Below are 72,089 nucleotides of genomic sequence, written 5' to 3'. Positions count from 1 at the left end.
ATCAAGCCTGCAACCCAGGCATGTGCCCTGACTGAGAATCAAACCAGTCACCTCTTGGTTCCTGGGTCGACACTCAACCACTGAGCCACACTGGCTGGGCTCCATCTCATTCTTTTTTTTTTTAAATATATTTTATTGATTTTTTACAGAGAGGAAGGGAGAGAGAGATAGTTAGAAACATGGATGAGAGAGGAACATCGACCAGCTGTCTCCTGCACATCTCCCACTGGGGATGTGTCCGCAACCCAGGTACATGCCCTTGACCGGAATCGAACCTGGGACCCTTCAGTCCGCAGGCCGATGCTCTATCCACTGAGCCAAACTGGTTTCGGCTCCATCTCATTCTTATACGAAAATTTAAGGGGATAGAATAGGAGGCTCTGAGGTGATAAATGGAGCCCATTGTGTTTGCATTTAATGTCCATGAATCCACTGCATGAGCATAAGCCCCCGAGTGGACAGAGAGGGATATGAGGTGTGGATTGCCTCTTTCAGTCCCCATGTACGGTCCACATCATATACATTGGGGAAATGGTGGGAAAAAATGTTTGAATAGTTTTAAGAGTTTTGGGTTGACTAAAGCCACAACTTCCATTAGGTAAGAGATGATGATGGCTGCACCAGCATCCCAGGGGATTAAACATCCATCCAGAACCCACAAAAAACTCCAACTCAGGGAAGATTGGAGGAGCCGATGGTATCTGCAGAGGACCAAGGTGAAGATGAAAGGGAAGGACCAGAGAGTCAGACTCCTGAGAAGCTTCCAGAGCATCACAAGTAGTGAGACACTTGAGCAACTCATCTTTTAATACCTCTATGAAACAAAACATGTCTGTGTCCCCAAATCTTCGCTAAAGACTGCTACCCACACAAAGGCCCTGGTGGGGGTTTTTTTCTACCTGAGAGCAGAGGGAGTTATAAAAATTTAAACAAAGGCTATCATCCCCATCTAGGTCAAGGCCATGGGGAGCACAGTGTGGTGAGATGTGCAAGTAAGTGCTAAGAGCCAGAGGTACCATATTTTTCTGTGTATAAGACGCTATTTATTTCTAAAATTATTAGACTGAAAATCAAGGGGCGTCTTATACACAGAAGTTAGCCAAGGAGGGAGCCACGCGGATGTGTAGCTGCCCATAACTTGTCAAACAGGCTTCCTCCAATCACGAGCCTTATTGTTACTGACGTTAGCTGATGCCCTAACTGAAGGTGGAGGTGGAGAGTGCACAGTTGCAACAGGGACCGGAGTGTTTTGAGCCCATAAAGATGTCAAAAAATAAAAAGATAAATACTGGTAAGTGACTGTCTGACTCTGCAAAATTCAAACTGAATGTAATCAGCTCTGCAAGAGAGCATGGAAATAGAGCTGCAGAGAGACAATTTGGACCTCCTCCCACTGAGTGTATGACCAGACAGTGGAGAAAACAGGAGGAACAACTCCTTAAGATGCCAGAAAAGAAGAAGGCCTTAAGAGGAAAACCAGCACAATGTTTAAAATATTGATTTCTTAATTTTGGGTTGGAAAAGTGGGGCGCATTTATACATGGGGACATCTTATACACGGAAAAATACGGTAACTGAGGACAGACAAGGCTCCAAAACTTGAGGAAGGCATTAATCTTACCATAATTTGTAGAAGAATAAGGCAATTTCATTTAGTTCTTAAGGATCAGGGTAACCCAGGAAACACCTGGGTTACATATGTGATGTGAATTGAATTTCATTGCATTTGTTGATGCTTCTGATTGTTTTGCAGACATCAAAGGGCTATTACAGTGTTCAGCCCTGTGGTATTTATCACCGACTAGCACCATATAAGCACTTGCGTAGCACGAGGTTCCACCCTAGCTGCTCCCAGGTGGTGCTTCACAAACTCTCTAGTGAAGGGCCAGCCGCTGCTGCTCCCAGTTTGTGCAGACTGATGTGAGGCGTTCCTGAATGTGGCTTGTATGCAGTTTTCACGAGACTCAACACAGAACTCAGCAACACCCAGGCTGGTCTGTTCCCCGGTCAATAAAAAGAGCCCTGGCATGTGCTTAGATAGGAATGCCATGGCAATGGCACAGTGCTTGAAAGTTTCCAAACTCTTACTCTCAATTCCCACACTTATCTCATTCCAGGGCCTAAGAGTTTGCTAATGGATACTGGTCTGCACTCCACAATTTGAATAGCATGGCTCTAAGGCAGAGGTTCTCAACCTGTGGGTCGAGACCCCTTTGGCGGTCAAATGACCCTTTCACAGGGGTCGCCTAAGACCATCCTGCATATCAGATATTTACATTATGATTCATAACAGTAGCAAAATTACAGTTATGAAGTAGCAACGAAAATAATTTTATGGTTGGGTCACAACATGAGGAACTGTATTTAAAGGGCTAGAAGGTTGAGAACCACTGCTCTAGGGCATACACGTAAATACAAAATTCCTGCTCTCAGGAAGCTTACAAACTTTCCATTAAACTAAAACACATGGAAATGTATTCAGCATAAGACAAGTCAATCGCAATACCTACAAAACAGGAATGCTTAATTTCAAAATGGGTTAATATATAATTCAAATTATGAGTTTTTTTAAAGAAGCAATTTGACAGGCCTCCTCACCAGCCCACTGGGACCCAGCATCCTAAGATCCAGCTCCGAGACCCTGCAACAGCAACAACAAAAAAGAAGCAGTTTGGGGAAACCAATAATTAGGAAAGAGAAAAAAGTAGGCTGTGGGATGGAGGAGAAGAGAAATTTGTGAAGGGAAAACTCCTACAATGGGGTCCTGAGGGCTGCTTAAGATCAGGATAGTTGTAAAGAAATCAGGAAGAAGAATATGAACAAAGGCATGGCGGTCCAAACCTTCCAGGTAAGTTTTAGGGCCAGTCAGCAGATGTGCTGGGCAGGAAAGGAGAGCTGGTGCAGACATGTACGGGAAAGCAAGCTGAGAGAACAGGTTAGGGCCAGAGTGCTGGAGACATCAAATGCTAGATACAGAGCTTAGGCTTCATCTTGGACATTTATAGACAACAGAGAACCAGAAAGTAATAGGAGCAGCATTTCATATGACTTAGTTAGTCCATAAATTATTCAATAAACATTGCATGTCCAAGGGACTGTGCTAGATGCTGAGTAAGACGCAAGAAGCACTGGCGGCAGGGAGAGTTCAGCTGTAGCCCAAGGTAAAGGTAGGACTCGAGCTTGAACTAGGACAGTCACAAATAAGGGAGGAATGGGATAAATCCAAGCTGTGACTCCAAGAAAAAAGGTGCTTTTTTAATTACTATGTGCAATCACAAATAAGGAATACATTCTTCCACACTCCCCCCAATCTGCCAAACTTTCCAACATCCTTCAAGACTCAGCTCAATGTCACCGCCTCTGCTAGCCCTTCCCCAAGAGAGTTTATTTACTTTCCCTTCTGTACCTCCAGCACACTTCTTACCACCCAACTTTGAACTTCTCACTGGGAAAATGAGTGAATGAAAGGCAGAGGAGTCACAGGTGACTCTGAAGGTTTTAAGGAAAGCTAACTTGGCAAATGGTCATGTGCTGGGCAAGAGTCCTGTCAGAACCTCTCTATCGGAATTACACCACTGAAACAGCCTCCTCGCCCTATGTGCTTAGTGATGCTAGCTGCCAGAATAATAAAGCACACATTAAATGTTAGGTTCAAATAAAATAATAAAAATACATACCTATATACACACACCTCTATCTATGCAAAAATAATTTTTTATTGTTCTCAATCTATTGTGACACTAGCCCATTTCATCACTGGAGAAAAACTAGTAGAAAAAATGATTGCCAAGTTCAGTAGCTAGTTTCTCTAGCATACTCACCTTTCAACTCCTCTGTGGTCGGAAGCAGTCAGGAAGGAATGGAGACTGTCTTGGTCAGGACACTGTAGATACAAAGAGAAAGAAGAGCATTAGAAGCATAAATCATAACAAATCACAACCAATGAGGTGGATTTTCTTGTAGATCATACCTTTCTATTATTTTTTAATTTTTTTAAATATATTTTTATTGACTTCAGAGAGAGGAAGGGAGAAGGGGAGAGGGATAGAAACATCAATGATACAGAGAATCATTGATCGGCTGCCTTCTGCATGTCCCCCTCTGGGGACCAAGCCTGCAACCCAGGCATGTGCCCTGACTGGGAATCAAATCATGATCTCCTGGTTCATGGGTTGACACTCAACCACTGAGCCACACTGGCCAGGCTATTTGGGGGGAAATAAATTTGTAAAGGATCCAAGCATGACCTATACAAATAAATTGATTTTCATTTTGAATATATATAATAACCTTAATTCTTAAAAATATTTATATGTATATATGTATATCTATAAACACATATAGGTGTATAGATACAGATAAACCCTTATTAGTCAATCTTAAGATAACAGGAAATTTTTAAAATTGAACATTGTACTCTAACAAATTAAATTTAAAAATTAAGCTTTTATGTTAACATATAGCTTATGTTAACATGAAAGCAAATTTTTGTTTCCTACAAGTAGTGGTTCTTGAGCCCTGGTAGGGGTGGAGGAGAGAAGGACTATAAGCCTGGGGAAGGTAAGGGAGTGTCTCCCCGAGGCTGGAGGGGACTCCAAATCCAAGGGAGCAGAGCTGGGAGCCACCTTAGAAGTCAAAACTGGAATGCACGTAGGTTAAGTTAACCAAAGGGGGCAAAGTGAGGATGAACGCTGGGGAACACAGACAGGGCCCCCAAATGAACAGGGATAAGTCTGGGGAAACCTCTGGAGCTTGTTAATAAGCACATGACAGGGCATGGTGTAGTATGGCCTGGTGTGGCATGGCATAGGGTGGCATGGTGTAGTGCAGTTTTGGATGGCATGCATGGTATGGTGTGGTACAGTCTGGTGTGTCATGGTGCAGTACGATATATTATAGTCTGGGGTGGTAGGGCATAGTGTGGTTTCCATGGTATGGCATGGTATGGTCTAGTGTGGTAGGGCATGGTGTGGCATGGTTCATGTCATGGCATGGGGTGCCAAGTTGAACCAACGGGCAGGAGAACCAGATATAGGATGGACAGTGATATCATCAGAGAGAGGGAGTTTGGGAACTAGATTACAAGAACACAGGAGAGCTAACTGAGCAGCTAGAGAGAGATGCAGGAAGAGCACCCAATGGAAAAGTAAGAGCTGGGCATGGGATTTGAGTCTTCCTCTGAAGGGGACAAGTGCTGGCATAATAACAGGAGGCACTTGTTTACAGGGATAGAGACCAGTGCGAGTGGTTTGCATGATTATCTCACTAATCCTCACAGCAACCCTGGATGAGAGCACGTGGGAAAGTGAGGTCAGAGAAGTGGCCTGCCCAAGGTCGCACAGCTAGGAAATGGTGGAAGCTTCTGTGAACCCAGATTCACCTCATTCCAAGTAAGACTTCCTGTCAGAGTGTTCTGAGCAGGGATCAGAAAGTGCACAGCCTTCCAAAGGACTTGTTAGAGCCTGCTTTTGAGGCCAAGGTGGGGGTGGGAGTGTAAACAGTCTGTACCAAAGCCATTGCTCTGATTTGCTTTAAGCCAATGTTTACCTTACCTTATATCTCTTAGAAGCACGGGTTGAAACGTTTCAGAAGCACTAGTATAGAGAGGAGAGGAGAGAACAGAGGAGAGAAAGAAGGAGAACAGAGGAGCAAGGGCGAATCCTTTGGAAACGTCTTCTTTCAAGGGGATAAGATGACGAAGCGATTACCAACCAAGGGGAGCTGCAGCAGAGGTGGAAACCAAGCGGCCACAGTGACCCATGCAAGACAGACTTGGGATGACCGATTCCAGGGGGTGGCCGTAGTAGCAGACCTGGAGACTGACAATTACTTCTGCTCAGAACTTCTGCGTGTGTTAGTAATGCTGGGGTAGACGGGGAAAGGCTTCCAGCCCCAAACTGAGCTGTAGGGGAAAACAGAGGAACTATGTCACCAGAGGCAGAGGGAAGCCCACCGATGATAGTATCACACAGAAAGAAGGAAGAGGCCAAGAGAGTCAGCAAAAATTTACAAAGCGGAGTGGACCTCTCAGCAGATAAGAGTACACACACACACACACACACACACGCAGTTTCATGAGTTTAATTAATGGAGCACCTTGTTAGCAGCTCTGAGAGGGCGATCTTGCATAGAGAAATGCTCCAGTTAAGTCTCAAGGAGAAAGTGGCAGAGTGTGAGAACCATCTGCTTAGCACCTGTGTGGCAAGGATAGAGCCAAGCACTTTGCATACATTATCTTATTAATCCTCACAACAACCCTGTATGATAGCCCTCATGAAAGTAAAGCTCAGAGAGGTTAAGTAGTTTGCCCAAGGTCACACAGCTAAAACCATAATAATAGAGGCATATGTAAATCCGAGTTTGCCTGGGTTTCCTCAGCATTTTTTCCAGAGAGACTTGTATCTACATGAGGCTTCACAGAGGTTTTCAGAAGATGCTGTATGTGCATCCAGGGGGAATAAGGGAATGATTCTAATGATTGCAACCCACCTTCATCAATTAGCAAAATGTGGTGGTAGGTAATAGAAACTCCCAAACAGTAGCCTAAACAAGATAGGGATTAAGGAACACTAGGTGGCCTATGCCAGGGAGAACAGTTCACATTGTGCTCCTCAAGGAGCCATTGTGGATGCCAGCATCCCTAGGGGCTTGTTTTACTATCTTGTACGAAGAAATGAGAGGACAGGCCAGAGCTGGTGTGGCAGTGCCCCACAGCATAAGGAACCCAGGTTCTGTCTGGGTTTCCACTCTACCATCTTCATGCTCATGGTTACAAAATGGCTGCTGGGGCTCCAGCTATCACATCCATGTCCCAGACAGGGAGAAGGAGGAAGGGCAAAGAGCAAAAGGAACAGACTTGTATGAGCTAGATCCTTTTAAACTACTTTTCTGAAGTCTGGAAGCCCACCTGGTCCCCTCCATTTATGCCTCATTGGCCATAAGTATATAAAAACATCCTTCTTACCTGAGATGGGAGGATCAGATGTGTAGCATTTTTAACTGAGCATATTACTTACTAACCCCAAAGAAACTGGGGTTTTGTTAGGAGTGCGAAGGAGAGAATGGACATTGGAAAGTAATCTAGCAAGAGTTGCTATCTCACTTCCATGACCTAATCACACATGGATAATTACACCTGGGTGCTCTCCTGCCAGTTCACTCACAGGGCCAGCCTGAAACTTCAGCCTCGGAGTAGAAAATCCCATACTTAAACCTGACACATATTTATATAGAATATGGATTGGATGTCAGAGAATGGAGACAATGGGTTTTACGTCATGCATTTCCTCACTGAGGGATCAGCTAATGGAAAGTGTGAGAACCACCATTGTTCGATATCTTCACAAGGACAGGACCATGAACCAATCATGAGGAGTCTGGGCCTTTGTGTTCATGGGTGTATCCAGCTTCATTTGACAATACAGTGGGGCCTTGACTTACGAGTGTCCCGACTAACGAGTTTTTTGAGATACCAGCTGTCTCTCGGACGATTTTTTGCATTGAGTTGATAGAGTAATTTGAGTTAACAAGCTCCTTAACGAGCTCCTTAACGAGCTCGGTCTCGGAATGAATTAAACTCGTAAGTCAAGGGCTCGCTGTATCCAGAAATGTTCTGTTGTGAGTTGAATATGTTCCCCTGCCCCCCATTCATGTGTTGAAGTTTTAACCTCCAGGACCTCATGACTATATTTGGAAACAGGTTCTTCAAAGAGGTAACTAAGTTAAAGTGAGATCATGTGGGTGGGTCTTAATCCAACAGGACTGGTGTCCTTATAAGAAGAGGAGATTGGGGCACGGACACACAGAGAGCGACCATGTGAGGGCACAGGGAGAAGACAGTTGTCTACAAGCTCAGGGAGAGGCTTCAGAAGAAACCAACCTGGATCTCAAACTTCCAGCCTCCAGAATTGTGAGAAAATTAATTTTTTTGTATTAAGCTACCCAGCCTGTGGTAGTCATTATGGCAGCCCTAGCGAACTAAACAGGTGCTTTCACAAAAGAAATCACTAAGTATGATTGAACTATACATGAAAGAATGAGAAAAACTTGCCATTGACTGCAGAGTGAACTGAAGCATCATTCTCCCCATATGAAGCCACAAGTCCTACACAGTGGAGTTACTTTACCAGTCATTCTCCTCACCAGGCCATCAGACCTGGTTGGGGTCAATGCCTCTACCCTAGTCTGGCTGGGACACACGATCCTTTCCTCTGTCTGTGCTTCTTTGAATCGGGATTTTTAAAAGCCACCACAGAGAACCTTCCATAGCATTGTCTGCCATTCTTCAAAGAACCATGTGATTTCACTCATATGTGCCATATAACGCAACAAATGAACAAACAAAACAAACCCAAATAAACAAAGACTCATATACACAGACAACAGTATGGTGGTTACCAGAAAGAAAGAGGGTTGGGGCCCAGACAGCCCCACCCCACTCACCATACAGCCTAGGCCTCTTGCTCATCACCAAGGGGGAAACTAGTTAAATAAATCATTAAGGGTAAAAGAGGTCAAATATATGGTGATGGAAGAAGATTTGACTTTGGGTTGTGGACACACAATACTATCATGTATCATAGAATTGTACATTTGAAACCTATATAATTTTATTAACCACTGTCACCTCAATAAATTTAAATTGAAAAAAACAGGTCAGCAAAAAAGTTTAAACTATGGATCAAAATGTCAGTGATTTACGTTTTAAACTATTAATAAAATATTTAATGTAAAAAAAAAAGGGAAAACTTTGTTTTTAAGTGCCGTTTCCATCAGCTATATATCTAGGCCCTGGTGAAAGCAAGCCCCATACAGTGATGAGATTCTCAATGCCTTTCCTTCCTTCAGGGTGCCCACCGCTCCTCCTCCCATGTTCCGACAGAAGCTGCTTGTTAGCTGGGAAGTGGCTTATCTCTCTATTCATGCTCTTCACTTTGTCCTGTGATTTGTGGGTTTGACATGGACTTCCAGTGGGAAAAAAGAAACTTCCTATTTAGATACTGTTGCCAACAACAAATCAACTTCCTACTATTCCTCAGGTTTCTGTGACTCAATGATATTTTTTATTTGACAATATCACACTCCACCTCCAAGTCCATTCTCCAACTTTGGTATTTAACTATTTTATATCTACAACTAGTGGCCCGGTGCATGAAATTTGTGCACATTAAAAGGGGGTTAATTAGAGGAAATATTTCAATATTGCTATTTGCCCCTTCTCTATAATAGAAGTGTCAGAGATGAAAGAAAATTAGTAAAATGTATATGAAAATCTTCCTCCTGTCAGAGTCTGGGGCATGCTGCGGGACCCAGAGTCAAGTCCCTACCCACCTGCAGCACCTCAAAATCGCGCGAGACCAGATCCAGCCAGCCCCACCCTCATTGGGCGAGATCCAGACCCGGCCTCCCTACCCTTGTCAAGCCCCCCAGGAAGGGGGGCGCAGCCTCAGGTCCCCCAACCCAGCACTGGGTGGGGGGGCACAGCCTCAGGTCCCCCATCGTATCCTCAGGTCTCCTGGCTCGGTGCTGGGGCGGGGGGCATGGCCTGAGGTCCCCCAGCCCAGGTCGGGGTCGGAAGCATGGCCTGAGGTCCCCTGTCAAGCCCCCTGGGTAGGTTACGAGGCCTGAGATCCCCCATCAAGCCCCACTGGGCAGGGTCGCGGCCTCAGGTCCCCTGGCCTGGTGCCAGGTGGGGGGGGGGGGCACAGCCTCAGGTCCCCAGTGCTGGGGTAGGGGGCATGGCCTGAGGTCCCCCAGCCCAGCACTGGAGTGAGGGGTGCACCTTAAGGTACTCCGTCAAGCCCCACCAGGTGGGGGCATGACCTGAAGTCCCATGGCCTGGCGCCAGGGCAGGGGGCACAGCCTGAGGTCCCCCAGTCCAGGCTGGGGTGGGGGCATGCCTTGAGGTCCCCCGTCAAGCCCCACCAGGTGGGAGGCATGGCCTGAGGTCCCCCGGCCCAGCGCTGGACGGGGGCGCAGCCTAAGGTCCCCCAGCCTGGTGCCAGAGTGGGGGGTGTGGCCTGAGGTCCGCTGGCCTGGCACAAGGGCGGGGGATGTGGCCTGAGATCCGGGTGGGGGCGCAGCCTCAGGTCCCCCATCCAGCCCCGCCGGGTGGGGGGCGCAGCCTCAGGGCCCCTGTTAAGCCCCACCGGGCAGGGGGCACTTCCTGAGGTCCCCCGTCAAGTCCTGCAGGGCAGGGGGTGCAGCCTGAGGTCCCCTGGCCTGGCTCTGGGACGAGGAGTATGGCCTGAGGTTCCCTGTCAAGCCCCACCGGGCCAGGGGCGCAGCCTCAGGTCCCTGCTGATTGCTCGTTAAGTCTCGTTACGGGAACTTGGCCTCCGCTGTGGGCACTGCCATCTTTGTGATGGCATGATGGTCAATTTGCATGTTTCATCTTTATTAGATAGGATGTGTAGGCTGCAGGAGCTTTGCCAACTCTTTAATCAAAGCAATCACCCAAGGAGAGAAGGAAAATTCAGTGAAGAGGGCCAGGGGCGCATGGCAGAGCCCAGTGACACCCAGAGCCCCACAGCCTGCTTAAGACATCAATTGCAACAGCAGCCTGAACCACCCCCGCCCCCACCACACCCCATACAGCAAGGTCTCTTCCTTATCACCAAGGGGGGATATTAGTTAAATAAATAGATTGCCCTGGCTGATGTGGCTCAGCTGGTTGGAGCGTCGTACAATATGCCAAAGGTTGCAGGTTCCATCCCCAGTTGGGGCGAATATGGAAGGTAATCAGTTGGTGTTCTCTCTCACATCAGTGTTTCTCTTTCTCTCTCTCTCTCTCTCACACACACACACACACACACACACACACTTCTCTCTTTACAATCAATAAGCATATCCTCTGGTGAGGATTTTAAACATTTAATTAACTAATTAAAATTAGCAAAAAAAATACATAAAAGATAACTAAAGTATACAATAATGGAAAGCAGGATGAAATAAACAATTACAGATAAAAACTACACTAAAGAATCACGTTAAAAGGGTGAAAGAGGATTATTTAATTCTTTTAGATACAATGTTTGTTAAAATGGTCCAATGTTTGTTAAAGTGGCAAGTACAAGAGGGAGTGGTGGGAGCACTGGGCCTCGGGCCAGAAGAGCTCATGGCAGGGTCCTGAAGAGCTGCCTCTGGGGTGGGTCACAGGCTAAGGCCCAGGACTGAGTCCTCTTAGGGCAGAAGGTGTCCATCCATAGTGCAGCTGCCCTGTAGGCTGAGAACGCTGTGAGCCGCTTAGCTTTCCCAGGTGGTCTCCCTGGGGCCCAGCTAGCGCGCAAATCCAGCACTCCGTTGGCAGGGAGGATGATTCCTCCTCAGACAGACAGGCCACTTGCCAGAGTGGGGCGGAGCACGCAGAGGAGATCACCAAGGAGAACATGAAATCTGCTAACGAGGCCATTTCTAAACACGCAGACTGGCTAGGAGAGAGGGAGGAAAGGACTGTAATTCAGTGAACAAATTGGACTTGGGAAAAAGATGTATAAAAATGTCACTGGGCAGAGTTCCAGTCCCAGCTCTGTCTCTGACCATCACCGGACTCTGGACAAATGAGTTATTTGCAGTATGTCACAGTGTCCTCATTAGTAAATGAGGAGAATAAATCATGGATGTTCTAGAGCAGTGATGGCGAACCTTTTGAGCTCGGCGTGTCAGCATTTTGAAAAACCCTAACTTAACTCTGGTGCCGTGTCACATATAGAAATTTTTTGATATTTGCAACCGTAGTAAAACAAAGATTTATATTTTTGATATTTATTTTATATATTTAAATGCCATTTAACAAATAAAAATCAACCAAATAAAAATGAGTTCGCGTGTCACCTCTGACACGCGTGTCATAGGTTCGCCATCACTGCTCTAGAGTCACCCTCCCCCACTCCCCTTATCCTCTGAGGTTAGGCCAAACCCACTCATTTTCCTCAAACTGGTTTGGGCAGGTGGGGTTGCCCAGCCCCTGCACAGAGCAGGTCCTGCTTCCTGCCCTGGGGCCAGAGCTCCGCTGAGCTGGGAACCAGGGTCCATCCTGTCCTGCAGGACAGGTTCCCCTCCGTCCCTAGCTGCCAGCATCAGGAGAGAGGCCAGAAGCTGGAAGCAGCTGAGGTCGAGGCCAGAGGGTGCAGCAGAAACACCCAGGCCTGGCTGAGAAGGCAACGCAGAGTGAAACCACATGGAATCCAGGAAGGAGCCTGAGGGGGTTCCTGTGAGCATGAGCCTGAGGATAGAGACAGGGGCAAAGCTGAACTCCAGACAGGCAGGGACCAGGTGAGGACAGATGCTCAGGTGACTCTTTGAAGGCAGGAACAGGCAGTCAGGGGCTCCTGCCGCCGCAATGCCGCCCACATGACAGGGGCTCCATACGCTGACTTCGACATATCTGGGTGTGGTTGTCACTAAGATGCGCTGCCCAGATTCCCCTGTGAAGAAGGACGTGCCACCCAGCTGTGCAGAGTGTATCAGCAAACAGCCCCCACTTAGGGGCTCCTTCAGGGTCTCTCCTGGGACTGAACCAGGTAGGGGCATAAAGAGGCTGTCTCAGCCCACACTGGACCCCTCTGAGGCTTGTGGGTGTCTATGTCATCATTTGGCTTCTCCCTCTGCCCAATGCTGCTTCTCAAACTCCATCTCTCAGCCTGCTTCGGGAGAGCCCAGTCTGCAACTCTGAATAGCTCTGCTGTGAGCCATGGTCTCCAGCCTGCAGGCTCATCTCCTGGGGCCTCCTCAAAGGAGGGGTGGCCGTCAGCTTGGGGCTGGAGAGAGTATGCACACATCTGTTCCCAAGTCTATAGGCAGTGAAATCGGCCATCGTGGGAGTATTTACATCAGGGAAACTGACAAACACTGCAAATCATGGCTTTTTCCTTTTTTCTGGAGAGCTGGCAGTTAAACCTTTACCAGCACACCACTCCTTTTGAATAAAAATAGAACTAGACCAGTGATGGCGAACCTATGACACACGTGTCAGAGGTGACACGCCAACTCATTTTTTTTTGGTTGATTTTTCTTTGTTAAATGGCATTTAAATATATAAAATAAATATCAAAAATATAAATCTTTGTTTTATTATGGTTGCAAATATCAAAAAATTTCTATATGTGACATGGCACCAGAGTTAAGTTAGGGTTTTTCAAAATGCTGACACGCTGAGCTCAAAAGGTTCACCATCACTGGACTAGACTGTTCATAGAGTCCCACCTTGCTCAATAGCATATCATGCAGAGAGCAGAAGTCAGGGAAGAGGAAGGAATATTAGAGGAAATGCAAAATAAAGTTGCAGGTAAATTATTCCAAGAGCAGATGTTATTCTGAGGGAGATTCTTGGGTGCCCTGTTCTTTTGGGGGAGAGAGCTGTGCTGGCAGCAGGAGCAGCACATAGGACCCCAATCCTGGCATTCCTCATCACCTAGAAGAGGTCAGCTCAGGGTCCTGGCATCATGAGAGCAGCGGGGCAAGACTGCTCATTAACTCAGGGGATTGAAGACTTCAGCACACACCCAAAAATGTAGTTTGTGGGATATTTCCTTAGTGGCATGCAAGGCACCCACCATCATACGAAACTCCTCCTGTCCTGCTGTAAGGTGAGCACACCAGCTCCTTCCCCATTTTCCAACCCCCAACAGTTTTGAGTCATCATCTGGGCACCTCCACTACCTCCTCTGTGCCTTAGAAAGTATGGGCTCCAACTTGGCATCTTGTTTCTGAAATGTTGCTGACTATAATCCAAGAGGAGAGCTGTGGAAAGTGCTGAATACAACCGTTAGAGAGAAGGTCAGGTCCTTTAAAAAACTTTTTAGTGAGAAGTATACATTCATTGAGCAAATATATAATCAGTGTCTACCACAAGGCATTTTGTGAACTGCCATATTCTGTGAAGGGTGATGAGAGCTACCGTGTGAAGGGACCTAACTGGCTGGCTCCAGGGGCAGAGAAAACAAGTAACTCTGGTCACTAACAATGGGGCAAAATATATTTACATATTTAACAAAGCATGGAGAAAAACTTCCCATTAGACCAGTACATTTGCCTCTGAAAGAATGGTTCACAGGGAAGTAATTCACCCATTTTCTAATGGTGTTTAGATATGGCTCAAAGTGGAAACATTATAGATACTTGTGTTGTTGTTTTTTAATATATTTTTATTGTTCATAGTATTACAGATATCTCCCCCCGCCCTTTACCTCCCTATAGATACTTGTTAAATGAGTACTAGTAAATGAGCCAATCTTGGCTCTCAGATAACCAGACATGTTTAATTCTGTCTTAGAATGCATAAAATAAATACAAACTTAAAAGATAGCTGGAAAATGACCATATGTCTGAGTATGCATGTTGACTGAGAGAATGCATATGTTAAGACAGGAAGCTTGCCAAACAATTAAAGCAAATCTGAAAAGAAGGTATCCTGTCAGCTCATCTGGGTCGCTTAAAGGTGACAGGAGTAGGAGTGGACTTATTCTGTTTCAAATTATTTTACCTGAATAACATGAAAGATAAGGGATCTAAACCTTCTTGAAAATAAGAAGATGCATGTTTTAAAATTAAGGCTTCCCACAATGACATTCATTCAAATATTTAATAAACATCAGGGTCCTTGTTTTTGGAACCCCAAACATCCAATAAACGACTCTTTTATTATTGAGCAGCAATCTCTAGAAAACCAAAAAAAGTGATGGTGGGATAAAGGTGAATAAAGACGAAGGTGTGGTCATTATGGACAAGGCTCCAGAAGTTGGCCACATTTTCTTTCAGGGACTCTGTCCTCTTCAGAAGAATGTCCTCTTCCCTTTTAGGGGGATGGACAAGAAGCAAAGACATTTTTGTTGCTTTGAGAATTCTCCCAGGGAGCTCAGTGGAGAGGTGAGTCTAATTAACCTACCAGTCCTGTAAGTTCTAATGTTAAGGTAGCTCTGGACTGCCCTACTTGGGTCTTGCCAAGTGGAGAAAGCCATTCTAGCAGCAGGATTGCAGCAATCCTGATATTTAACCCTAATCCAAAAGAACCTTGAACTTATTCCACAAGAGGAGAGGAAGCTAAGGACAACCATATATCAAGACAAAGTTTCTACATTCCCATTGAGAAGGGAGGCAGGTCAATTTATAAACAAAGTATTAGAGCCAGTGACATGGAGAAAGAGCACTGTGATCTTCAGCCAGCTCCTTACTGGGTCAAGCCAAGTTCTCCAGACAGGACCTCTCGCTTTCCTCCTATTCCCTCCAGCCTCGTAGCATGCTGTTGGTATAGATGGCCCAAACTACAAATGTCTCATATTGGAAACCTTGTCCTGAGGAAGAAAAATTGTTCCAGTAAATCAAATATTTTGTCTGCACAGAGAAAACCACCACCTTGGGAGTAGGTAACTCAAAGTCAAAACTCAACCCTAATGGACTCCAAGATCCATTGGCAGGTGCCAAAGGTCAGCTTGGGGGCTGCGTGGAGAGGAGACATCGCAGACATGAGCTCCCTTCTGTAAGTACATAGGAGTGTCCTCCATGCCACCACTTTGACTCCAAGCTTCCAAGGATGGGTTTTATTCTAGAAATTAAGAAAGAAAGAAAAAAAACAACTAACAGAAGAAAAATACTTAGGTAAAATAATAAATACGAGGTAGAGAAGATTTTTTTAAAGGTAAAAGAAGAAAACTTCTGAAAGAAATAACTTTTTAAAAATTTTTATTATTTATTTATTATTTATTTAATTTTATTTTTTTGGCTAATCCTCACCTGAGGATATTTTTCTATTGATTTTTAGAGCGAGTGGAAGGGAGGGGGAGAGAGAGAGGGAGAGAAACATCGATGTGAGAGAGATACACTGATTGGTTGCCTCCTGAAAGTGCCCTGACCAGGGCTGGTCTGGGGATGGAGGCTGCAACCACGGTAAGTGCCCTTGAATGGAATGGAACCTGGGACCCTTCCGTCTGAGGGCCAATGCTCTATCCTCTGAACAAACTGGCTAGGGCAGAACTAACATTTTTTAAGTAGAAATTTTTAGAAAAAGATATCATTTAGAATAATAAGGCAAAATAGATATTGCAGAGGGAAGATTAAAAGTCAATGAAATTTAGTGTTAATGTTAAAAACATTACAAAAACTTACAAGAGTAGGCACTGAAAGCAAAAAACCATTGAGATGGTAAATTTAAAGGATAATGAACAAGAATAAAAACACAAAAGCTATAAAAGTAAAGAAGATTTTTTGGGAAATATTTTCAAAGCAAAAGTCTTGAATATATGAGAAGGGGTAGAAGGGGAAAAGGAAAAATATAAAAGAAACTCTTTACCCATAAACCAAGATAATAAAACAAGTTGCTACTTTAGCAAGGTAACAAGCTAATTGGAGTAAGTAGAAAGCCAAATGTTTCCTTGGACATTTCTATTGTGATTTCCACTTTAACCTAAAAACTATTGGAGGAATTGTTTTATAGTTTACAAATATATGTTTATCTCTTTTTTACTGTGTATTTCTAATTTAATTTCATTACAGTCAGAGGATATGATAGTGTTATTAATAGAGTCAATTTTTTAAGTTATTGAATTTATTGGGATGATATTGGTTAATAAACCATAAAAGTTTCAAGTGTACAATTCTATAATACATCATCTGTACATTGCATTGTATATTCAACACCCAAAGTGAATATCCAAAGTGAACACCACCCAATGTTTCTCTCTCTCTCTCTCTCTCTCTCTCTCTCTCTCTCTCTCTTTATCTCAAATCAATAAATATATTCTTGGGTAAGGATTAAAGATAATAAATAAATAAATATGATATTATACATAGAAAACCAAAAACCTTAAAGATTCCACTAAAAAAACTACCAGATGTAATAAATGAATTCAGTAAAGTAGCAGGATACAAAAGAAATGTCCAGAAATTAGTTGCCTATCTATCTATCTATCTATCTATCTATCTATCTATCATCTATCTATCTATCTATCTATCTATCATCTTTCTTTTTATCTCCTTCCATCACCACTTATCCACTTTACTCTCTTCTACTTCCCACCACCATCCCTTCCCTCTGGCAATCACTATACTGTTGAACATCTGTGTCTATGAATTCTTTTCATTTCTTTAAATATGTTTTTGTTTATTTTTTTAGGAGAGAGGAAGGGAGAGAGATAGAGAGATAGAAACATTGATGAGAGAGAAACATCAATTGGCTGCTTCCTGCACACTCTCTACTGGGAATGGAGCCTGCAACTCGGTCATGTGCCATGACCAGGAATAAACCAGTGACCTCTTGGTTCATGAGTCAATGCTCACCACTGAGCTACATCAGCTGGGCTATGAGTTATTTTATTATTTGCCTAATCCCTTCATCTTTTTCACCCACTCCCCCAAACCCACTCACCTCTAACAGCTGTCAATTTGTTTTTTCTATCTATGAGTCTGCTTCTATTTTGTTTGTTTGTACTTGTCTTTCTCTGACTAGCTTATTTCAGTTACCATAATACTCACCAGGGCTACCATGCTGTCACAAAAGGTAAGATTTCTTTCTTTTTCAAATATATTTTTATTGATTTCAGGGACGAAAGAAGAGGGAGAGAGAGAGAGAGAGAAAAAAAAAAAAACATCAATGATGAGAGAGAATCATTGATTGACTGCTTTCTTCATGCCCCACACTGGGGTTTGAGTCCACAATCCAGGCATATACCCTGACAAGGAATCGAACCTGTGACCTCCTGGTTCATATGTTGACACTCAACCACTGAGCCATGCTGGCCAGGAGAGATTTCCTTCTTTTTCATGGCTGAGTAATATCCCATTGTGTAAATTTACCACAATTTTTTATCTACTCATCTACTGATGGGCACTTGGCTATTGTAAATAATGCTGTAATAAACATAGGAATGCATATATTCTTTCGAGTCAGTGTTTCAGGATTCTTCTGATATATTCCCAGAAGTGAAATCCCTGGGTCATGTGTCAGTTTCATTTTTAATTTTTTAAAGGACACTATTTCTCTCTCTCTCTCTCTCTCTCTCTCTCTCTCTCTCTCTCTCTCTCTCTCTCCAATAAATATATCCTTGGGTAAGAATTAAAGATAATAAATAAATAAATACAAAGAAAGATCATAGATGATAGATAGATATGCAACTAATTTCTGGATATTTCTTTTGTATTCTGCTACTTTACTGAATTCATTTATTACATCTGGTAGTTTTTTTTAGTGGAATCTTTAAGGTTTAAGTTTTTCTATGTATAATATCATATCATCTGCAAATAATGACAGTTTTACTTCTTCCTTTCCAATTTGGATGCCTTTTATTTCTTCTTCTTGTATGATTGCTGTGACTAGGACTTCCAGTTGAATAAGGGTGGTAGAAATAGATATTCCTGCATTGTTCCTGATCTGAAGGAAAATGCTTTTAGTTTTTGCCCATGGAGTATGATGTTGGCTGTGGGTTTGTCATATATGACCTTTATTTTGTTGAGGTATATACCCTCTAGTTTCACTTTGCTGACAGTTCTTATCAAAATGGATGGTGGATTTTCTCGAATGCTTTTTGTGTATCTGTTGATACGATCATGTGATTTTCATTCTTCATTTTGATTATCATGTTTATTGATTTGCAGATATTGTACCAACCTTGCATTCCCAGAATAAATCCAACTTATAATGCTATATGATCTTTTTAATATATTGCTGGATCTGGTTTGCTATTATTTTGTTGAGGATTTTAGCATCTATGTTCATCAAGGATACTGGCCTGTAATTTTCTTTCTTTGTAGTGTCTTTATCTGGTTTTGGAATTAGGATAATGCTGGCTCTATAAAATGAGCTTGGGAGTCTTCCTTCCTCTTAAATTTTTTGGAACAGTTTGGAAAGGATAGGTATTAGTTCTTCTTTGAATGCTTGGTAAAATTCACCTGTGAAGCCATCCAGTCTGGGACTTTTGTATGTTTGTAGTTTGTTTGTTTTTTATTGCTTCAATTTTATTAGTTGTAATCTGTCTATTCAGGTTTTCTGATTCTTCCTGATTCAGTTTTGGAAAGTTGTATGTTTCTATGAATTTATCCATTTCATCCAGATTGCCCAAATTGTTGGCATATAGTTGTTCATATTTTTTCCCAATCTCTTGTACTTCTGTGGAGTCAATTGTTACTTTTCTTTCATTTCTGATTTTGTTTATTTGAGCCCTATCTGGTTTTCCCTTGATAAATCTGGTTAAAGTTTTGTCAATCTTGTTTATCTTTTCAAAGAACCAGTTCTTGTTTTTATTGTCATTAGTGTTGGGGTTTTTTTGTTGTTTTTTTAGACTCCATTTCATTTATTTCTGCTCTGACTTTATTATTTCTTTTCTTCAACTCACTTTGGGCTTTGTTTGTTGTTCTTTTTTTAGTTCCTTTAAGTATAAATTTAGATTGTTTGAGATATTTTTTGTTTCTTGAGGTAGGCTTGTAATGCTATGAGTTTCCCTCTTGGGACTGCTTTCACTGTGTCCCATAGAATTTGTGTCATTATGTTATCATTTTCATTTGTTTCAAGGTATCTTTTGAATTCTTCCCTGACTTCATTGTTAACCCAATCATTCTTTAGTAACATGTTATTTAGCTTCCATATCTTTGTGTGTTTTTCAGTATTTTTATTGTGATAGATTTCTAGTTTCATACCGTTATGGTCAGAGAAGATGCTTGATATGAATTTAATCTTAAATTTATTGAGACTTGTTTTGTGTCATCACATGTTGTCTACTTTACAAAATGTCCCATGTGCACTTGAAAAGAATGTATATTCTGCTGCTTTGAGGTGAAATGCTCTGAAGGTATCAATTAAGCCCATGTCATCTAGTGTGTCATTTAAGACTGCTGTTTTACCTGGCCTGCATGGCTCAGCAGTTGAGCATCGACCTATGAACCAGGAGGTCACAGTTTCAATTCCCAGTCAGGGCACATGCCTGGGTTTCAGGCTTGGCCCCAATGTAGGACATACAGAAGACAGCCAATCAATGACTCTCTCTCATCATTGATGTTTCTATCTCTCTCTCCCTCTTCCTTCCTCTTTGAAACCAATAAAAATATATATATTTTTTAAAAAGTCTACTGTTACCTTGTTGATTTTCTGTGTGAAAGATCTATTCATTGATGTCAATTAGAGTGAATAATTAAATATTTAAAGTGTACTTAAAATAATGTATAATCTCTCTTAGGTGCAGGAATCCTAATTAAACCAATTTTATCTAATTAAACCAATTTTTAGTTGTGCTATTGAAATCCTTTATATCTTACTAGGGGCCCAGTGCACCAATTTGTGCACCTTGAAAGGAACTGTGGACTATGAGGCTGCAGTGGGCACAGGGGCAGGTCTTGGCCCATCCTCCGTGCCCTCACCAGCCCCTCCCGCTGTGGCCACCAGTCTCCTGTCTGCTGGCAGCCCCGCTCTCACAGCCGCCACTTCCACGTGCTGATGGCACCGGCCCCGCTTGCACTCACTGAGGGCGTTGAGCAGTCGGGACCAGCACCAGGCACTGGCAGTGGGTGCCAATGGGGCTGGTGCCGGTAGTGGGTGTGAGCGGGGCCAGCGCCAGCAGTGGGTGTGAGTGGTGGCTCTGGTGCCAGCAGCAGGTGCAAGCGGGGCTAACGCTGGTATTGGGTGCGAGTGGGGCCATCACCAGCAGTGGGTGCAAGAGGCAGCTGCTGGACCCAATCACCCCCAAGAACAGGGGGAGGTGGAGAAGCCCTCAGGGGTGATCAGGGCTGGCAGCCACCCACGCTTGCACCCACTGACAGCACCAAGTGATCAGGGCCAGCGCCTGGCACCAGCAGTGGGTGCAAGCTCCAGGCAGTACTGTGGCACATGGAAGCAAAGAATTTTCAGTAACCACCAGGGGCTTGCCCAGATGACAGCAACCAGCACCCCGCCTTGGTCTGGCACCCCCACTCACCTGCTCCACCATCCCGCCACAGCCAATGCCCGCCATGTTTCACATGCGCCCCCTGGTGGTCAGCATGTTATAGTGACCGGTTGTCCGGTTGTTCTGCCATTCAGTCTATTTGCGTATTAGGGTTTTATACATATAGATATTTATCAGTTTTATCTTTCAATTTCATTATAAATTTGTAATGTTATTAGTTTTTGCTTTATATTTTAAGTGTATACAGTGGGGCCTTGACTTATGAATTTAATTCGTTCCAAGACCTAGCTCGTTAAGGAGCTCGTTAACTCAAATTACTCTGTCAACTCAATGCAAATAATCGGCTGAGAGACAGCTGGTATCTCAAAAAACTCGTTAGTTGGGACACTAGTAAGTCAAGGCCCCACTGTATTTTAATAATATACAAATTTATTATTGTTGCTTCTTCTTACAAGATTGTTCTTTTCTTTTTATGAGTGTTCCCTTTTATCCCAATTAATGAATCTTAGCCCTAAAATTTGTCTGTAAATTTAATTTTTTCAATTAAACTTTCCTATTTAATTTTGAGTATTCTATGTCATTTTTTTAAGTGTGTCTCTTGTAAATAGCACAAAGCTGACTTTAATTTTAAAAATAAAATCCGTAAGTCTATGTCTTTCACAGGCTTCAACCATTTACATTTATTATGATGCCTGATCTTTATTTCTACTGTCATATTCCTGTGGTTTGGGCTTGCCATGTTTTTTTCTTTTGTTTCTTCTTTTCTCCTTTCTTAACTTTTCTTAAATTTTAATAATGCTTTCTTTAATTCTCCATCTTTCCTTGGCTGCTTTGCAAGAATACACTGTTCTGTTCTTTTAGTTTTACTCTTCAATTTTTAACAATCATAATTAACCATAATTAACAAAGTTAAATTTATTCAGTGTCTCCTCTTTCCTCATCTACCACTTACCACTCACTGCCTAGCAGTTTGGTGGTCACCTCTATGTACCCCTCTCTCAGCTCTTCCAATCTTGAACCAAATGTTATATTGGTGACTCAGGATTTCCATATTACAGTGAATGGGGTATCTCAGATTTAGTCATCATCCAGGCAGCAGGCAGCTTGGCCCAGGTCCTGGTTACAAATTTGGGTCTGCTTCCTCCCACCTCCCTGGTATTTGTATAAGCCAGAGACCCCACATAAAATAAACAGTCAGCCCTTAAATTCTTTCAGCTTCTATCACTGCAGGGGAGCCCCATTCCAGCACCTAGTTTTATGCAATGAACCAGGCCCAGATCCCCTCCCCCAACAAGAGAAGTTTTTTAGTGCCCAGGACTTTGCTGAATATAAACTCCCATCCAGAAGGCTCATGACTTCAGCTTGTCCCTCTGAGTTGTGTTTCTGTTACATGTCTGGACCATGTAAATTTTGTCTTGTTTTCAAATGTATCTATGTCTGTTAATGTCTTCTTTTCATATGTTCTCTGTCACTGACATGTAATGGTTTTGGAAAAATTTTATTGTGGGAGTGGTAAATTTACATCATGTGAACCTTGGCAAAACAAACAACCAAAAGTCATTGAGGGAGAAATAGAAAATGTGGATAGATATTAACTGAAAGTGGACAAGCAATGCAAGTGAGCCCAATGGCCCTCCCTGTGGGTCTCCTGCTGTTATTTCTATATCTTACATTCGTGGAGAAGTAAGACACACGGATAACATGGCACCTTTACTCATAAATCCAGGTGATGCTCCTCCACTCACAGGAATCTCAGCTTTTACCTGTAAGGCAGCAATAGTCAGTATGCAAACAGTCTTAGGGCCCTAGGACAGAATAAGTGGTAGAAATTCTTGCTCCTATAAATTTCTGAAGTACACATTGACAATCAGTGTCCAGGATAAATGGCAGTGTAGCATAGTGTAGTGAGTGAAAGCATGGATTTTGGGGCTAGATAGCCTGGTTTTGAACTCTGTCTATGTCACTATGACCTGCAAGACCTTGGACAGGTTAGGGAACTTCTCTTAGCCTCAGCTCTCTCATCTGCAAAATGAGGATAATAATAGTATCTTCCTCAAAGTTCTATTTATATTAAATGAGTAAATAGTCTCAAAATGCCTATTAGAAAATGCTACATAAGTATTTCTTAAATTAAAATACATGCATAAGATGCAGGATTTTCCTTAATTACCTGGTCACCTCACTCACTGTCAACCATGATCAATGACTGGTAGAAATCTGCATCTACAGTCTAGACTTTCTCCAGAACCCCAGCTGTTTCTCTCCAACTGCCTATTGGCTGTCTCTATGTGCTTGCCCACCAATGCCTCAATCATAGGCAGTCCAAAACTAAATAATCTTGCCCTGCAAATCTGCCCCTCCTCCCATACCCTCTTCTCAGTCATCAGTATCATCATCTACACCAAGAGAAACCTTTGGAGTCCTCCTATCCTCTCCTCTTCACTTCACTTCCCTGATCCTCCAGCTTCCTTGTTCTTCAACACACTAACCATCCCGTTCCAACAAGACCAAGCTTTGACTAGTGTTCCCCTGTTGTACTCCTTCTCTGGTTTCCATCCTCTCCACCACTTACTACCTTTGTGTGGCCTTCTTCAAGTTTCTTAGGAAAGACAGGAGAATGGGTGCTGAGTTAGCAATAACAATGCACACTAAAGAGTAGTACAGACACATTTCCATTACTGGAAACAAACAACTCTCAACCAAGCAAACACGTCACACTAAAGGCAGGTCCCTTGCATCATCTTTCCAATGATGAGAAGCATAATTCCTTGGTTCCTGAGCCAAGAGATAATATCTGACTTCTGAGAAAAGCCCAATAATGTAAACAGCCACCATGGACAGGAAACAATGTGAACAGGATTTTGGAGTAGAGCCCATGTCTTTAGTCACGGCAGAATAAATATATTCTGAGGTCACAGCCTACCCCAGTCTCTCTTCCTTTTTCCTTTCCCCATATAATTACTTGAATTAGAGTATGTGATTTTAAAATGATAAAAATATCAACAACGTTCTCTATCACAGTGTTGGAGAAATTTTCACTCCCGTCAAAGTGTTGGTAGAAAAGTGTTGATAGATTCAAGTTTCTCTAAACCTGGGTCACCCGGGCCAACACCAGGTATTATTGCACTTATTTATTTTTTTTTTTTTGCCAATATGATGCATAAAATTGGCATGCTTTGTTGTTTTGATTTGCTTTTTTAATTATAGATAAAATTAAATATCTTTTTTATTGTTAAAAGTCTCCCTCCCCCCCGCTTTGGTGAACGCCCATTTATGTCCTCTGTCCCCTTTTTCTCACTGAATGGTTGATCTTTTTCTTACTGATTTGTAAGATTCTTTGTATATTAAGACAATTAACTCCTTGTGATATGAATTGCAAGTATTTTTCCCATTTTGTTTTTTTCCCTTTTTTGTAGATTTTTCTAGATTTTTTTTTGTTTCTATGTTGTAAAATACAGTAATCTTTAATTTATGATGCATTGATTTCATATTTTGCTTGGCTAGGGCTTTGATGATTTAAAGAATTAAAGTCTGTGTAAAGAATGTTACTGGCAACTGCTGCCCCTTTCCTTCCAGTGTCCATCCCAAGCAGTCTGGCTTCTATCCTCATTGTCTGAACACTTCCTTCAGCAAGGCTGACACTCAGTGGAGACCTTCCATGGTTATTATTTTGTCATAAACTGAGAGTCTGTCATATGCCAGGTACTGTTTTGGTACTAGGTATAGACTCAGAGGTAAATAAGCTCGAGCCCCTGCCCACCAGGAGCTAGTCATGCAAACAAATAAATTGCATAAAATATATGATAAAAACCTGTACAGGGTAGAGTGGGGCCAAAACAAAATTAGCCAAAAAAAATGTATACAGGTGGCAACTTTTAATTGGAGTTTTGAAAGTAGAACAGGTTTCTACCAGGTAAACCAAGAGTGGATTGAGGAAAGGCAGACAGAAGATTCCAGACAGAAGAACTATCTGGAATCCAGCAAGGGACTACAGCAATGAGAAGTTAATTACATATGGGAAATTAATCAAATAAACAAATATAATGAGAATTATCAGAGCCAAGTTTCTCACTGCTGGAGTAGGAAGTTACAAATGTGGAAAGGGAGAAACTAGTGTAAACATCTTGGTATTTTGGAATTGGAGACAGTGTGAACTCATGGAGATAGGCGGATCCTATATAATAAAAGGCTAATATGCAAATTGACCGAACAGCAGAACAACCAGTCGCTATGACGCACACTGACCAGCAGGGGGGCAGATGCTCAATGCAGGAGCTGCCCCCTGGTGGTCAGTGCACTCCCACAGAGGAAGTGCCACTCAGCCAGAAGCCCTGAACTGGGCTCACAGCTGGCGAATGCAGCAGTGGTGGCGGTAGCCTCTCCCACCTCTGCAGCAGCGCTAAGGATAGCCGACTGTGAGAGGGCGCAGGCCTGGTTGATGGACACCTCCCTCCCCCAAGTGCATGGATTTCATGCACCGGGCCTCTAATATATATATGTGTGTGTGTGTGTATGTCAATGTAGAGGTAAATACAAATGTAAATAAATACAAATATATATATATATATATACCAGGATATATTCCCTTGCCCTGTCCACTGAGAGAATCTAGAAGCAATTGCACCCAGTAGCAATAAAAATGCATAGTATCCAAATGTTTTCTTCTAAATATTATTCTGCACTAAATGGGGCCAGGGCTTCTTGCAGAAATGGTTGATTTGAAGATTCAAGCAGGAAAAGGACAAGATGAGTTTAAAACATCTTGTTCTACCAGAAAGTAAGGAAATGCCCCCAAATTAGAGGACATTTCAAAAGGACACGGAAACCAGTTTAAATGGTCTACCACTGCCAAATCAGGAATACTCTGATCATCAAAATAAATAATACAGTGGGGCCTTGACTTACGAGTTTAATTCATTCCGTGATGGAGCTCGTAACTCAAATTACTCATATGTCAAATTAAAAAGTGAATGAGTGAGACATGTGATGCTGGGCTGGTGTTGTGGCGTTCACTGTGACATTTGCTGCGCCAACTAGTGGTGGGGTAGCTGAAGCTGGCTCGTAACCTGAATTTTTTTTTTTTTTAAATTAAATCTTTATTGTTCAGATTATTACATTTGTTCCTCTTTTTTCCCCCCATAACTCCCCTCCTTCCAGCTCCCACCCCACCCTCCACCCTCACTCCCCACCCACTGTGTTCATCCATAGGTGCATGATTTTTGTCCAGTCACTTCCCGCATCTCCCACACCCCTTTTTCCCCCAAGAATAGCCAGTCTATTCCCTTTCTATGTCCCTGATTCTATTATAATCACCAGTTCATTCTGTACATCAGGTTATTTATTCACTTGATTCTTAGATTCATTTGTTGATAGATGCATGTTTGTTGTTCATAATTTGTATCTTTACCTTTTTCTTCTTCTTCCTCTTCTTAAAGGATACCTTTCAGCATTTCATATAATACTGGTTTGGCGGTGATGAACTCCTTTAGCTTTTCCTTATCTGTGAAGCTCTTTATCTGACCTTCAATTCTGAATGATAGCTTTGCTGGATAAAGTAATCTTGGTTGTAGGTTCTTGGTATTCAGCACTTTGAATATTTCTTGCCATTCCCTTCTGGCCTGCAAAGTTTCTGTTGAGAAATCAGCTGACAGTCGTATGGGTATTCCCTTGTAGGTAATTGAGCCTCTTTCTCTTGCTGCTTTTAAGATTTTCTCTTTGTCTTTTGCTCTTGGCATTTTAATGATGATGTGTCTTGGTGTGGTCCTCTTTGGATTCCTTTTGTTTGGGGTTCTCTGCGCTTCTTGGACCTGTAAGTCCATTTCTTTCACCAGGTGGGGGAAGTTTTCTGCCATTATTTCTTGAAATAGGTTTTCAATATCTTGCTGTCTCTCATCTTCTGGCACTCCAATGACTCTGATATTAGACCGCTTAAAGCTGTCCCAGAGGCTCCTTACACTATCTTCACACTTTCGGATTCTTTTTTCATTTTGCTTTTCCAATTGGGTGTTTTTTGTCGAATCTTTGGTTTGATTATTGTACTCCTCTGGTCTGCTATTGGGTATAATATTCTTTATTTCAGTCCGTGTATGCTTACTTTCTAATTTCTTTATCGTAGCATCGAGGGTCTCATTAGTTTTCGTGAGGCTCTGCACAAATTTATGGCAAGCCCTCAAAATTGCGATTCTTAGCTCCATATCCTCCATTTCTGTCATGTTTCTTTGTCTCCGCATCTTTTATGCTTTCTTGGTGCACCCCCTTGTGGTCTCTGTGCGCAGTCTTGTTCTAGCCAAGCCTTAATTGTTGTAGTTAACACTAGAGGGGTTTGACCACCAGGCCGGCTGGCTGTGGAAATCAGCTGTGTGGAAAACGTCTGCCTTCTGGGGAGGTGCTAATCCAGCCTTTGCCTGAGGCAATCGGCAAATGGCTGTGCGCAGGTTTTGGGCGGGGCGGGATCAACAGGGAGGGCGGAGGGAGCAGTTATGGCCACGCTCAGTCCCGTTCCCAGAGGCTCTGCTTCTCAGAACCCCGGCAGCCGCTGCAAACCTCGGAGAGAAAGCTGCCCTCAGGTCCCAACTGATGCCGGATAATCCCGCTTCTCCCGTTTGAGTCTGGGTCCCTAGAGACTCGCCCGGATCTGGAGCCCAGAGTCTGAGACTCACTCCCGGCAGAAAACGACAACCGCGCCCTCAGCCACCAGCCCGCTTTCGCGCGCACCTCGGTACCTTTGTATTTTCCACACTGCGCCGCCTCTGAGCCTCGATTTGCTGTTCTCTTTCCTTCTAGTTGTAGAGTCTCTCTTCAGCCAGCCTTCCTGTGGTTCTGGGTGATGTCCGTTCAGTCTTTTAGTTGTATTTTTGAAATGGTTGTTTGCGGCAGCGGTCTCCGGTGTTTACCTACGTCGCCATCTTGGTCTCTCTCTCCGTAACCTGAATTTTAGCTCACAACTCAAAGCAAAAAATCGGCTGAGAGACGGCTCGTATCTTGAAAAACTCGTTAGTTGGGACACTCGTAAGTCAAGGCCCCACTGTAGTTGTTACAGATTGTAAACCATTGAAATAGGAAACCATGAGTCCATACTGATATAAATACATACATAGATAATTATATTGAAATTTTGATGCAGAAGTATAAATACACATTATCTCAAAGCACTTCTCTTCAAAATACTTATTAATTACAAAAGGAAATAGAGTAACTCTATAGTGGAGAAGCCTAGCAGATACAACTTTAACCCAATGATCAAAATAAGCATCTCCAATGATTAAACAAATTTAAATCATGTGTCAAATGATAGGATACAAGGAGACAAACATAACATCACCCTTGTGCCATTTCTGCCAAAGATGTGAAACCCAAATACAACCATGAGGAAATATCATATAAACCCAAATTCCATAAAATAACTGGGCTATACTCTTTATAAACATTGAAATAATGAAAGTCCTATAAAGGACACTAGAGACCCAGTGCACAAAAATCATGCACTGAGGTGGTCCCTCATCCAGGTCTGTGCCCTCTCACAGTCCAGGATCCCTCAGCGGATGTCCACCTGCCAGTTTAGGGCCACTCCCCATGGGGATCAGGCCTAAGCTGGCAGTCAAACATCCCTCTCACAGTCCAGGGCTCTCGTAGTCCGGGACCCCTTGCTCCTTACTGCCCTCCTGCAGCAGAGGTGGGAGAGGCTATCGCCACCACTGCTGTACTCACCAGCCATGAGCCTGGCTTCTGCCTGAGCAGCACTCTCCCTGGGAGCACACTGACCTTCAGGGGGCAGCTCCTGCATTGAGCATCTTCCCCTTGGTGGTCAGTGCACGTCATAGGGACAGGTTGTTCCACCATTTGGTCAATTTGCATATTAGGGTTTTATTATATAAGATTATTGGGATCAGTAGCTAAACTTGAATGGAGTCTGTGAGTGAAAATTTGTAGGAGAATGTCTTTTTTCATAGAAACAAATTATTCTGGTGGATGGAACTTCGAGTTGACAAATTGCTCTCAAATAGTTCAGAGAAAAAAGATTTGTAATGTTCTGTAGCCTTTCCGTAAATTTGATTGCTTCTAAAACAAGAAACAAAATGAAATAAAAGAAAAAAGTAAAAGCTTTTTGCTTAAGATAAAAGGAGACCACTGCAAGAAATTTTTATGAAAGTTAGTCTCCTCCTGAAAAGATTCTGGAAGAAAGCTTTCTCTTCTGGATAATGTCAGGCATTGAGGTGTGATCCAGACAGTGTAATGATTTTACTACAAGCCTGGGAGGAAAGCAGAACCAATAGGATCCAGGCAAATGGGTTCAGAGCCAAGGGATTAAGTCAGTTCAGAACCCAGCCTTCCTCTGGACTTCCAGTTACAAGATTTATTACAATTCCTTGTTTTTTAAAGCTTGTTGTGTTAGTTTTCAATTATTTGCCATCAAAAGCTCCATGAATCTTTCATAATTGTTGAAAAAGGATGCCAGTGTCCCCTAACAATCCCACACCCATTATTACAAATACTATCTTATATAATAAAAGCCCAGCGACTGACAAGGCGTAACGACCAGAATGACCAGAGACCAGAATGACCACAGCCCCTGGCCCCAGCTGGCCCCACCTCCCAGCAGGGACCCCCACCCCGATTGGGGCATGGCTGGCCTGCAAACCCCCTGTGGCCCCTCACCCCGGCTGGCCTCATCCCCCAGCAGGGATCCCAACCCCAATCAGGGGCCCCCATCAGGGCAGGCCGGCTGGCCCCCACCCATGCACCAGGCTTCTATCCTATATAATGAAAAGGTAGTATGCAAATTGACCCTAATGGTGGAATGACCAGAATGACCACTCGACTGTCAGCCATAAAAACTGTGAACAATGCACTGCCCTGGGGGGGAGAGGAGGAAAGTCGTTATCGCTGGCCCCATGGCAGATCATCAGATATGGCCTGGGGACCCCCAACACCTGTTGCCTTCCTGTAAGCCCACGAAAGGGGGCGGAACCATATCTGCAAGACAAAGAACCCAAAAGGTTATAAAAAGTGAAGCCCTCTGTATGTTTCTTCACTCTGATTTGGAAATTATTCCCGGAGTCCACTAGTGCTAATAAATGGGGTCCCTCCCTTTCTCTAGGAAGCATGCTTGGTATTTCTTTGGTCTTCTGCAACATGACCAGTCACTATGAGGCACACTGACCACCTCTTGGTCCCTTTCCCCAGCCAGCAGGCTCCAATCGCCTGATGGGAAACGGGGAACCGGGGGTGGGTGGTGGGAGATGCGGTTGGTGCCAGGCCAAGGCCCTGGACCTGCCAATCACCCCACACACAGAGTGTGACCAGCAGCGGGCATCAGGCTGGCGAGCGAGCGAGAACTGCTGACCTCTCAGTTCCTTCCCCCGGCCATCAGGCTCTGATCACCTGATGGCGAACAGAGAACCAGGGGTGGTTGGTGGTGGGGGGTGGGGCCAGCTGCAGGCAGCCAGGGAAGATGGCCCTGATAACAGGCTAAGCCTAGGAACCATACCAGCACACGAATTTCATGGGCCAGGCCTCCAGTCCATTTATAAAATACATACATAGAAATCTTGCTCCTGGATAAATAAAATGGATCATGCTTACCAACATGGATAGTGAAAAAAAAAATGTATGCACTAGGAATCTTCTACAGCCATTCACTGAGACTTTCAAACCAGAGAGTGGAGGAATATGCTTAGTTCATCACAGTCAGGCACCTCAGTGGGACGGAAATGAATATTGAGTGGAGTTATCGTGTAACTAAGTTAAACATAATTCAAGAGAATTTTTACAAGTCTGAAAAAATTTCCCCTGGTCTTTTCTTTTCTACCTAAAAGCCTTATTTAGTTCTATTTAAATTTGTCTTAATATTACTCTTCTTGTTAAATTTTATTATTCTTTGCTCAGAAACCTTGAATAACTCACCAGTATCTAAAAGATAAAGTTTTTATCTTATCATGACCCTCAAGGTCATTCCTAAGCAGATCCCAAACCCCCTTTTGCATATGTCCTCTCTGTTGCAGTATACATTATTCTCCAGCTATGCCATTCACATAGGGCCATGCTTAAACTAGGGGTCCTCAAACTATGGCCCGCGGGCCACATGCGGCCCGCCGAAAACATTTATCCAGCCCTCCGGGTGTTTTTGCAGCCGCTGTGTGCTTAGGAATTTGTTCATAGTTTGTTTTTTTTTTAACTATAGTCCAGCTCTCTAACGGTCTGAGGGACAGTGAACTGGCCCCCTGTTTAACAAGTTTGAGGACCCCTGCTTTAGACTGAATGCTTGTGTCCTCCCAAAATTCTTATGTTGAAACCTAATCCCCAATATGATGGTATTTGGAAGTGGGGCATTTGGAAGATGATTGGATAATGAGGGTAGAACCCTCTTGAATGAGATTAGTGGCCTGATAAAGAGGGCTCCCTTAGCCTATCTGTCATGTGAGGACAGCAAGAAGACAGCTCCCTATGAATCAGGAAGCAGGCTCACATCAGACACTGAGTGTGCCAGCACCTTGAACATGGACTTCACTGCCTCCATAACTGAGGAATAAATTTTGGTTGTTTATAAGCCACCCAATCTATTATATTATTTTTGTTATAGCAACCAGAACAGATTGAAACAGGCTACATTCCACTGCTGAAGAATGGAGTTACAAATGTGGAAATGGGGAAAAACTAAACTGAACCCTAAGGTATTGTTTGGAATTAAACACATTGGTATGAACTCATAGATTTCAATATGTATAGATGGGCATAGGAATAAATCTATACTAATAAAAGGGTAATATGCTAATTAGACCAGAAGACCTTCTGGACGTCCTTCTGGACAAAGCCATGGTGGCAGAGCCAAGGCAGAGGCGGTTAGGGGCTAGCGGGCCGGCGGGGGGGGGGGGGGGGCAGTTGGGGGTGATCAAGCCAGTGGGGGGAGGCAGTTGGGAACGAGTGGGCCAGCAGGGGAGGGCAGTTGGGGGCAAGCAGGCTGGCGGGGGGGAGGGGTAGTTAGGGGTGATCAGGCCAGCAGGCAGACTGGTTAGGGGCAATCAGGCAGGCAGGCAGGTGAATGGTTAGGAGCCAGTGGTCCTGGATTTTGAGAGGGATGTCCAACTGCTGGTTGAACATCCCCTGAGGGGTCCCAGGTTGGAGAGGGGGCAGGCTGGGCTAGGAACACCACCCACCCCATGCACGAATTTTGTGCACCAGGCCACTAGTATAGACATAAATGAAAGTACATATTGGGATCTATTTCCTATCCACTGAGAGGACCTAGATACAACAAAAGCAATAAAACCTTAGTGATTAATGGGAACACCTATTCAAGGAAACATCATGAACTTTTACTTCTTAATGATAATTTATGCCTAACCCTACAGTTTCCTACATTAAAATACCTTTATCATGCTCTGCCATCAAAGTTCCACTGAATTAAAGATACAAAATGTAAAGCATCAAATATATGTCATTAATTATTTGTCCCTGCCTCTCCATCAAAGTCTAGCTCAAATGGCATCCTTCTTGTGAAACCCCCTCTGGAATACGCAGGCTGAATTAACATCTCCTGCCTCTGTGCATAGAAGATTTCCCATACCTTCAGGTAACATCAGTTCATCCTTCTCTATATTAGAGATTGTTATTTACAGGCCCATCTTCTCACTACATTGTGAATTTTTGTGAGCAGGGTCTGACTTCAGTTTTCTTTGTCCCCCTGGCCCCTAGCACAGGGCCTGGCAAATATTAGGTGCTCAGTAAAGGCATTTTTAATTAGATGGAGTCTTTCTCCATGGAACAGACTGAAGCTAACTGGTCTGACTAGAGAGCCAATCCGTGAGGTTGACCTCATTAGCATTGGGCTCTGCCCAAGAAAGCAAACCACTCATTCGCTGGGAATGCAGGACAAAACCACCAGAGCCCTTTGTTCCAGCCCTTTTCCGTAGAAGACTATTTCACTTTGCTGAAAAGGAGGCAGTCTTCAGTGACTCACCTGCATAACAGGTCTTTCTCAGAAATGTTTGCCTTGATACTTTGTTTTTGTTGCAAAATAAGCACTGCTCTACTTTGCAGCTGGAGGTGGTAGATACATGAAATGAATGTCTGCATTTTTATGACAGCTTCCTTAGAATCTGGTTCAGCTGGGCAACCTCCCTGGAGGGGTGATGAAATGACCACATTCTGGCTCAGCAGGAAGGCTGCCGAAATCCAAAGTGTTGTTCTCAGGAAAGCTTCTAACCAGGAAGAAAGCTGTTGTGAGGCAGAGATGAAAATCCACCCTCTTGGCTCCTGGGGTTCTCCTCTCTAACCATGCAGACAAGGATGAGCTTCAGAGAGGGGCTGTGCAGCCCTGGACTCTTGAAGATAAGAGGAAATGACAAATCTTCCCAAAGACTCTTACCTTGACAAAGGCCTGTATTAGTTTTCTACTGTTGCCAGAACAAACCACCACAAATTTAGTAGCTTAAAACCACACCATGCATTATCACACAATTCTGTAATTCAGAGGTCTGGGTACAGTGGGGCTTGGCTGGGTCCTCTCTTTAGAATCTCACAGGGTGAGATCAGGCTATCAGCAGGGCTGTGTTCCTTGCTGGGGACTCTGAAAAAGAATCTGCTTCCAAGCTTACTCAGAATGTTGGCCGAATTCAGTTCCTTGTGGTTGTAGAAGTGAGGTGCCTGTGTCCTTGCTGACTGCCACCTGGGGACCTTAGCTCCTAGATGGCTCTCTTGAGTCCTTGCACATGGACCCTACATCTCAGAGCCAGCAAAGGCACATTGAAACCCTGTCACAACTAGAAGCAATCTGACCTCCCCTTCTGCTGTCTCTCTGACTCCATTCAGAGAACATTCTCTGCTTTTTAGGGCTCAGATGATTAGATTGGCACGCCTGGATAATCTATATTAAGGTCAAGAGCCTAAGTATACTGCCAAGTCACCTTTTGCCATGTAAGTTATGCCCAGGTTTCAGTATTTGGTGTGGATATCTTTGGGGGACCATATTGGATCTATTTATGACAGAGGCCTGCATTTACATCACAGGAGTAGGACCCCACCTGGCATGAATACATTTGGGTTTTTTCTTGGTAGAGTACAGCTGGTCCTTGATTTGCAGTGTGTGTGTGTGTGTGTGTGTGTGTGTGTGTAGGGGGGAGGGGGGACTTTGAATCTCCCAATATAGAAAATCTAGGCTTTTGAGCATGTTTCTGATACCCATTACTACACATCCTTAGGCTTAGGGAATTGTATCCACAATTCATTCCCAACAATTGGGAACTGTTGGGAAGAACAGAAAGATCCAGAAAAGCCAAGATCTAGAGTCCAAGAGGTCCCTCAGGGCAAGGGGAAAGCTCAATATTAGAACATACACACAGCAACACCCGAGGTCAGTTATTTAAATTATGTCCAAAACAGGCTGAGAAGGAAATGCAAGGTAAAATTCCTATTTGGTGATGGCTTAGATGAAGCCTAGGATCTAGAGCAGGGGTGGGCAAACTTTTTGACTCGAGGGCCACAATAGGTTCTTAAACTGGACCGGAGGGCTGGAACAAAAGCATGGATGGAGTGTTTGTGTGAACTAATATAAATTCAAAGTAAACATCATTACATAAAAGGGTACGGTCTTTTTTTTTTTTTTTTTTTTTTTTAGTTTTATTCATTTCAAACGGGCCGGATCCGGCCCGCGGGCCGTAGTTTGCCCACGGCTGATCTAGAGTCATATCTAAGCCAAGTGCTGTAAACAGGTAATGGACATGTGATTAGCATCAGAAATGGGGAAACCTAGTAGCAGGTACCTGATATAGCCCAGGGAAACTGAGATCCAAAGAAGGAAAATCCATTCTCTGGAAGAACTGGGGTAGCAACCAGGAATACTATATAATAAAAGGCTAATATGCTAATTGACTGAACTGTCTAAAAACTGGTCACTATGATGCACACTGACCACCAGGGGGCAGACACTCAATGCAGGAGCTGCCCCCTGGTGGTCAGTGCGCTCCCACAGGAGGAGTACTGCTCAGCCAGAGCCATGCTCAGGGCTGGTGAGTGCAGCAGCGGTGGCGGAAGCCTCTCCCAGGCAGCACTAAGGAGCAGCAAGCCAAGCAGTAAGGAGCAGTGAGCAGGCGGGTGGTAAGGAGCGAGGGGTCCCGGACTGTTTCATATCTGTTTCTAACGTCAAGTCAAGGGAATCATATTTGGCAAGTAATCATTATTCATCCTTGACTTAAATAATGTGCAAACATCCTATCTAATAAAAGGGTAATAGGCAAATTAACCATCACTCTGTCACAAAGATGGCAGTGCCCATAGCCACAAGATGGCGGCTCCCAGTCCTCTCAGCCCCGCCGGTATCCCCAAGTCCCGGGGGAGAGGGGAGCAGCTGCTGAGAGCGGGCAGCATGAATGGCTTGGCTGAATGCTTGCTTCGTCACCACAGCAACAAGGCAAGAGTTCCACCCCAGCCATGGAGAGCCTCTGGGCAGCAGGCACAGAGTGGGTTGGGGTGGGGGAATGCTTGCCTCATCGCCCTGACAACGAGGCAAGCGTTCCGTGCCCAGCCATGGATGGGCCTCTGGGCCACGGAGAGCCTCTGGGCAGCAGGCGCAGAGCAGCCAGGCCCTGCAGAGAACTACTGGTGCATGGATTCATGTGCAAGGCTACTAGTCTTCTAATAAATGATGCAAAGACTTTTCTCTAAACTTCCAGCTTGCTTGAAATTGTCTGTGGTTTGCACTCTTCCAAGCTTTGCTAATAGCACAGATTACTAAAGCAAGCAGGAGTGATCAACAGAGTTAGTTAGGGACACTACCTCTGAAGAGTCTACCTGCTCTAGCTAGCTTCTCCTCCTATCTGGGCACAGTCCTAGCAATAGTGGTCTGGAAATCTGTGGAGCTGCCATAACTAGGCCTCTAGTCAGGGTTCTCTGGGGAAACAGAACCAATTGGATGTACATGTATATACAGAAAGATATTTACTTTGAGGAATTGGCTCATATGATTATGGACGCAAGCAAGTCCAAATTTTGAAAGGTAGGCCAGCAGGCTGGAGACTTAGGGAAGAGTTAATATTGCAGTTCAAGTCCAAAGGCCATCAGCCGATAACATTCCTTCTTGCTTGAGGGACATCAGTCTTTCATTCTATTCAGGCCTTCAACTGATTGGATGAGGCTCACCAACCAGAGGGCAATCTGCTTTACTCAAAGCCCACCAATTTAAATATTAATGTCATCCAAAAACATCCTCACAGAAACATCCAGAATAATGTTTGACCACATATTTGAGCACTGTGGCCCAGCCAAGTTGACACATAAAATTAACCATTACAGCCTCTAATTAGGATGTTCTCCTTTTCCTTCATTGACAAAGGCCCTAAGACCAGCTGGCTTACATCACTTCTTTGTGGCTCTCCACACCTCTGGGTCCCCTCTGGTTCTTCTTCCCCAGGCCTGACTGAATAGAGTCCAGCTTCCCCAGCTTGCTATGCTAAAGACAGGCATACAGGCTTATTTTGTCTGCAAGGTTTTGCTACTAACCATGACCAAAACAAACAAGATATAATATGAACTACAAATGTGTAGATTCCAGGCTTGGAAAATCATGCAGTGTTCTTCCCATCTGGACCCAGTTCTAATCCCTTTCTGCAGTGGTAACTGGAAATGTCAGGCTTCTGTTGTTTACATAGATCCATAAAAGTAGATCTTATCTAAACACTGGTCTTTGGAACACCTGAAGTTACAACAAGGCAAAATATTACCCAATGCAACAACCTTTAATCTGAAGAGGATTGTTTGCATTTCTGAGGAAATATTCAGCTTCAACCTCTGACCTTGCTCTTCAAAGCAGGTATATTCCCTTGGGGCATATATCCTTTGAGGCTTGTCCTTAGAGAGGAATTTAAAATCCTTAAAACATTATGTATAACCATTTCAAAAAGCATATGTAGTCATGGTTTTTAACTGAACAGAAAATAAAAAGTTGCCGAAACCGGTTTGGCTCAGTGGATGGAGCGTCGGCCTGCGGACTGAAGGGTCCCAGGTTCGATTCCGGTCAAGGGCATGTACCTGGGTTGCGGGCACATCCCCGGTGGGGGATGTGCAGGAGGCAGCTGATCGATGTTTCTCTCTCATCGATGTTTCTGACTCTCTATTCCTCTCCCTTCCTCTCTGTAAAAAATCAATAAAATATATTAAAAAAAAAAAAAAAAAAAAAAAGAAAAGAAAAAGTTACCAATCTTTTCTCCTCTTATAACTCTCACTTCCTACCAGTGAAGTCAGGAATTTCCAGCTTTTCCAAAGAGGTGAATGCTCAGCACTGCCCTCTGGCCTAGCCCTCTCACTGTTCCAGACCCAGAGCCCACCCCTTCAGCTCCCCCTCCCACACACACCCTTGCCCCTACCCCCCTCTTGGGTTTGCCTTCTGCCCATCTTTCTAAAGCTGAGCCAGATGGACAAACAGTGGGAAGTTAAGGCTTTTTCTCTCCTCTTTTTAATTGTTTGGAATCTTTTAAGAATTTTACTATTATTCTGAAGGTGGGAAAATTAGGAAGAATCTTAAGAATTGCAGAAACCACCAGAAGAATTCACAAGGTGAAAATGTTTGTGGAGCACTTGTTTAATTCATCTCCTGACTGTGCCTTCTTTTTGGTGTCATCCCCACTGATAATAGCTGAGTCTAGGGCTTCACTAATTGATGCCTCCGTAACCCCAAATTGCCTCCTCATTGGCCTCCATCACACCTGCTCTCTCTCTTTAACCTCTCAGGTTATTCTTCCCTAAAACATCCCCATTCAAAACTTTCAATGGATCCTATTCCTACTTTCAAAATATGCCCATAACCTACCTTTCCCAATAAGTCTACCCACTCTCTCATTGATCCATTTCTTCATTTCTTTAATATATATAATCAGACCCTAGAGATACAGGTCAGGGGTGAGCTAGGTTAGACTCAGTTTCTGCTCTCATGGGCTTACAACTGGCTGGAAAAATGGAGACTTCAATAAGTCATTTTAATGAAGTGTGATGAGGATGGCAAAGAGGAAAGAGCATGGCACCAGAATTCTCTCCCACATTTGTGTGGGCAAACCCTCTATCCTCACTTGGCTGGTTTCCTCATTGACCACTGAAAAGACAACACATTCCTTTCCCTGAGCATTTCCTCAACCATCTCCCTCCCTTCTGCTGCCTCTCCCCCTCCCAAACCCTACCTGTCCTCCAAGGACCAGGTCATGTCCTGTCTTCTCTGTTGAGCTTTCTCTTCCTTCCTTTGTGTCTGGAGTTAAATTCAGGTTGACTTTCTATGAGCTTTTTTGAACGCTTCAAGGTGGAGCTAAGGGTTAAGGGTTGAGAGACCCTAGGCCAGTGATGGCGAACCTTTTGAGCTTGGCGTGTCAGCATTTTGAAAAACCCTAACTTAACTCTGGTGCTGTGTCACATATAGAAATTTTTTGATATTTGCAACCATAGTAAAACAAAGACTTATATTTTTGATATTTATTTTATATATTTAAATGCCATTTAGCAAAGAAAAGTCAATCAAAAAAATGAGTTCGTGTGTCACCTCTGACACGCGTGTCATAGGTTTGCCATCACTGCCCTAGGCTATAGATAAGAATTGAGATAATGAAGGAGAGGTGGGGATGAATGGATGCTTTTTTAACTTTGGCTTTTCAATTGGAATGGCTTTATGAAGATCTGAACAGGACTTTTTGCTGGACAAATGAGAGCCTAAACACATAGGGCTTGGAAAATAAGGGACATCCTGCAATTTCTTTTTTTTTTTACATTCTTTATTGTGTAAAGTATTACATATAGCATTACATATGTCTCCTTTTCCCCCATTGACCTCTCCCTGGCAACCCCCACTCCGCAGCACAGCCCCTCACCTCCCTAGTGTCTGTGTCCATTGGTTATGCTCATTATATTCTACAAATGAGTGAGATCATGTGATATTTATCTATCATCAACTGGCTTCTTTTGCTTAGCATAATCTCTCCAGTTCCATCCATGCTGTTGCAAATGGTAAGAGTACTTTCTTTTTCACAGCAGTGTAGTATTCCATTGTGTAGATGTACCACCATTTTTTATCCACTCATCTGCTGATGGGCACTTAGGCTGTTTCCAAATCTTACCTATTGTAAATTGTGCTGCTATGAACATAGGGATGCATATATCCTTTCTGATAGGTGTTTCTGATTTCTTGGGATATATTTCTAGAAGTGGGATTACTGGGTCAAATGGGAATTCCATTTTTAATTTTTTGAGGAAACTCCATGCCAGGGCTGACTGGCAGACCCTGAGTGATGGATGAACAGATTGCTCTAACACACATTTCTGTGAAAGAGAGGGCTATTGCCCATCAGTACTTGGCTATTGCCACCAAGTAGCCTTGTTTGCCTGCCTCCTTTGGCTTTTAGTGCTATAACAGTTTGAACTAAAGTTAAGCTCTAGATACAATTAGCAAGGTAGGGATCTTTGAGAAAGTATATGCTTCTACAAGGTCGCAATGTCTACAATCTAAACATTGAGATTCTAGCAAAACATCCCAGGGCATCAGACTTGTTTGGAAAAGTCAAGATAGGGGCTGCCACCTTCAGCAAGGTTCCCTCAGAGGCCCCCCCACCTTCTGGAGAATCCTCCTTACAGACATTCCAACTAAGTCCTGTGCTTCCCCACAGCGCCATACTGTCTTCCACAGTGGCTGCACCAGTCTGCATTCCCACCAGCAGGGCACAAGGGTTCCTTTTTCTCTACATCCTCACCAGCACTTGCCGTCTGTTGAGTTGTTGCTAATAGTCATTCTGACAGGAGTGAGTTGGTATCTCATTATAGTTTTGATTTGCATCTCTCGGATAATTAGTAACTTTGAGCATATTTTCATATGTCTCTTGACCTTCTGTATGTCTCCTTTTGAAAAGTGTCTATTTAGGTTCTTTGCCCATTTTTTTTATTTGATTGTTTATCTTCCTTTTGTTAAGATGTATGAATTCCCTATATATTTTGGAGAATAGGTCCTTATCGGGATATAACATTGGCAAATACACTGAGTGGCCAAATTATTATGACCACCTGACGTTTGTAGGCAAATTAGCTATAATTTCGCGCTGAAGTTGCTAGAGCAGTGGTTCTCAACCTTCTGGCCCTTTAAATACAGTTCCTCATGTTGTGACCCAACCATAAGATTATTTTCGTTGCTACTTCATAATTGTAATATTGCTACTGTTATGAATTGTAATGTAAATATCTGATATGCAGGATGGTCTTTAGGCGACCCCTGTGAAAGGGTCGTTCGACCACCAAAGGGGTCGCGACTCACAGGTTGAGAACCGCTGTGCTAGACGGCCAGACCATTATAAATAGGGAAGCAGGTTGTTTACCATGACAGTAGAAGTGATTTTTTTCTGAAGATATGAGTAAACAACGCGATTTAACAGCCTTTGAACGTGGGATATATTTGAATATGAGTGGCCAGATTATTATGACCACCCCATCAGTACTTTGTTGTGCCAACTTTGCCTTCAATACCGCGGCAATTCTTCCTGGCATTGACTCCACGAGATGTTGAAAGGTGATGCAAGGAATCTGACACCATGCCTGATGAATAGCACTGTCCAGTTCTGTGAGATTTGATGGTTGTGGAACCACCTGCCTGATGGCTCTTTTAACTTGGTCCCACAAATGCTCAATTGGATTGAGATCTGGTGATTTTGGGGGCCACCTAAGCAAGGCAAAGTCTCCCTCATGTTCTTGAAACCACTCCTGCACAATACGAGCACCATGGCATGGCTCATTGTCTTGTTGGAAGAAGCCATCTCCATTGGGATACGCCCTCAGCATGATAGGATGAACTTGATCAGCAATGAGACTTAGGTATGTTGTGCTATTCAGATGTTGTTCCACACAAATTAAAGGGCCCAAATCATGCCAGGAAAACATGCCCCAAACCATAACACTGCCCCCACCAGCTTGAAGGGTTGTACTCATGCATGTGGGGTGCATGCTTTTATGCTGTTTCTGCCAATTCTCACTCTGCCATCTGCATGATGCAACTGGTAACATGATTCATCGGACCACATGACTTTTTTCCAATGCTCGACTGTCCAATCCTTGTGTTCCTGTGTGAATTGGAAACGTTTTATCTTGGTAACTGCAGACAGCAAAGGTGTTCGAACAGGCCTTCGGCTTCCATATCCCATAAATTCAGTGTACGGCTAATTTGCCTACAAACGTCAGGTGGTCATAACAATCTGGCCACTCAGTGTAGGTACTCCCATGCAGTGGGCTTTCTTGTTGTTTTGTTAATGGTTTCTTTTGCTGTGCAGAAGCTTTTTATTTTGATGTAACCACATTTGTTTATTTTCTCTTTAGTTTCCATTGCCCTAGACAGTGATGGCGAACCTTTTGAGCTCGGCTTGTCAGCATTTTGAAAAACTCTAACTTAACTCTGGTGCCGTGTCACATATAGAAATTTTTTGATATTTGCAACCATAGTAAAACAAAGACTTATATTTTTGATATTTATTTTATATATTTAAATGCCATTTAACAAAGGAAAATCAACCAAAAAAATGAGTTCACGTGTCACCTCTGACACGCGTGTCATAAATTCGCCATCACTGTCCTAGGAGCTGTATCGATAAAGATATTGCTGCATCTGTCTCATATTTTGCTGCCTATGGATTCTTCTAAGATTTTTATGGTTTCCCGTCTTACATTTAAGTCCTTTATCCACTTTGAGATTATTTTTCTGTATGGTGTAAGTTGGTGGTCTAGTTTCATTTATTTGCATGTATCTGTCTAATGCCCTCACCACCCTAGTGTCTGTGTCCATTGGTTATGCTTACATGCATGCATACAAGTCCTTTTACAACATCATTTATTGAAGAGACTGTCTTGACTCCATTGTATGCTCTTACCTCCTTTGTCAAATATTAATTGAGCATAATGGCTTGCGTCGATTTCTGGGTTCTCTGTTCTGTTCCATTGATCTGTATGTCTGTTCTTGTGCCAGTACCAGGCAGTTTTGAGGACAGAGGCTTTGTAATATAGCTTGATATCTGGTATTGTGATCCCTCCAACTTTGTTCCTCTTTTTCAAGATTGCTGTGGCTATTCGGGGTCTTTCTTTTTTCCATACTAGAGGCCCTGTGCACGAGTTCATGAACTGGTACGGTCCAGCCAGCCCGCCCCAATTGGGGCCATTGGGGCCGGGCCGGCAGAGGAGAGGGGATGCAGGAGGTTGGCCAGCTGGCCCTGCCCCCAATGGGGGGGAGCAATCAAGGGCCCAGGGGCGGGGCTGCACACAGTTGGTGGGGAGGCCAATAGGTGGGAAGGCTGATCAGGGGTGGGGAGGCCAATAGTGGGGGAAGGGCCATGGGCAATTGGTCATCTGACCCCACCCCAAAATGGAATATTGGGGCTGACCGGGGCCAGGGCTGGCTGGGGGAAGGGTCGCAGAAGGTAGCAGGGAGTTGATCGGGGCCCTGATCACACCGTTGGCCATGGCAGTGCACGTCGTAGTGCCCAGTCGTTCTGGTCATTCTGCTCATTCCATTGTTCTGGTCGCTTGACTTTTTATATATAGATGAATTTTTAGAGAGTGTGTTCTAGGTCTGTGAAATATGCCATTGGTATTTTAATGGGGAGTGCATTAAATCTATGGATTGCTTTGAGTAGTATGGACATTTTAATGTTTATTTTACCAATTGATGAACACAGTATATTCTTCCATTGTTTATGTCTTCCTCGATCTCTTTTTCCAATGTCCTGTTGTTTTCTGAGTACAGGTCTTTTACCTCCTTAGTTAAGTTTATTCCTAGGTATCTTAATTTTTTTGTTGCAATGGTAAATGGGATTATTTTTTGTTTCTCTTTCTGTGAGTTCATTATTGGTGTATAAAAAAGCCATAGATTTCTGGATGTTAATTTTGTATCCTGCTACATTGCCAAATTCATTTATTAAGTCCAATAGTTTTTTGATAGAGTCTTTAAGGTTTTCTATGTACAATATCAAGTCATCTGTGAATAATGACAGTTTTACTTCTTCTTTTCCAATTTGGATGCCTTTTATTTCTTCTTCTTGTCTAACTGCTATGGCTAGCTCTTCCAGTTCTATGTCGAACAGGAGTGGTGCAAGTGGGCATCCCTGTCTTGTTCCTGTTCTTAGGGAAAATGGTTATAGTTTTTGTCCATTGAGTATGATATTGGCTGTAGGTTTGTCATATAGGCTTTTATTATGTTGAGGTATGATCCCTCTATTCCCACTTTGCTGAGAGTTTTTATCAAGAAAGAGTGTTGGATTTTGTCAAATGCCTTTCCTGCATCAGTTGATAGGATTGTGTGATTTTTTTGTCTCTCAATTTGTTTATGTGATACATCATGTTTATTGATTTGCAGATATTGTACTAGCCTTGTATCTCCAGAATAAATCCCACTTGGTCATGGTATATGATCTCTCTAATGTAATGCTGGATCCATTTTGCTAGAATTTTGTTGAGGATTTTAGCATCTATGTTCATGAGGGATGTTGGCCTGTAATTCTCTTTCTTTGTAGTGTCTTTATCTAGTTTGTGGATTAGGGTAATGCTGGCTTCATATAAAGAGCTTGGAAGTGTGCCTTCCTCTTGAATTTTTTGGAATAGTCTGAGAAGGGTACGTTTTAGTTCTTCTTTGAATGTTTGATAAAACTCCCCTCTGAAGCCTTCTGGCCCCTGGCTTTTGTTTGCTAAGAGCTTTTTGGTGATTGCTTCAATTTCCTCCTTAGTTATTGGCCTATTGAGGTTTTTTTATTCTACTGGATTGAGTTTTGGAAGGTAGTATTTTTCCAGGAATATGTCCATTTCCTCTAGGTTGTTTAGTTTTTTGGAGTGGAGTTGTTCATAGTATTTTTGTGCAATCTTTTATATTTCTGTGGGGTCTGTTGTTATTTCACCTCTTTCATTTCTGATTTTGTTTATTTTGGTCCTCTCACTTTGTTTCTTGGTGAGCCTGGCTAGAGGTTCATCAATCTTGTTTATCCTTTCAGATAACCAGCTCTTGGTTTCATTGATCTTTTGTTTTTGTTTTTTGTTTTTTTTTGGTCTCTGTGTCATTTATATCCACTCTGATCTTTATTATCACCTTCCTTCTGCTTACTCTGGGCTTTTCTTGTTGCTTTCTAATTTATTACCATTTTTTCTTGTTTTTTGAGGTAGGCCTGTAATGCTATGAACTTCGCTCTCAGGACTGTTTTCACTGTGTCCCATAAGTTTTGGATTGTTGTGTTTTCATTATCATTCATTTCCAGGATGTTTTTAATTTCTTCTTTAATCTCTTTGGCAACCCAATCATTGTTTAATAGCATGCTATTCAGCCTCCAAGTGTTTGAATTTTTTTGATTGTTTTTATTGTAGTTGGTTTCTAGTATTATGCCATTGAGGTCTGAGAAGATGCTTGATATGATTTCAATCTTCTTGAATTTGGAAAGACTTTGCCTGTGACCCAATATGTGGTCTATCTTTGAAAATGTCCCATATGCACTTGAGAAGAATGTATATTTTGTAGCTTTGGGATGAAATGTTCTGAAGATGTCAATTAAGTCCATCTGATCTAGTGAGTCATTTAGGATTGCTGTTTCTTTGCTGGTGACCCAAAGCAACATGCACCCACTTCTCCCTGACCACTCTCTCTAAAAATCAATGGAAAAGTATCCTCGGGTGAGAATTAAAAACTAACAAACAAACAAAAAAAAAACTGACTTTGAAGCCAGTAAGAGTGCCTTGAAAAAAGAGCCTGGGCTTTCCATATGGGTCCTTTACGATGTTAAGGTACATTTTCTCTATACCAGCGGTTCTCAACCTGTGGGTCTCGACCCCTTTGGGGGTCAAATGACCCTTTCACAGGGGTTGCCTAAGACCATCGGAAAACACATATATAATTACATATTGTTTTTGTGATTAATCACTATGCTTTAATTATGTTCAATTTGTAACAGTGAAATTGGGGGTCACCACAACATGAGGAATTGTATTAAAGGGTTGCGACATTAGGAAGGTTGAGAACCACTGCTCTATACCTAATTTGTTGAGCATTTTTTACCATGAAATGATATTGAATCTTGTCAAATGATTTTCCTGCATCTATTGAAATGATCATATGATTTTTATCTTTTATTCTATTGATGTATTGATCAGATTTATTGACTTGTGTATATCAAACCATTCTTGCATCTCAAGGATAAATTCCACTTGATCAGAGTGTATGATTACTTTAATGTGCTGTTGAATTAAGCATGCTAATATTGTGTTAAGGATTTTTGCATCTATGTTCATCATGTGTATTGGCTTGTAATTTTCTTTTCTTGTAACTTCCTTGTCTGGCTTTGGCATCAAGGTAATGCTGGCCTCTTAAAATGAGTTTGGAAGTATTCTCTCTTCTCTAATTTTTGGAACATTTTGAGAATTGTTATTAGTTCTTTAAATGTTTGATAAAATTTACCAGTGACACCATTTGGCCTTGGCCTTTTCTTGTTGGGAGATTTTTTATTACTGATTCAATCTCCTAACTCATTTTCAGTCTGTTCCAATTTTCTATTTCTTCATGGTTCAGTCTTGGAAGTTTGCATGTTTCTAGGAATTTTCCTCTTTGTATTTCTGTTGTATCACTTGTAATATCTCCTCTTTCATTTCCAATTTTATTTATGTGTCTTATCACTTTTTCCTTAATTAGTCAAGCTAAAGTTTTGTCAATTTTGTTTATCTTTTCAAAAATTCAGCTCTTAGTTTCATTGATCTTTTCTATTGATTTTTCCAGCATTTATTTCATGTATTTCTGCTCTGGTCTTTGTTATTTCCTTCCTTCTGCTAATTCTTAGCTTAGTTTTTCTTCTTTCTCTCATTCCTTGAGGAATAATGTAACATTATTTATTTAAGATATTTGTTTATTCTTAATGTAAGGATTTACTCTATAAATCCTCTCAGAACTGCTTTATCTGCATCTTTAAATTTTGGTATATTGTTTTTCCATTTTTTTGTTTGCTTTAATATATTTTTTATTTCCCCTTTGATTTCATTTTTGACCCATTGGTTGTTCAGCACTGTGTTTAATTTCTGAATTTTTTTAGCTTTCTTTCTATTATTGATTTCTAGTTTCATACCATTGTGGTCAGAAAAGATACTTGATATGATTTCAGTCTCTTAAATTTGTGGAGACTTGTTTTGAGATTTAACATATTATCTATCCCAGAGAATGTTCCATGCACACTTGAGAAAAATATGTATTCTGCTACTGTTTGACTGAATGTTCTGTTAGGTACATTTAGTCTCAAGTATGGTTCAAGTCCAATGTTTCCTTATTGATTTTTTGTCTAGATGATCTATTTATTGTTGAAAGTGCAATATTGAAGTCCCATATTGTTATTACATTGTTGTCTATTTCTCCCTTTAGATGTATTATTTACTTAATATATTTAGATGCTCATTATATAATAACATATTTTGTTTCTTGTTACAGTTTTTTATTTAAAGTCTATTTTGTCTGACATAAGTATTACACCCCTGCTCAATGTTGATTTTCATTTGCATGGTGGAATGTCTATTCCATATCCTCACCTTCAGCCTCAGTGTTTCCTTAAAGCTAAAATGAGTCTCTCATAGGCAGCATATAGTTGGGTCTTGTTTTTTATCCATTCAGCCACTATACAAATTTTGATTGGAGAATTTAATCCATTTACATTTAAAGTAATTATTAATAGGTGAAGACTTACCATTGCCATCTTGTTAATTGTTTTCTGGCTGTTTCTTCATTCTTTTCATTTTCTCTTTGCTGTCTTCCTTTGTGACTTGATTATTTAACATAGTGGTATGCTTAGATAGCTCTCCCTTTATCTTTTGTGTATCTACTGTAGGTTTTTGCTTTGCAATTACCATGAGAATTACACACAAGGTCTTATAATTGTAACAGTCTATTTTAAGCTGATATAGCAATTTTCACTGCATACAAAAACTCTACCCTTTTACTCACCTCCCATTTTATGTTTTTGATGTCACAATTTACATATTTTTATGTTGTACATCTATTAACAAATTACTACTGGGTTTTTTAATACTTTCTTTTAAACTATACTAGAGTTAAATGATTTATACATCACTACTATAGTATTAGAATGTTCTGAATTTCACTATACACTTACTTTTTAAAATATTTTTTTATTGATTTCAGAGAGGAAGGGAGAGGAAGAGAGAGATAGAAGCATCAATGATGAGAGAAAATCATTGATTGGCTGCCTCCCTGCATGCCCCCTACTGGGGAGCAAGCCTGCAACCCAGACATGTGCCCTGACTGGGAATCAAACCATGACCTCTTGTTTCAGAGGTTGATGCTCAACCACTGAACCATGCCGGCCAGGCTATACACTTACTTTTATCATTATGTATTTTCAAATGTTTCCATGTTACATTTTAGTGTCCTTTCATTTCTGCTTGAAAAACTCCTTTTAGCATTTTTTGCAGTGCAAGTCTGGAGCTGATGAATTTTCTCAGCTATTGTTTGTTTGGGAGCCTTTATATCACCTTCATTTCTGAAGGACAGCTTTTCAGCTAAAGTATTATTTGTTGGTAATTTTTATTATTTGTTGGTATTTTTCTTTTAGCACTTTGAATATATCATCTCACTCACTCCAGGCCTGCAAGTTTTCAGCTGAGAAATCCACTGATAGCCTTATGAGGGTTCCCTTGTATGCTATGAATTTTTTTTCTCTTGTTGATTTCAAAATTTTCTTTGTCTTTGATTTTTTTTGTCTTATTATAAAGTGTCTCAGTGAAATCCTTTGTGATTGAATCTGTTTTGAATTTATGAGCTTCATGAACCTGGATGTCCATCTCTCTCCCCAGATTTGGAAAGTTTTCAGTCATTATTCCTTTAAATAAGCTTGTTCTCCCTCTCTCTCACTGTCCCTCCCTCCTTCCCTCCCTTCCTCCACTCATCCATCCATTCTTCCTTCCTTTCCCCCTCTATTCCTCCTTCCTTTCTTGTTCCTTCTCTTTCTGGGACTCTCATAATACATCTATTCTTGCACTTGATGGTGTTTCATAAATCACATAGGCTTTCTTCACTCTTTTTCATTCTTTCTCTTCTATGAGTAATTCAAAAAGTGCTGCTTGGTCAAGTTTGATATTAGTGCTCGTATGTGTGTGTGTGTGTGTGTGTGTGTGTGTGTGTGTGTGTTTTGTTTTATTTTATTTTATTTTATTTTATTTACAGTATTCTTAAGTTCCAAATTTTCTTTTTTATGATTTCTATCTTTCTTTTGAACCTGTTGGGTATAAAAAAAAGGATTTTATTATTGATTTTTAAAGAGAGAGGGAGAAAAAAAAACATGGATTCACCCCGGAGAGAAACCAAGATGGCGGCATAGGTAAACACCGGAAATTGCTGCCTCCCACAGCAAATTCAAAAATACAACTAAAAGACAAAACGGACATCATCCAGAACCACAGGAAGGCTGGCTGAGTGGAAATTCTACAACTAGAAGGAAAGAGAAAAGCACACTGAGACTCAGAGGAGCTGCGGAGGTGGAGTGCAGAGGTATGGAGGTGCACGTGGCAAGGGCTGGCGACTGAGGACGCGGCTGTCTTTTTGAATAGGGAGGGAGTCACAAGCCCCCGACTTTTCTGAACTTCAGTTCCGGGAAGTCTCTGGGGACCCGGACTTGTGCGGGGAGAGACTGGACGGTCTGGCAGTGGGTAGAACTCAGAACTCGAGGGCGGCTTTCTCTCAAAGGTGCTTGCAGCGATTACCAGGACACTGAGACTCGGGGCCCCTTAGGGCAGGGCTGAGGATCAGCCATAGCTGCTTGCTCTGCCCTGTTGATCCCCTGAGACCCCGCCCCACCCAAGCTGTGGCAGAGGCTTTTGCATATGAATGCCCTGGCCCTTTGCAATCTGAAAATTACCTAACAAACTGCAGCTGGGCCAGACAGACCCAGAACTTCCAAGAGAAGGCCCAAGGCCCCACAGCAGCTTGCATTGCTTCACAGCTGGGCTTTGTTTGGGCACCTCCAAACCCCAAACAAGGAAGGGGAATCTGCAGATCTCTTCGTAGCTCCTGCTGGGTAGCCTCAAGCAGAGGCTAAATTAGCACCTCCTTAGAGATCCAAGAGCCAGTGTACCCAGTGGTCAGAGTGGGACCATCCAGATTACAACTCCTCAGATCCATAAGGGACACACTCAGGGGGAAGACTCAGTGAGCACCAAAGCCCCACTGAAGCAAGTCTTGCCCCATAAGGGTGTCTTCAGCACAGAAGTTCTCCCACTGTAGACACAGCTGACTCTCACAGCCAATTGGCCTGGAGGTCAATTCCTCCCAGTGATACCTACAACAATCAAGGCTTAAGTACAACAAGACTGTGCACAAAGCTCACAAAGGGGTGCACCAAGAGTGTCCACCTCAGGTAATTGGGGAGGCTGAGCCACTGGGCCCTATAGGACACCTAGCACACAAAGCCACTCTACCAACACAGGGAAGCACAAAAAAATGCAGAGACAAAGAAACAGGACACAAATGACAGAAATGGAGGAAAGCAAACTACTGGATATAGAGTTCAAAACCATATTTTTAAGGTTTTTCAAGAACTTTCTAGAAACTGCCAATAAATTTAGTAAGACCCTCAAAAAGTCTGGTGAGACTGCCGATAAATGTAGTGAGACCCTCAAGAAATCTAGTGAGACCCTCGAGGTTATGGCAAAGGACCAACTAGAAATTAAGCATACACTGACTGAAATAAAGGATATTATGCAGAGTTCCAACAGCAGACTAGAGGATCGCAAGAATCAAGTCAAAGATTTGAAATACGAAGAAGCAAAAAACACCCAAATGGAAAAGCAAAATGAAAAAAGAATCCAAAAATATGAAGATAGTGTAAGGAGCCTCTGGGACAGCTTCAAATGCACCAACATCCGAATTATAGGGGTGCCAGAAGAAGAGAGAGAGCAAGATATTGAAAACCTATTTGAAGAAATAATGACAGAAAACTTCCCCTACCTGGTGAAAGAAATAGACTTACAAGTCTAGGAAGCGCAGAGAACCCCAAACAAAAGGAATCCAAAGAGGACCACACCAAGACACATCATCATTAAAATGCCAAGAGCAAAAGACAAAGAGAGAATCTTAAAAGCAGCAAGAGAAAAACAGTCAGTTACCTACAAGGGAGTACCCATACAACTGTCAGCTGATTTCTCAACAGAAACTTTGCAGGCCAGAAGGGAGTGGCAAGAAATATTCAAAGTGATGAATGCCAAGAACCTACAACCAAGATTACTTTATCCAGCAAAGCTATCATTCAGAATTGAAGGTCAGATAAAGAGCTTCACAGATAAGAAAAAACTAAAGGAGTTCATCACCACCAAACCAGTATTATATGAAATGCTGAAAGGTATCCTTTAAGAAGAGGAAGGAGAAGAAAAAGGTAAAGATGCAAATTATGAACAACAAATACACATCTATCAACAAGTGAATCTAAAAATCAAGTGAATAAATAATCTGATGAACAGGAAAAAAAAGAAAGAAAAAGAAACATGGATGTGAGAGCAAAACATGGATTGGCTACCTTATGCATGCCCCCTGGGATAGAACCTGAACCTGGAACATATGCCCTGACCAGGTATCAAACTAGAACCTTTTGTTGCATGGGATAATGCCCAACCAATTGAGCCACACTAGCTAGGGCTGAACCTCTTGTTTTGTTTATGTATTGTTTTTCTGATTTCATTGAGTTGTCTGTGTTCTCTTGTAGCTTATTGAGTTTCCTTAAACAATTATTTTAAATTCTTTCTCAGAGAGTTCCATAGATCTCCATTTCTTTGGGATGGGTTACTAGAAAACTATTATGTTCCTTTGGTGGTATCATGTTTCTTTGATTTTTCATGGTCCTTGAAGCCTTGCATTGCTGTCTTTGCATTTGAAGAAGTTATCACCTCCTCCATCTTTACTTACTGATTTGGGAGAGAAATACCTTCACCAAGTCCATCAAGTCAGAAATTTTGAGTCTTTCTCAGACCTTTTCTATGCATACATCCACCTCACACTTTGTGTTCCCTCTTGTAGGGGAATTCTTAAGATTGTGTGCCTTCTTTCAATCCTCAAGCTCAGGCTGGGGGTTGAGATCCTCCTGGGTTTCTCTTCTTAGACTAGTGCCCTAAAATGCTCATTTGTAAGCTTTCTCCCAATTCTGCAGCCATGTGCAAAGCATTGCCTTCACCACACGTGGAAGCATGTGCCAGGACCTGCCCATGAAAGGGAGAAGGGGGGAAAGGGGTTGAAGTTCACTATAAGTGCTCATGGGCCAGGGTCACAGTTGAGGTGTCCCCAGTGGTTTGTGTGTGGGTTTACTGATTGAGTCTGTGAAGCATTTAGTAAGATAAATTGTAAAGTAGTTAATAGAATCTTTTTGATGAGTCCTGAGCCCTAGTTGTTATATCCCAGCTTCTTTTAACCCCTCAGCTGTGCAAATCACTTGAGTATGCTGGGTAGGACCAGAAAAAAGTGAACTTCTTGGGCAGCATACTGTACAGCTGGGGAAGTTGAGTATGCACTCACAAATTGTCACTTTCCCTCAAGGGAGAAATGTAGATCAAAGAGGTCTCTCTTAGCATCTAGATGTGCCACCTGTAGGTAAAGTGAAACTGTTTTTTTAACCTCTTCATTGCATCCAATCTTGGATTTTTCCCCCTTTGAGAGTGTGCTGGAACTTCTCCATTGGACTCCTGGACTCCCACAATGGTACTTTCATCCATAAGTGATTTCAAAACCAATGTTCTGTAGGCAGGGTTGGGAGGGGAAGTGGTCAGGGAATGATAGTAGAAAACTTCTATTCTGTCTGTGTTAACATCACTCTCCTAAGGATTTGTTTTAGATACCATGATTCTCAAATGCCTTAAGTCTTCTTCTCAGAGACAGCTCTGCAAATCTTTAGGTGGGGAGATTGGATCAAAGCATCACTAGATCTAGGAGACCCTAAACTCTCCTTTACTGTCCAGGATATAAAGACCTTCTACTGGTTTCATGGACTGAGAGACCTCTCCTACTGCCAGGTCGAGGCATCTTTGGTTATGAACATTTTCAACTAATCTTGAAAGTTCCCTCACTTTCATATTTCTTAGGTCTGTACTCTCATTCCTGCTTCTTTTATTTTTCTCTCAGAATAATGTAGTAGTTAAAATCTAAGGCTTTGGGCTTAACTTGTTTGAACTCCAACTCACTGCTACTTACTAGGTTTGAGAGCCTACTTGATCTGAGCATAAGTTCTTTCTGTTAGATGGAAAGATGTTAATATCTGGTCAAGCGGATTAAAGATTAAATGAAATAATGCCTACAAAATGCTTAACAGAGTGACTGACTTTTTTTCTCATGTAGAGTTATAGGCATTCATTGTTCACAGTGATTTCTCCCCCCCCCCCTTTTTTACACATTTTAGCTACAACCTGTAACAAAGACAAATGGTATATCAGAGGCCTATTCAACAAGCAAGTAAACTTTTTAGAACCACTTAAAACCAAAATAATGGGTTTCCTCACAGAACCCAGGACTGGCCCAATCTGGAAGCATAATTTGCTCTGACTATTGGAATTTCAAGGTTGAATGGAAAGAGCTAAAAGCCAAATAATTTCTTTATCTACAAAATAACAAAAATGTATATTATCCTTTGATTTTGGATTATGATATCTTCTTTTTCCTTCTGTTTAAATACCCTATCTTCTTTTCTTGTTCCACATTCTTCCCTCTGTTGCAACTCACATCCAGGGCTCACTTCCAGGCCCTTGTCTACTAAATCTGTTGCTCCAGTCCGATGTTTCCACATAGATACCCCAGTAGCACCTCAAACCTAGCGAGTGAAAAACAGCTCATTATCTGCCCCCACACTCCAGCTTCTTTTTCCATTAATGATATCTTCATACTCCTTGTCACTAGGTCACGAAAACCTTGGCCATCTCTGTTCCCACCTATATCCCTCAATATGTTTGGTAGCTAAAACTTTTTTCTTTGAGCATCAGTTATTCCTTACTTTTCATTTGCTCTACCAGCCCTGTCTGTCTGTTCCTTTTCACCTCCTGCCTAGGGCCACTGTATACTAGCCTCCTAACTCATTCCCTAGGCTCCAGCCAATCATTTACCAATCCTGCCATTACAGTGACCTTTGCCCCAGAAGCACCTGTTTCAAAAATATCCATTTTCCTCATTGCCTGTGAAGCAAACGGAGTGCACTGCCTCTAGTTCTAGCACAAACCTCCTCAATTCCACCTCAATTTAATTCTCTCCCGCTAATTTTCTACAGACTCAGCCAAACAAACATTACCCCAATCTCCAAATATGCTATGTCCTTGTTACCTGTGCCTTTGCAACCTTCTCTCTCAAATCCAATCTCATCCACAACCCTGGTTTATTCAAGACCTAGCTCAGCTTCCTTCCCTGTAATGAAGTCTTCTCCCATTTCCCAGTTAGAAATAATCCCTTAGATAGTTTCATTCTTCCGAACTCCTAAAGCTCTTTGACCGCCATTTGGATGCTTTCAAGAATCTAATTTAACAAGCACGCATTAAATACAAATGAAATGAAAGCGAGTTGTGCTTGGCTGCTGGGGGAAGGGAGTGGAGGAGACAGCAGTTTCTCTTCTCACAGAATCTCAGTCGTCGGACTCCTGAGTCAACATCTTCGAGATGTTACAAAGCTACTATAGAGTTATTAAAAATGTGTTATTAAAGTCAAGAATTATTCAACATCCCTTTCTCCCCCCACCCCCGCACTGCACTGCAGGGTTCCTCCATCCTATAATTTCAAACTCTATTGCAAGAGGTACAGGTTTCTGTAGGAGTTTGCCAGGTTCTATAGGATCATTTTTCTAGGGGATCATTTTTGTTTTGTGGATATTATGAAATTACATCCTTTTATTATGCTTTAAATATTGTGTAAAGATTATTTCTGAATGTAATTTTTCTCTGCCTTTACCCAAATTATATCTACAAATACCCAGAAAATGCTCATTTTCTCCCAAATACAAAGACTGGGCCAGAGAAAAAACTGAATGGAAGTGTCACCAAGAAGAGGAAAATGCATTAGATTTGTCATATTGTGGTTTAGGTGATAAATAATGTAAAATGAAAAGAAAGTGTTATTATAACCTCTCAGAACCTCTATTCTCAACCTGAATATATCAGCATTTCATTTTTTAAAATATATTTTATTTATTTTTTACAGAGAGGAAGGGAGAGGGATAGAGAGCCAAAAACATCGATGAGAGAGAAACATCGATCAGCTGCCTCCTGCACATCCCTGACTGGGGATGTACCTGCAACCAAGGTACATGCCCTTGACCGGAATCGAACCTGGGACCCTTCAGTCTGCAGGCCTATGCTCTATCCATTGAGCCAAATCTACCAGGGCCAGCATTTCATTTTTACCATGTGTTTTTTAGAGGCTCTACTCATCTCCTCCACCCCAGCTTCACTTAACTGTGTTGCTACATTAACCACCACTCCCCCGTCCCTCATAAAACCTGCCACAATGCTCGGGAGTCTGGGCAACAAGAGAGCTATTTGCTTGCACACCCACATATTTCTTCTTTTTTCATTTTTAGTGTGAATTATTGTATTGAAATGTACATACATTTACATGAATAAAACATACACGTATTGCCAAAACCGGTTTGGCTCAGTGGATAGAGCGTCGGCCTTCGGACTGGAGGGTCCCAGGTTCGATTCCGGTCAGGGGCATGTTCCTTGGTTGCGGGCATATCCCCAGTTGGAGATGTGCGGGAGGCAGCTGATCAATGTTTCTCTCTCATTGATGTTTCTAGCTCTCTATCTCTCTCCCTTCCTCTCTGTAAAGTATCAACAAAATATATTTAAAAAATAAAAAAAAATTTAAAAAAATACACATATTGCTTAATGAATAATCAGAAAGTGAACTCTGTAACCCTCCTTGAGGGCTGATTGCCAGTAACCAGTAACTTTCCTTATGTCCCTCTCAATTGTAAACATACCCTAGCCTCCCAGTATTAGTCTATAGGGACTGCTAGAACAAAATACCATAGATTGGGTGGCTTAAACAACACACATTTATTTCTCACAGTTCTGGAAACTGAAAGTCTGAGATTAGGGTACCAGCATGATTGAGTTCTAATGAGAGCCTCTTTCCTGGCTTGCAGACAGCTGCCTTTTCACAAGGCAAAGCAAGGTCATTGGTGTCTCTTCTTATAAAACCTACTAGAGGCCCAGTGCACGAATTTGTGCACTCTTGGCCTGGCCTTTGGGATCGGGCTAAAATCAGCTCTCTGACATTCTCCCAGGGGTCCCAGATTGTGAGAGGGTGTAGGCCAGGCCAAGGGACCCCATCAGTGCATGATCGAGGCCGGGGAGGGACACGGGAGGTTGGCCAGCCAGGGAGGGACCGAGGGAGAGCCCCAGGGCAAGTCTGGCTTGTCTCGCTCAGATCAGATGGGCAGGACCCCAGCAGCAAGCTAACCTACCAGTCGGAGTGTCTACCCCCTGATGGTCAGTGCAAGTCATAGCGACTGGTCGACCAGTCAACTGTCCCCTGGTGGTCAGTGCATGTCATAGCAAGCAGTTGAGCGGCCTTAGCATATCATTAGCATATTACACTTTGATTGGTTGAATGACCAACAGGTCGACTGGACACTTGGCATATTAGGCTTTTATTATGTAGGATTATGAGAGCTCTATCCTCATAAACTCGCCAAAATCTAATCACCTCTCAAAGACCCCACCTCTTAATACTATCACATTGAAAGGTAGAGCTTCAACATAAATTTTGGGGAAAACACAAACATTCAACCCTAACACACCCAAAGGTAGCCACCTATATATATATATATATATATATATATATATATATATATCACCAAACAATATATCAGAGTTTTGTTTTACCTGATTTTAACCTGAAATAAGTGTGATCACATTGTATTCTTTGTCTTGCTTCTGTTGCTCAATATTATGTTCTGAAGATTTATTCATATTGTTCTGTGCAGATATAAGTCTGAGCATGTTCATTGTTATATATAGTATTTCATTGTCTGACCAATTTATGTATCTGTTCTAGAGGTGATGACTATTTGGATTGCTTCCCAATGCAAATGAGGTAGACAAGGCTGCCATGAGCTTCTTCTATGTAGTGTATCTTGCTGTACATTTGCTTAAGTTTCTCTGGATATGCACCTAAGACTGGATTTTTGGACCACAGAGTGTGTGTATCTTCAGTCATACTAGGTAATGCAAGCCTCTTTCCAGATAGATAATAACAGTATACAACTTCCACCTGCTCCAAATGCTTGCTGCCCAATACTATTTTCAGAATTTTTAGTTTTCGCCTATCTTATATAATGGTATTTCATTGTGGGGTTTTTTTTTTTTTTCATTTTTATTCTTGAAAGTATTACGTGTGTCCCCCTTTGACCTCTTCTATCCTGTCCTTACTACTCCTCCTCCACCCCAGGCCTTCACCACCCTATTGTCTGTGTCCATGGATTATGCATATATACATATAAATTCTTTGGTTGATCTTTTCCCAGCCACCCACCCTCCCCCGCCTTCCCTCTGAGATTCTACAGTCTGTTCCATGCTTCTATGTCTCTGGATCTATTTTGTTCTTTAGTTTATTTTGTTCATTAGATTCCACATATGAGTGAGATCATGTGATACTTGTCTTTCTCTGACTGGCTTATTTTGCTTGGCATAATATTCTCCAGGTCCCTCCATGCTGTCTCAAAGGGTAAGAGATCCTTCTTTTTACTGCTGCATAGTATTCCATGGCATAGATGTGCTACAAATTTTTTTAACATATTTTTATTGATTTCAGAGAGAAAGGGAGAGGGAGAAAGAGATAGAAACATCAATGATGAGAGAGAATCATGACTGGCTGCCTCCTGCATGCCCCCTATGGGGATCGAGCCCATAACCCGGGCATATGCCCCCAACTGGAATCGAACCTAGGACCCTTCAGTCCACAGGCGGATGATCTATCCACTGAACAAAACCAGATAAGGCTGTGCCACAGTTATTTTATCCACTCATCTACTGATGGGCACATGGGCTGTTTCAGATCTTAGCTATTGTAAATTGCACTGCTATGAACATAGGGGTGCATATTTTCTTTCTGATTGATGTTTCAGGTTTCTTAGGACGTATTCCTAGAAATGGGATCACTGGGTCAAATGGCAGTTCCATATTTAATTTTTTGAGGAAACTCCATATTGTTTTCCATAGTGGCTGCACCAGTCTGTATTCCCACCAGCAGTGTATTCCCTTTTCTTCACATCCTCACGAGCACTTGTCATTTGTTGATTTGTTGGTGGTGGCCATTCTGACAGGTGTGAGGTGATACCTCATTGTCATTTTAATTTGCATCTCTCTGATGATCAGTGACTTTGAGCATTTTTTTTTATATCTCTTAACTAATTGTATGTCACCTTTGGGAAAGTGTCTATTTAAGTCCTTTGCCAAAATTTTCATTGAATTGTTTGTCTTCCTTTTGTTAAGTTATATGAGTTCCCTATATATTTTGGATATTAACCCTTTATCAGATGAATCATTACCAAATATGTTCTCCCATGCAGTGGGCTTCCTTTTCGTTTTGTTGATGCTTTCTTTCACTGTACAGAAGCTTTTTATTTTTATGTAGTCCCAGTTGTTTATTTTCTCCTTCTAGGATTTTTATAGTTTCATGACTTACATTTAAGTCTTTTATTCATTTTGAGTTTATTCTTGTGTATGGTGTAAGTTGGTGATCTAGTTTCATTTCTTTGCATGTATCTGTCCAATTTTCCCAACACCATTTATTGAAGAGACTCTCTTGACTCCATTGTATGCTCTTGCTTTCTTTGTTAAATATTAATTGAGCTTAATGGCTTGGGTCAATTTCTAGGGTCTCTGTTCTGTTCCATTGATTTATATGTTTGTTCTTGTGCCAGTACCGGGCTGTTTTGATTACAGTGGCTTTGTAGTGTAACTTGATATCTGGTGTTGTGATTCCTCCAACTTTGCTCTTCTTCCTTAAAATACTGCAGCTATTTGAGGATTTTTTTTTTGGTTCCCTCTAAATTTTTGGAGTATTTGTTATAGATCTATGAAATATGCCATTGGTATTTTAATAGGGATTGCATTGAATCTATAGGTTGCTTTGGGTAGTATGGACATTTTAGTGATGCTAATTCTACCAATCCATGACCACAGTATATTTTTCCATTTGTTTATATCTCTCTAAATATACACCATTACCAAGTGGAATTTATTCTAGGGATGCAAGGCTGGTACAATATTTGTAAACCAATAAACATGATACATCACATAAACAATTTGAAAGACAAAAATCATATGATCATATCAATGGATGCTGAAAAGCATTTGAAAAAATCCAACATCCATTTTTCATAAAAACTCTCAGCAAAGTGGGAATAGAAGGATCATACCTCAACAAAATAAAGGCCATATATGACAAACCTATAGCCAACATCATACTCAATGGGCAAAAATTAAAACCATTTTCCCTTAGAACAGGAACAAGACAGGGATGTCCGATTTCACCACTCCTGTTAGACATAGTACTGGAAGTCCTAGCCACAGCGATCAGATGAGAAGAAACAAAAGGCATCCAAATTGGAAAGGAGAAAGTAAAACTGTCATTATTCACAGGTGACATGATATTTTACATAGAAAAGCCTAAAGACTCCACCAAAAAACTACTAGATTTAATAAATGAATTTGGCAATGTAGCAGGGTACAAAACTAACACCCAGAAATTGATGGCATTTTTATACACCAATAATGAATTCTCAGAAAGAGAAACTAAACAAACAATCCCATTTACCATTGCAACAAAAAAATTAAGATACTTAGGAATAAACTTAACCAAAGAAGCAAAAGACTTGTACTCAGAAAACTACAGGACATTGAAAATAGAGATAGAGGAAGATATAAACAAGTAGAAGAATATGTCGTGTTCACTGTGATTTTAGTTTGCATTTCCCTGATTACTAATAAAGTTGAACTTCTTGCCCTAACCCAGTGGTCGGCAAACTGCGGCCCCCTGAGTGTGGCTCTTCCACAAAATACCACGTGCGGGCGTGCACGTACAGTGCGATTGAAACTTCGTGGCCACACTCAAGAGGCCAAAGAGCCGCATGTGGCTCACGAGCGGCAGTTTGCCAACCACTGTCCTAACTGGTTTGGCTCAGTGGATAGAGTGTTGGCCTGCGGACTGAAGGGTCCCAGGTTCGATTCCGGTCAAGGGGATGTACCTTGGTTGCGGTCACATCCCCAGTAGGAGGTGTGCAGGAGGCAGCTGATCGATGTTTCTCTCTCATTGATGTTTCTGACTCTCGATCCCTCTTTCTTCCTCTCTGTAAAAAATCAATAAAATACGTTTTTAAAAAAATTTTAACTTCTTTTTATTATTAGCCATTTGGATTTACACCTGTCCAGTTGTTAAGCCCCCTTTTCTATTGGGTTATTTCCTTTTCTTACTGATTTGGCTAAATTCTTTGTATATTTGACATCCTAGTCTTTTGTCAGTTTATTTTCACAAACATCTTCTCCCCTTTATGGCTTACCTTTTCACTCATTTTACCGTGTACTGCACATCCTGCTCCCTGTTCATTGAGTTCTGTGTTTATGCACTGGGAATTGTGTTTGTCCCCAAGCCTGTTTAGGTTGGTTATAATTGTTATTTTGTTTCCATAACAATTTACATTGAATGCTTTTGAGAAAACTTTATGAAGATTAGTTATTTTAAAATATTTACATAGACTGATAGTTATATAGATACAGAGATATGGAATATGTGAGGCAATCTACATATATAAAAACCTAAGCAACAGAAGGACCGAACATCCAGTTGCTATGACATGCACAGACCACCAGGGGGCAGATGCTCAATGCTGGAGCTGCCCCCTGGTGGTCAGTGCATTCCCACAGTGGGAGTGCTACTCAGCTGACTGACCTGTCCCAGTGGCCTACGAGCCCAGCAGCAGCGACTCACTCCCTCAATAGTCCTGCAGGTCCAATCTCTGGAGAATGGGCCAGGCACCGACGGACCAGTGCCGCCAGCATGATCCCAACAGTGCCGTTGGCCTCCTGGAAATCAACTTCGGGCACCATGGCCACTTCCCCTCCCTAGACGCTCCACAACGAAGAAACAATATCGGCCACCAGGTGGCTCCCAACAACCGGGGCAAACATCAGCAGGATGGATCTGGATTCCAGGCCGGCAAGGGCGTCCCACCGCCTGCACAGAGGGCCAATCGCATCCTGCCCGCCCTCCCCCAACCCTCCTTGGGACGAAGTGCCAGATGCGGGGCTCATGGCTGGTGAGCACTGCTGTGGCGGCACAAGCATCTCCTGATCAGGACTGACTGGGTGCAAGCCCGCAACAGGCTCGGTGGGGCCGGGATGAGCGGGAGCAGCAGGTGGCGTTGGACTGCCGATTTTGGCCCAATTTCCGCAGGCCATGCCAAGGGACCCCACCCATGCACAAATTCGTGCACCAGGCCTCTAGTGCAATTATAAGAGAACTGAGAATGAAGAAAATCTAAAATAATTCTGCATTTGTTTTTAGTCACAACTGTCTCTAAGATCTCATGCCATGTTAAAAACCCTGAAACTAGAATTTGTAAATGATATGCCTTGCGTGTGGCTTGTGCAAGGGACACCATGCTAAACTCTACTCAGCAAACCTATACACAGAGAAAAAGACCCAAAGATCAGTGAATAAATGGACATTTAGATAGAGTTAATATATAATATAGAAACATTATTTTTAATAATTCCCACTTTAATTTATTTTTTAATTAATTGTTTAGTGATTGGTTTCATTTATATCATTAAGAGGTCTACAAACCAGCACAAACTATGCTTTATTACCATTATTTTGTATACCAAATTTAAAATATTAGCACATAAATATAACAATATTTTTGTTTTATTGTGATAAGATACACATAACATAAAATTAACAATTTTAAGTGTATAGTTCAATGGAATTAAGTAGATTCTCATTGTTGTGCAACCATCACCACCATCCATCTCCAGAACTTTTTCGAAAATCTTCCCAAACTGAAGCTCTGTTCCCATTAAACACTAACTTCCTATTTCCTTTCCCCCCCAAGCCCTGGCACCAACATTCTAATTTCTATGAATTTGACAGCTCTAGGTACCTCATATGCATGTAATCATACAGTATTTGTCTTTTTCTGTTGGGCTTATTTCACTCAGCATAATGTTCTTAATGTTGTAGAATTTCCTTCCTTTTTCAGGCTGAATAATATCTCATTGTATTATATCACATTTTGTTTCCATTTATCCTGTAATGGACACATGAGTTGCTTTCACCTCTTGGCTATTGGAAATAACACTGCTATGAACATTGGTATGTAATTATTTGAGTCTTTCTAGTCTATTCGTTTGGAACTTCTAGTTTAATTTTTTAAGGCATGCCATATACTAGTATTTGCTTTTAACGTGAAGATTCTAGAATTTTAGAAAATGTGTAAACCCCATCCCACACGCTGCAGCCATATATATATATATATATATATATATATATATATATATATATACACATATATAATATTGTTTCTTGAGCTCCTTAGAAACTAGTCTTGGATCATAAAGCAACCTGAGGCCCAGCTGGAAGGGATCCTAGAGGTCATCTAGGCAAATTGCCTCATGTTACAGAAACAAATAGGGCAGCCCAGAGAGGTACTGTGTGTACCTAAGCCACACAGTCTATTGGGTAAAGAACGAGGGCAGAGCCTGGGCCATGCCACTACTATATCCACTGAACCACAGAAGGTGCACCTGAAAAAACAGATGCCCAAATGCCTCTAATCATAAGAGACACAAGCCCCAGAGCAGGAAGTGTTCTGGATTTTGCTTGCCTTCACTCAGTCTGGCTGCAAAGTTAGGGTCCTTCCCCACTGTACAAATCAGTGGGTGCTGGGCCTGGAGAATGCGCTACTGGCCTCTCAGCCACCACACCCAGGGTCTACCCTAGGTCGCCTGGTGCTTGTCAGCCAGTACCCGCAGGAGGCCGGGCCCAGCTGCACAGTTTCCTGTTTCCCTCAGGGTGTCTCCTGCCCTGCCTGCTGGTCTGCATTATTCTTTGTCAGTGTCTCATCCTCCTGCTGGGTCTGACATGTGCACACAAGCTCATAGAGGGGCTGCTATTTCTTCATCACCTGCCTCAGTGGTGGGCTGAGCTAGTGCCTGACAAAATGTGAACTTGTCTTGCATTTTCTGTTTAATTTTCTCTCTTCCCTACTTAGGCTGTCTTCTCCAGATTCCCAAGACTTTGAGGTTGCGCTCAGGATACCAGGAGCTCCCCACTGCAGCACCCGAGTGCCCCAGGACCTCCACAGACAGCACCTTTTTCTCCAAACTCGCCTCTTCAAACCTGTCTCTCTCGCTCCCACTGAGCAGCCACCCTGGGAAGCAGACAAACGTGTTTCCAGTAATAGTAGTGAAGCTATCTTCCACGTTGTCATATGGGCTTTGCCGTACAAAAATCCACTTCTTGCCCACTGTCTCCAATGATTCTACTGTGTGACTGTAGGTAAGTCACATCACTTCTCTGGGCCCGATTCGTTTCTGTAACATGAGGCAATTTGTTCTGTGGAAATATGTGAGGAAAAGACAAAAGTCTTCATTTCATTGATGAGAAGGCAAGTGATTTGTCCAAGAACTCAGCATTCAGACCTGAATCCATTCATGCTTTGTCACAGCTCTAGAGGGGAATAGATAAATAAATGGATAGGTCCTCATAGGGTATAAACATTTCAACACAGAGCTCTTGGAGGTGTAATGGTTTGGTGAAGGAGGGGCTTTTAGCTGGTAACTTCAGGGACCTGGGAAGACTAGGGAAGCCCAATAGGCGGGTCCTTTTGTAAGGCCTTTCAAATCTCACCATTTTGGCAGCTGCCCATGACTCAGGAAGTCAGAGCCTTACCACAAGGCAATAGCCTCTTGGAGAAGTTCCTGGGCCCTGAGCAGGATGGACTCCAGACCCCCTGTAACAAACTAGATGAGGGGCCCAGGTTGAGAAATATAGCAGACCATGCTCCTAGGCTTTGTACATCACTGCAGGCTGCAGGGCTGTGTGCCTGCCTGCTGGAGTATGATCCCCCAGCCCCCCCTCCACCCCATTCCTCCCTGTAAATATGAAGAGCAATGGAGGTGAGCAGTGCCTGTGAGAAGGGGTCAAGGGGGCAGAAGTCACTCCTCTTCTCCTGAACTAAGAAATCCTCTTCCTAATGCAGCAGCATGCAGAGAGGGAGGCGAGGCATCCAGTGTGAGCTGCAGCCGGTACAGCTGCCTTTCTCTGCAGGAGGGGCCTGCTCATCAGAAGGGCTCTGCCATGCCCTGCGGAAGCCAGTGTGCTTGGCTTCAGCTTAGACCACTGCTCCACCCTGCACAGCCACAGTGGGATGGAGCCTGAGCTTTCTCAACTGAAACGGAGGCTAGCACTCCCGAAGAATGCTGTGAGGCTGATGGAAGCAATGGACATGGGCCTGGGGTGAGGCGCACAGGGTGAGGGAGAGCCTGGCCAGAGAGGAGAAAGATGAGGGCACTGGGCAGCAAATGGAAGTCTAGCAGCATCCCAGGGCCACTTCCCTGCAGCATTGCTGGGTGCCAATGCCTTTCTGAGCACTGATAGGGGACCTGGGGTTTGAGAGTCTTTGAGGGATAGGATGAGAGGGACAGGCTACTTTTCGTCTTACAATACAAGAGAATGATGCCAATTTATTCCCAGGTTGATGTTGCCATGTGAAATTAAAGAATTATTCTCTGTTTTATATTTATATAGCACTTTTACAGTTTACAAAGTACTTCTCCATCAGTTCTCTCAACTGAATCTCCCAGCAGCCCTGAGAGAAAGTCAGGACACACCAGTATCTCCATTTACCACAGACTGGGAAACAGGCTGAGAGGATTAGGCAGCATGGATAGTCCCATGACTGCGGCGGCAGAGCCGGCTGCGTCAGCCTTTCAACGCGCTTGTGCTCTCACAAGGCCAGAGTGCTTGTGAGACGTCCGAGCTTGTGACACGTCCGAGAAACCTTCAGTCGGGGTGACCACTTCCAAGACTGTGTGACCATGCTCAAATGTGACCATGCTCATTCGTGCAGCTCAGAGAATCAGCCCAGTGTGCCCCGGACTTTGCAGTGTTCACAGGGAGTAGAGTTGATACAGTTGAACACACACAAAACGAAGTGTGTGTCTTCTAGTAAGTTATTCAGATGCCCTTATGCATACATAGAGAGTTTCCAAAATATATCCTGATACCTAGACAAATCTTTCCTTGGTACTGTGACCTGGTTGGTATTTATAATCAACACAGAGTGGCAATAATTGAAGTTTAGTGTCTAAGATACCTTATTGAACCTATGTGTACCTCATTTTTATATTTTGCTTTAACTGGGTATTGCATTTCCAAATAGTGTTTTATCATATCTGTGCTTGGCTTACTTGTTAATTCTGTATTTGGAAAAATGGAAAGATTCTGCCAGTGTTTGTCTCTCGGTTAAACCCTTCTATGAAAGCCAGGTTGTTTGGGTCACAGGGGCCATGATGACAGGGTACAGAGGCTCTCCACATGTGGGGCCATGGACACCTTTGCCCTCTGGCGAAGCCTACAGTCTCCATCTCAGAATAGTATTTTAAATGCATAACTAAGAAAATAGATGATGTTGAAATACAGTTATCAAAATATTAAAAGATTTGTGTTATTGTTTCTTTATTAACACACTAGAGGCCCAGTGCACAAAATTCGTGCACTGGAGGGTGTGGGTTCCTCAGCCCAGCCTGCCCTCTCTCACAATCCAGGAGCCCACAGGGGATGTCCTACTGACTGCCTCAGTCTGGCCACGGAGGCTCAGAGCAAGCGCCCCGTGTGTGTGTGTGTGTGTGTGTGTGTGTGTCCACTGGGGGCCTGCCACCAGCCACATCAGAGGCTTGGAGCAGGCGCCCCTCTGTGTTGATTTCTCAGGCTCTGGGCTGCGCCTGCCTGTTGTTCTCTCAGGCTTGGGGCCGCACCCGACCCCTCTTCCTGAACTGGTCATGACCATTATAGAGTCCCAACCTCATTTGCATATTACTTATTTTTATATCTTATATAGTAAAAATGTAATATGCAAATCGACCAAAGGGCGGAATGACCTGCCAAATGACCGGTCTCTATGATGCGCACTGACCATCAGGGGGCAGATGTTCAATGTTGGAGCTGCCCCCTTGTGGTCAGTGTGCTCCCACAGGGGGAGCGCAGCTCAGCCATAAGCCGGGCTCACGGCTGGCGAGCGCAGTGGTGGACAATAAGGAGGGAGGGATCCTGGACTGCGAGAGCCCCAGACTCCGAGAGGGATGTCTGACTGTCAAGATATCAGGATGTCGGGCAGGCGGACATCCCCCGAGGGTTCCCAGACTGCGAGAGGGCACAGGCTGGGCTGAGCAACCCCCATCAGTGCACTAATTTCATGCACTGGGCCTCTAAAATTTATATATACATATATGTGTGTGTGTGTGTGTATATATATATATATTTTTTTTTTTTAACAAGATCTAGCATCAAGTCTAATAAACACTGAGATTTTGAAATGGTGATGAGTGTAAATGACATCGATTTTGAACTTCCAGCCTCCAAAACTTGAAAAATAAAATTCTGTTCTTTTAAGCCACACAATTTGTGGTTCTTTGTTATGGCAGCCCTAGAAAATTAACATACTGCCCTTAGAAAAGGATGATTTGAAGTCAAAAAGTTTGGGAACCCATAAGCCATTAAGTTTCACTTTTGGAGACCATACAAAGCACTCTGTAACAGAGATTCTGAAGACAGTGCTCAGTAAGGTGTTAGTGTAACCCCAAGTTTATTTAGCAAAAAGACCCTTTATTTGTGGTGCAGTAAATAGTGAAGTTTGGTGGAGCACTAGCTGTTCCAGGAGTTCAAAAAACAACCATCAAATTTATAAATGGCCTGAAAACCTTAGAGAATCCCGGAAGCGTAGAGGACAGAACAGATGGCTGCCTTACAGCTCAGTTCATTCTGCCACTCATTTTTGCACATAAGGAACCTGCCTTGGGTTAAAAAAAAAAAAAAAAAGTGTGTTTGCCAAAATACATATGTACAGCCCTAGTGTTTGCATAACTGGAAGACAAATGTATCATTAAACATTGATTTTTTTTTTTAAAGTTGGAGTCAATACAAACTTTGTTCTGAATAAACCCATCCTATCATTTCATAAACCCTTTCCAGCTCAAAGCTGAGTTCTACCTTCCCAACAATGTAACCAAATTTCTATTTATGGAGATGGCTATTTTAAGTTATGTATGAGGCACAGCAGGGGGATGTCTGAGACCAGGCTATGCTCCAGCAACGGGGTAGCCCCCTGAGGAGCTTCCCTCCAGGGCACAAGTAGCAGCCTCCTGGGGCAGGGCACCGCCTGCCCTGGCGCAAGCAGGCAGCCTCTTCACCTGCAAGTGCAGCTAGCTCAGGTGTGTGAGGGCTTCTCCAGGAACACCGTAAGCTCAGGTGCTTCAGGGATGTGACCAGTGGGGCAGTATTTTGAGTCAGGTTGCTTGGACATAAAGCCTAGGACCAGGACACTTATCCTGAGCGGTGATGTATCAAGAGAGCAGCTGCTCTAAGCACAAGTTAGGAGGAAAAGAGGGAAGCAGATAGGGGAGGTGATGGATCCGCCCCCTGAGACACTCACTTTTCCCCCAGGATCCTTATGCTTTAACCTTTGCTTATGCATTTGCCCAGTTCCAGTTTCAAGCCACCAAGTTGTGCTGTGTTCAAGCCCATGTGCTCAGGAGAGATTGTCAAACATCCAAAAAATTTGCCAGCTGGTTGTTAAATTATTGGTGGTTTGAAATTAACCACAGTGGGAGTGTTTTACACCATGGAAATCTGAAGATGTTACAAATCAGGGTTGTTTTGTATTTTATTTTCCTGAGAGCTGGCTTCCCAGCACAGCACCATCACTGATCTGATGGAAGTGAGCACCCCTCCACCGAGCTCTGTAACATTTGCTCTAGGATTGTGGCCCCCGGCCCCTGCCTGTCTTTCTAACCGGAGCTTGCAGAGTCTGTAACCTTGCTGTGGGAACCAGGGTTGTTCAGTCCAATAGAGCCCTTTTGTGAGCTCTTCCCACTTGGAGTGCAGAGGGCAAATGGAGCCCTTATTGCCAGAAAACGGGACACTGAGAAACCTGGGGTGTGGCGCCTTAAAAACACCACTCCTCCAAAGCAGCACCAGGGGCTTCACAGCTTCAGTATTTCATGCCCAATATCAAGTGGTTCTCAAAGAAAAGAGAGTGCAGAGAATGCTGCCCTCACTTCTCTGCCGTCTACGGAAGCAGGAGGCTCTGTTTTCCTTCAGTGTGGCCAGGGCCCTTCTGCCAGCCTGTCCCCACTTGGAGCCCATCCACCCCTGGTGGGAGTGTCTCAATTTCACTCCAGATGGTGGGAAGCTTGGCCAGTGATGCAAGTTTCCAGCTCCGCAGCGCTACACATGAATGACTCTAATGTGTGTCTCTTTAGCTACTTGACTCACTGCCCCTTCCTTTATTCTTGACATTCGGCCAAGATGCCCTTCTGATTTTCTAATCATCCCCTGTAACAGCCTTGCAGATCAGCTGTCTCCCATTCACCAGAACACATGTATTTATGCCAGATGAATGAAAAAGAATACTGAGTTAATTCCTCTTTCAGGCAAAATGGGCAGTAACAAGGAGCCCGTTAGACCTGTTGAAAATTCTTGCTGGATGGCCATTTGTGAGTCATATTTACATGACCCTGAATTGCCTGGCTTTGGGTTAATTGCACAGTTTGTCCTGCTGCCTCTACAGCTGGCTCAGTTGGGTTTGGAGACCACTAAAATAATGATCTGAGGCCACTGGTCCATTCAGATCAGAGGGCAGCAAAACTGAAAGGAAAGCAACTGGCCAAATTAACCAACAACAACAAAAAATGTGATGCTGCATGGGAAATGTAACCTATACAAATTTTGGGAGCTCAATTAGTTTGAAATATTAAATTGCTGATATTTGACTATTTTAACCTTTTAAAAATGATAGTTTTATACAGTTCAACTTAATAATTATGTCCACCTTAATTTTTAAATAATCACTAATTTAACATCTCAGAATCATTTGGGCTGGGAGTGGGGAAAGCAGACAGTGGGAGAAGGAAAGAAAGAACCCATCTCTTCCATCTCTTGCTATGGTCCTGACATGCTCTTCTTTTCAAGTATAGTTAGTAAAAAGAGCTCTGGTTCAACACTCAGGAAACATATTTTAGCTCTTCTGACTTTCTATATGGCCTTTGACAAGCCATTTCTTCTTTAAGCCTCATTCTAGTCAACTAAAGCAATATCATCAACACTCTTGTGAGGCCTAAAGGAACTGATTGATGGGAACAAGTCTTTTTAGAGTGAAAATTCCTCCGTAGATCTTTAATAAAGGCTACTCACATGGTGGTTTTCAAGTCTTATTGATATGTGTGTGCACTCCCTCAGGAGAGAGGAAATTGTGAATGAAATCATAACTGATTACTCCTTTGTCCCAGTTCATCTCTAATAGCAAACAATGCCAAAACAGTAACACATTACCACTGTGCTCTTCATTACTCATCAGAGTGTAAAAGATTTGATAAATAGCAAGAAAGCACATTGACTTTTGGGGGTGGTAAATCCGTGTCATTGACAGTAGCAAATTATATTTCTTTGAAAAAGATGTCATGGTTCCTAGAGATATTTAGCAAGGCTGTTGACACATAAGAAAACTCTAAGGAGCATTTAAAGGCCACACCTGAAAGAGGAACAGTCTTGGTCCCCCGTCAGCGCCCCCCAGCCCCCGCCCACCCTGGGTCCAGCATTTGTGTGACTCAGCTGAGTGGATGCTTAGGCAAGAGCTTCTCTGTCCAAGAACAGACTAAAACAGGCACCATGCTTTGAGGGTGGGGGTGCAAGGACGTCAAGGGTGTTCTTTCAATACTTCTGCTCCTATCCTTGTCTTCGATTCTAGGCAGCTGCCTCCTGTTCTTCCGTTCCAGCAACAGCCAGGCAGATGTCTCCCTCCAGAGCCTCTGCCAGCCCACTCCACTGGCAGCTGTTGCTGCAGCCCCAGGCAAAAAGCGTGACCACGGGCCCCTACCGGGAGCACAGCACATCTGCAGAACGTCCTCTGCTCCTGGTGCAGTCCTTCGGGCTCAGCTCCCTGCTGTACAGGAGGTTCCCAGCCGGCACCACTTAGCACAATCCCTCTCCCTTCCTTAGGAAGGCATTGTCCATTTGACTTTTCACCTCTGAGATGTTCTACTCCACTATAGCAATATGCTATTTTACAGATGCACACTTGTCTTTAACATTTCCAGGTTTATAGACTAGTTTTTAAAAATTCTATTGATGATCTTTTCAAAGTTTAAATGGGTCAGCCCTCAGATTTTAAGAGAAATACTATTCTAAAGATGAAATAAAAGAATATCAAATCTTTGAGGACATTATGCTAGGTAAAATAAACCAGTCACAGAAAGACAACTACAGTATGTATCCACCTATATGAGTTGTCAAGTCATAGAGACAGAAAGTAGAATGACGTCTGCCAGGAGCTGGGGGAGGAGAAATGAGGAGTTTTTATTTTACAAGAAGAAAAATTCTAGAAATTGGTTGCACAATGAAGTGACTGCACAACACTACTAAACTGTACATTTAGAAATGTTTAATATAGTAAATTTCATGTTATGTATATTTTTCACAAGTAAAACTTTAATTAAAAAATTTTTAAAAGAATTTCAAATGTAAAAATAATAAAGTTCATGGAGTTACATGTATCAAAGGGGCTGTAAGTAAGGAAGTGTAAAAAAATATCCTCCAAATAGAAATGTCCACAATCATCCAAAATAAGATGTTTCATTTGTACCAACTGGAAATTTTCTCTAGGAATCCTGCCATTCCTAATCTATATATATAAAAGGCTAATATGCAAAGTGTTCCCTCAGGAGTTCAACTGGGAGACCGGAGTTTGATCGCTCGCTATGACGTGTGCTAACCACTGGGAGGAGGGAGGGCACCGAATGAAGGAAGGCCCTGGCTGGCAGCCAGACGGCCCCAATCGGCCCTGATTGCTGGCCAGGCCTAGGGACCCTGCCCATGAAGGAATTTTGTGCACCAGGCCTCTAGTTGTATTTATAAAACTATTACAAAAATACAACGACAAAAAGAAGGTAGATGCTATGATCTAAGTGTTTGTCTCCCCCCAAAATTCATGTTGGAATCCTAACCCTCAAAGGTGATGGTGATAAAGATGGGCCCTTCGGGAGGTGATTGGGTCATGAGAGTGGACCCTTCATGAATGGGATTGGTACCCTCATAAAAGAGGCCCCAGAGAGATCCCCAGCCTTTTCTGCCTGTGAGGACACAATAAGAAGTATGAGACCCAGACAAAGGCCCTCAACTGACCATGTTGGCCCCCAATCTTAGACTTTCAGCCTCCAGAATTATTGTCTATAAGTACCCAGCCTGTGGTATTTTTTTTTAGAGTAGCCCAAAAGGACTAAGGCAGTAGACATACAATAATATTATCTAACAACACTTTGGTTTAAAAAAAAAATCAGCCCCTTCTCACAGTTGCTTCCTCTCACCTACAGAGGCTTTGATTTTGAGATGGGACCTGAACCAGAATGTCTCTGTGCATAGAACAGAGAAAGGGTAGCCTAGTTTTTTTCATCTAGTTCTGCCTCCCTCAAGGAGGCAGGTAAAAGGGATCAAAATTAGAGTTCGCCTCAATGTTGCATCAAGGCCTGTCATCTCAGTTTTGACCAGAATGGAAGCCAGGATCATGAGGATTCCTCCGGGCAGGTGGTGAAAGGCATTTCCCTTGCTCTTGCCAGAGTCTCAAGGGGGGCATCCTTCCACAGGTGAGTAACTGCAGTTCCATGTGGCAGAACAAACAGCCTCTCCTTTTTCTTTAAATGTGGAAGGAAATTAGCTGGAGAGAATTGAGATGAAAGCCAGTCCACAACTCAGTGTCCCAACGAGATGTTTCTTTACATTTTGACCTCTCTCAGAAGTTACTCCAAAATTGAATTCCCTCAGAAATTATTAGGACTACTCTGTTTGGATCCGCACTTCAGGAAATCAACAACAACAAAAATGGCTCACACTGAATCTAGACAGGTGCTAAACCTGACCGTGCATCTGCTGTAAACTCCTCACCAAACTCACCTCTTCCCAACTCCCACTTGCAGTTCCCAAAGAAGCTTGTTCTCAGATGGGCTCTGTCCAGCACAGAAATGCAAGAGGCTGCCCAACTGCGCCAGGAGGCTGCCTTTCTTTCCATGTGTTCTTGTTGGCAGTGGTCACTTGTCTTCCCTGTTTCTGCTCTCTTTGACCTCAGCAGTCCTCCTGGAATCCCACAGTAAGTAATCGCAGTTCCATGCATTACTTACTGGCCTACCTCTGGCCCACAACCATCTTGTGCACTGGTTTCTGACCATGCCGAGCCTGGGGATCCCTGTCTCTAAGTTGACAGTTGGACTTCGGTGTTTCTCCAGATTCAGTCCTCTCCACGCCTTGCTGTGACTGACTTGGTCTTGATTCTATAGACCAACTTTGAAAAGATGACCACTGTCCATGGTTTCTGGTTGCAGAGACAGAAAAGATGGAGAGGAGAGACAAAGGAGGAAGGGGTGAGAAAGAATGACAGAGACAGAGAAATAGAGAGACTCTATGATGATTTTCCCAAAGTTCATAGTTCCATTAGGACTTACTGTGTGCAAATATAGGAGTGAGCAACAGAGTGAGCACCAAAAAATAAGCACCAGCAACTAACCACGCCGCTGTGCCTTTCCCATGTGGGACTCTACATTCCTTGAGAACAAGAACCCTCTCCTAGTGTATGCCCAGCACCCACCACAAACGGTGAGAGGGAGGAGTCACCTATTCAATACTTGTCAAAAGAGTGAAGGAACTTGGAGCCCAGGAGGTGTGTAGGGGAGCTGGGGTATGCCAGTGCCAGGCCCTTTGGCCATCCCCATGGCTGCAGTTGGCAGACTTTGGTTCTCCCTGGAAGGACCATGGGCCCAGGATGCATTAGTGCCAAGCCGTTCTGTCAGGCAAGGCTATAGAATCCCATTTTACTAGATGGTGAGGGGCAGGGTGAGAACAGAATTTGTGTGGCTTCCATTTAGTAGTAAATAGTCACTGCCCCTCCTCCTCCTCTCCAATCTACCCACGTCTTA

The sequence above is a fragment of the Myotis yumanensis genome, unplaced genomic scaffold (assembly GCF_028538775.1).
Source record: "Myotis yumanensis isolate MYYU_CA2020_CCGP unplaced genomic scaffold, mMyoYum1.0.hap1 SCAF_2, whole genome shotgun sequence".
Taxonomy (NCBI): domain Eukaryota; kingdom Metazoa; phylum Chordata; class Mammalia; order Chiroptera; family Vespertilionidae; genus Myotis; species Myotis yumanensis.
This window is presented reverse-complemented; position numbering follows the sequence as displayed.